We start from the raw sequence: 72089 nt of genomic DNA, 5'->3' as shown, positions 1-72089 counted from the left end.
TTATTTTTCTTCCCAATACTTATCACATTCCTTTGTGTTTGTTTAAACGGCGATTTCACTCCAGCAGTCTGTAAGAGCTGCACGGATAGAGAGCTGCATCTCCGTGCAAAGCTCTTACAGGAGATGGCACAGTTTTCATGTTAATTTTAATAACAGAGTATTGAAGCAGGAAGTCTCCTGAGCTGAACCGTATTAATTTCAGCCACGGGAACCCCCTGCTTCCTGAGTTACAGGCCCCGGTATGGTGTGCCGGTATCTCTTGTGTGAATACAAAACTAACTAAAAAAAAACTCTCTACCAGCGCTTGATCCAAGTGATAGACTAATTGGTGTGATAACAACAATTGAGTGATTACAATGTGATTACATATGCAGCCAAGGGGGCAATAAACAATGGATTGTTCAAATCCAATACCATACAGATACAAATACAAAAAATGTCCCCGGCGCAAAGTGTGGTGATGATAATTACAGTACCATATCGAAAGACAGTCCTGTTTGAAAAGTCAGTCCTGGTAGTAGAATGATTCATCAACAATGTGAGGTAGATTTTCCTCTAGGCGTGTTCCCTTATGTTGTCTGCAAAACAGATAAAGAAAACACACCATTGCGCAGTATACAGACTCAATTGCCCCAACCTGAAGAGGAAAATCCCTACTTACAGGATATTATATGTTGGAATGAGAGACGCAGGAACGGACCACAGCCTTTCTCCCCCAAGCTAAGTGGATATTATGGTTAGCCAGTCAGTTGCTATTGAGAGCGGTTACTTACACCGCGGAGTTGAAAGCATTATAGTACACTCCCTGACAGGCTACCCCTTGATCATTCTACTATCAGGGGGTTAATGCCGCCGACACAATTAGGGTATAATAATATATATATATCTGGCGACATTACACTATGCTATATGTACTATGGTTCAGTCCTTCTGTATTTGCTTTATATTACTAGCAAAGCATTGGCAAATTCCACTTAGTGTTATTTAGTGACCTTTGCATTTTATGACCGTTACTTTTCTGAGGCTATAACTGGATACGGTCTCAGAACCGTGCCTCAGGGCATTAGTTGAGCACATTTTGTGCCTGCCCTATGCAAAGTCAAACACCATCAAGCCACGCAGCAACTAGCTATGTATGTGGTTTTAGATATTTTTAATGTTGTGTGTATTATCTTCCACATTATATGTTGATTTCACCCCGTTCAGGAGCAGACATACACCTATATACTTTGTGGTCTATGTGTATCCATGTAGGTACTTATTTCTGACCTACTAACTGCCTATTAACACACCTCTTCAGATCCAGCATCAGCATACCATTTATTTAGGTGTGCTGATTTTTTGACAATAGATTATCTGCTTTATAGAACAGATTTTCTAGTCCGAAGTTACACAGTGATTACTACTGGCAGCTCTCTAGCCCACATATCGGCGGTGTAGTGTCATACCTCATTATCTCCCGTGTATTTATTTGGGAAGATTGTTTCTTGGTTTGTCAATAGGGACTGGTCGTGGATTACTTTCTGCCATTTCCCTCTATACAAGATGTTTTACTATATGTGTGATTAAAAGGTTTTTTTAATATTATCAAACATATCACGTTGACTTACCTTTCTGAGTGCATTCTAGGAGGATCTTTCCTGTTCGTCTATGTTGTTAACCATATATATCCTCTATTGCACCAGTCTGTGAGTTACCTCATTCACATTACCATTTTTACTAGCTGATGCGGGAGCCTCCATTCCCCTTTCCCTTTCCCCTTTCCCTACCCTTAAAAACCTCGTTCAGTTCAACCCAGATATTTGGTGTTCATTATATCTTGTCATAAGCTACCGTGACACCCCTGCTTAAATATTCTGTTATTAAAATTAACATTAAAACAGCTTAATTCACTTAGCGGCTATCCACTAAGGCAATGAAGGGGCTAAGCCATAGTACCTGATTTATTGGAGGTAGGGGGTGGGTGAAGGGGTACTTGCATGGTGGGTGGTTAGGCATACCATGAAGGTGGCAGTCCATAGCGGTGGTAACCTTTATGGCAACGAAGGGGTTAACCCCACCCGCTACCCACCCAGAAGACCTACCACCCACCACTCCCTCTACCGCAAATAAACATTAAAATAGAAGAACCGTATTACCCACCCCCTCTACCCCAACAACCCCCCTCCCCCTGCAACACATACAGTGCAATAATGGGCAAAATTCTTATTATACAGATATGGATAATAGCGCATTTGCCCATTAAAAATAAAACATTAGCCAGCCATCATAAAGTATACTTAGATGTTGCAAAGGGTTCCACACAAAAAGTTAGTGTACAAAATAAAGCAAATTAGACATGGTAAAAATATTTGCATTTTGATTGAAAACTGGTTGAATGATAGAAAACAGAAAGTTGGCATACATGGAACCTTTTCAAGTTGGGCTAAAGTTGTACTTCAAGGATCAGTACAGGAACCCCTGCTGTGATTACTCTAAATTGTGTAAGGTAGTAAAATCAGAGCAGGATGTAATTTCTCTCCAGAAGCACTTGAATAGACTGGAATCTTGAATAGGTAAATGTCAGATAAGGTTTAATACAGATACAAACACAAATCCTTGATGGAGAAGGATTTAGAAGTGCTTGTAGACAGCAGGCTTAGCAATAGTGCCCAATGTCATGCAATAGCTGAAAAGGCAAACAAGATCTTATCTTGCATTAAACAGTGAATGGATGGAAGGGAAGTATGCATAATTAGGCCACTGTATAAAGCATTAGTTTATTTATTTATAAAATGTTTTACCAGGAAGTAATACATTGAGAGTTACCTCTCGCTTTCAGGTATGTCCTGGACATAGTTATGCTTAGTAAAACCACACCTTGAATATGGAGTATAGATTTGTGCACCACTCCAATAAAAAATACATTATTGAACTGGAAAAGTTCAGAGAAGAAATTATCAAATTAATAAAGGGTATGGATAATATGATTTATAAGGAGAGGCTAGCTAATTTAGATTTGTTTACATGAAAATAAATGAGAAAAAATGAGGAAGGAACTCCAAAGACTGGTGCTCTATCGCTAGCAATGATGAAATGAATAAATCATACAGCAAACTTCTTCTTGATTCCCTCGGTTGTGTAAGTGTGTGGGAGTAAATAAACTAGTAGGCTACAAATGTCCTTGGTGTGTATATGAAGGACTCACCCAGGGTGGGGGCTAAATAAGCTTATAACTATCCGAATATCCCTGAAGACGTCACTGCAGCAAGTCCCACACGATACTAACGGAGTCTCCAATAGCTTCCATCACCGCACCCTCTGTCCCACACCATACGATCAGCTGGCCGGTACTCACGATGAGCTGTCCATGTCCGGCTGTTGTTGCTGATTATTGCCGAAGGACCCCCACAGAACGCTGACACTGCGTGCTCCAGCCTGTAGATAATGCAGATAAACAGTGGAAGTGGCGGTCACTGTTCCCCGAACTCCGGAATCAACCAAGCGCAGTATAAATAAAAGTTATTTATTCCTCCAAATAAAGAAAAAACATACAGAGAGTGTATAGCTCTGACGCATTTCGTCTCAGTAAAGAGACTTTATCAAAGACTCACGTCAGAGCTATACACTCTCTGTATACTGTAAATACAATTATAGGATACGTTTCTGTCATCTAAACTTAGCATATGATGGACATATATATATTACTTTGTTATTTGGCGTAATAAAGTTATTCAAATATTAACGATCATTCTTCTTTTGCCACCAGCAACAATGATGGGTTTAATGAGCCAATTAGACCACAAAAAAAAAAATTAAAGTTAGTTTTCTAACTGATGTAAGAGAGATGTTCAAAAATTCTTAACAACCTCGTAATGGAGTCAGAGTTAGTTACTGACAGTGCCAGTAAAATAGTTAAAGTATTAATTGTCCCAACAGTGCGTCTTTATTTTTTCACCCACAGCTGAACTGTGCTACAGTATTGTCACATCCGGGAACACCATACTTCCTGAGATACAAGTAAAAGTAGCACTGGTATTTCCTTGATATTTAAATTCCCAGCATTACACATGTCAATAGTAAGCCAGTGTCATGCAGGAGATTTAAACCTCCTCATTGTTTCCCATGGTGGACAAGCAATGCACTACTTTTACCGGTAAATATCTTAGGAACCAGGTGTCCTCTGAGCAGAAAATAGCATGTGGGGGTGGAAGAAAAGATCAGAGTGACCTGCTGCTTTAATTGCCCTAATAGAGCTATTTGGCAATGAACCACTACCATGACTAAGCATTTAATATATATCTCAGAGCAGGGAAGAGATAATGCAGGCATTATCAGTGCTGAAGAATGCTCATTAGCACAGAATGGAAGATATCTGCCCAGTGAAGGGAATGCCAACCAAAGTCTTCATACAGTATGTATGTGCATGAATACTGTGTTATGCAGGCAGGGTTCTCCAGCAGTGTGTTGGTAATCATCATGTAAGATCACCTTTAAGCAATGAAGAAATCTGATCTATGAAGCTGTATCATATTGACAGCTAAAAGTTATCACTACGAAAAAAAAAATCTGTTTTGCGGCAAGATTAATTCAGCTATTACAAATCCTTCCTGATGTATAATAAACCTTAATCACACAATGTAAATACCGGGAGAAAAAGAAGAATAAATTGCATTTTTTTAAGTGGCAAACCCAAAGACAAATTTAGTCCAGTATTAATTAGTGAAGAAATAAATGTTCTACTATAAAACATTATTAAAGTATTAAGTTAGACACAAATTGCTGAAGATCGACAAAAATTGGCTACGAAACCTACGCATTTTCAAGTAAAGAAAAATTTGTTCTGAACAGACACTAACATCATTTGACCTGAAATTTATGTAAACATATAAGTACCATTGTATGAAACAAAACTGAAAAAAGAGGCATTCGCACAAATAGCAGGTAGAGGTATCTTGCCACGGTTGCATGTTGCTCCAATCAACGAGAAGATTAATGCTAAAGATGAAAAAGATCAAGCAACACCACTGGGCTTAGAAAAATAGTCATTGTATTATATAACAAAAAATATCAACATTTCAGTCCCACTATCAGACCTTTCTCAAGATGACAAAGGTCTGAATATGGGGTTTGTTGGAGGTGGGGAGGGAGAGAGCGGTGGGGAGAAGGTTGAGGGAGATACAGAGGGAGGTGAGGTGAGGGGGAGTGAGACACAATGAGTTGGAGTGAGAGGGAGGGATGGAGGTACTTGGGATGATGGGGAAAGATGGGGGCTGGGGGGGGAGGTGGGCTCGGGGGGATAGTGGGGGTGGGGGCATTTATTGGACAGCATAGGACAGCAGCTCTAGCATTTCAGGTGCTGGATAGCTCCACTGTCACTACATACTTTAGAGCTCTACTGCTCACACCTGTAGCAATACAGGCGTCAAATAATCCAGGTGGATGCCGTAACATCAAGTTAGACAGACAATGAGTGGAAGACTTCTATCATGAAATCAACCAACCTATAAACAAATAAAATTGTCACCTCAAGATCGTTATGGGAGATTTCAATTCAAAGATTGTGTCCAGCAGAACGTTGAAGCATCAGCTGGATATATGGTTATGATAACAGGAATGAACGTGGCGATAAATTGGTAAAATTTTCAGAATGTTAAAACTTCTGCATCTAACTCCAAGCGACTATTGACGTCTCCAAGGTTCAACAAAGTATCCACAGCTCCTCCTTCTCTTACCATTCACCTCCCAACTGGAACAATCTACCTGAGATTCTCAAAGCTGCCACCAGTCTAGTCTAAGTTCTTTCAAAACTAAAGGGGTCTCACATTTAAATCTGGTCGGTAACTGTTACATACGCCTATAAAACATAATTTATCTTTAACTGTTCATGCAATGTCTTTATGTATAATGTATAGTATAACCATGTTCACTTAATGTAACCATGTATTTGTCATCATATCTCTGTGTCCAGAACATACTTGAAAATGAGAGGTAACTCGCAATGTATTACTTCCTGGTAAAACATTTTATAAATAAATAAATTCATTCTTCAAGAAAATCTAAATAGAAAATGGACATGGAGTGAACCAATGGAATAAAAAATGAAATTGACTATATCCTAGCTAACAAGATACATTTGACTGAAGACTGTACAGTCCTTAACTGTTTTGACACAAGGACTCGAATGGTTTGCTGCCAATCAGAATGCAAAAATGGAAAGAAGAAAACTGATTAAAAAGAAGACAGAAACCATCAACATCAATAAACTCAAGATTAACAGCAGAAATTTTAAACTAGAGCTGAAAAAAATTAATTCAGCTTGCTCAGCTGTATGGGGACTTCAACAAACAATTATGGACAATTTATGAAGATTGTAGTTGAACACACAGAAACAAATGGAAGCATCCCTAAAAGACAGAATTTAAAAAATATTTGATGAGACAAAGCAATTACTGAGAAGACAACAATAAATGAATCATTTCCAAGATACAAATATTAAATATTGTGAACTGTGCAAGACGATCCGAAAATGTATAACTGAAGTTGTAAGAAACTGTGATATGTTGAAGAAGACTATCAGAGATAATAAAATCTTAAAGAAGACGAAACAATGACTTATAATTCGGAAGGAGCAAATAATTGCACTCAAACAAGACAATGGATCAACAATAAAAGACTGTGCACTTACTATAAAGAGCCATGAGGACTCTGATAACGAGAACACTGATAACATAGAGCATAATCCAGCAGAGAAAGAGGAAGAAGAAACCACCAATAATGTACCATGTATCCAAAATAAGTGAAAAAAGCGAAAAAATCCATAAAGAATGGGAAGACTCCCAGGGGAATATGGAATTACAACAGACATTTTGAAAGAAACTGGGGAAGTGGTAGAGAAAATCCTTTCAAAACTCATGCTGTTTGAAGAACAGGACAATTCCATAACAATTAAGCAATGCCATAGTTCTTCTAATGCACTAGAAAGGAGACAAAGAAGACCCCAAGAACTGTAGATCAATCACTCTACTTTAAATCACTTACAATTATTTTTTTTTAGATACTCCTAATCGGATGCAACAGACCCTGTACTTCACCCAACCTTGAGAAGAAGCAAGACTCTGCGGAGGATTGAACCCAACTGACCATATTCAAGTTGTACCAAAGTACCAAAGTAATGAATACGATCTACAGTACCCCTCAGTTTATGATTTGTAGATTATGAAAAAGCTGTTATACACTAAAATACACTAAAAAGAAGTGTACATTGATATTATAAAGAAAATGTATGAGAACCCCACATCAACCATAAAATTAAATGAAGACAGAAGCAAGATAAGGATCAGGAAGTGTGTGTGACAGGGAGACACCATATCTCCAAAGCTTTTTACAACAACACTTGAAGAATTGTTCAATACATTGCATTGGGATGAAAAAGGAACCAAAATCATAATTGATTACTTGAGTCACCTACAATTTGCAGATTACAATATTATTTTTGTCACAAGTCCAGAAATTCTCAAGCAATAAATCCAGAGAATTTTCCAAAGCAAGTAAGAAAGTGGGAGCCATATGAATCTCAGCAAGACCAAAGTGATGTTAAACAAATGTGCCAACTCTGCCAAGATCGAAAAGAAATGGAATAGAATTAGGAAAAGTTGAAGAATATGTCTACCTTAGCTGGCAATAACAATGGATGGTAACCTTTTCAATAAAATCAATATGAGAATGAAGATAGGATGGAGTGCATTTGGAATAAACAAGACAATCTTTCAAGGGATCCTTCAACTGTGCTTCAAAAGTAAAATTTTCGACCAGTGTAGTCTGCTTGTGGTCACGTATGGATGTTAAACTTTGACCCTAAATGCAAAGATAATTTAGACAACTCAAAGAAGTATAGAGAGATGTATATGGGTATTACCCAAAGAGACAGGAAAAAGAATGAATACTGTAGGTTCAAAACCAAACAAAAATATGTGACATAATCAAACGGATGGAGAAATTAAAAAGGCAGTGGGCCGGACATATCACAAGTGAAAGTGACCATTGTTGTACAAATATGGTACTTGACTGGATTGCAAGGAAAACTAAAAGACCAAGATAATGACAACCTAAGATGGGAGGATCAAATCAGAAAATTTGTTGGAGCAACGTGAAGAATAGAGGCTTGCCATGACAGTACCTGGAAGGTCATTGGGGAGACCTTTGTCCAGCAGGGGATAGAAAAGGGCTGAAGAAAATAATGATATAAAAGAAATGACACCGAAGATATTCCTTTGCAATACATACATTAGTGGCCCCTTTAGCATCAGAGTCATCAAATCCCTTTGCTACCATGCGGTACTGTAATGCTTATTACCTTACCATATGATAGAAAAGATTGTGTTTAAAACAAGGTGACTGACACCTTTAAAAAAAATGGCATAGCAGAAAGTGAATACAGAGAGGAAGGAGAAGTTCAGTTTACAATGTTTCTAGGATATCTATATATTTTTTTTACAAATATCACAATTACTGTATTTAGATTTTGCTTAAATCTGCACTTTAGCTTGGTAAACATTTCACTTTCAACCGCTCCATTTTGTTCGACGTGGGATTGCACCCTTATGAATTGCTAAAGCACTCAACGTCATTTTTTTCTCTATGGAATTACTCAACAATTATCTCATGAATACAGAATATTACATCTTTTAGCTATTATTCATATGTATCCATTAAGGACACGGTTTTCCTTGATACAAATGTGTCCTTGTTTCCACTAGTGCAACTTAAAATATTGTTAAAACATTTATAACATGTTAACAGCAAGAAAGATCTCCTTACACATAATATTTAGAAATATCAATTGGTACTTGTATGCAATGCAGCCCTTTCTAATATTCATAGTTACATAGTAGATGAGGTTGAAAAAGACGTATGTCCATTAGGTTCAACCTACTCTATGCTAAATTTAGATGACACACACACACACACACACACACACACACACACACACACACACACACACACACACACACACACACACACACACACACACACACACATATGTATATATATATATATATATCAGAAAATAGCCGTGTTAGTCCAGTTGCGATAGTGCAGAATAAATTAGTTCTTCAGTATTAGGTGATACCTTTTTTATCGAACTAACAATTTATGTCATAGGACAAGCTTTCGAGAGTTTTCCTCTCTTCTTCAGGTCAGGCAATACTGATATACACAGGAATCTATGGCTAAAACAGTGTAGAGAGAGAGAAAAAAAAACCCCAAAAAAACAGATAAGTACTGTAGATAAGGTAGGGTGTTAAAAGTGTTTGAAGCCAGGGCAGGGTTACAAGGAAAGGTGTGGAGGGGGAGGGATGCTGTGGGGGAACGGGGAGAGAACGTGGGGATAAGAATAGAGGCAAGCAGGATAATTACAAACAATTTTGATAGGGTGTGAGAAAACCCATGCCCGCATTAAGTCCTTTGGTTTTGGTGTCAAATAGTCTTATCATTCTGAGGGCACTGTAAGCAGGGGGTACTGTGTGAGCAGGGGGGTACTGTGAGAGGGGGGTTACTGTGTGATCAGGGGGGGTACTGTAAGCAGATGGGGTACTGTGAGCAAGGGGTGTACTGTGTGAGCAGGAGGGGTTACTGTGTCAGTAGGGGGTTACTGTGAGCAGGGGGGTACTGTGTGAGCAGGGGGGGTACTGTATGAGCAGGGGGTACTGTGAGCAGGGGGGTTACTGTGTGAGCAGGGGGGTACTGTGAGGAGGTGGGTACTGTGTGAGCAGGGGGGGTTACTGTGTCAGTAGGGGGGTACTGTGAGCAGGGGGGGTACTGTGTGAGCAGGGGGGTTACTGTGTCAGGTGGGGGGTACTGTGTGAGCATGGGGGTACTGTGTGAGCAGGGGGGTACTGTGAGCGAGGGAGGTACTGTGTAAGCAGGGGGGTACTGTGTGAGCAGGGGGGTACTGTGAGCAGAGGGGGGTACTGTGTGAGCAGGGGGGGGTTACATTGTCAGGAGGGGGGTACTGTGTGAGCAGGGGGGTACTGTGAGCAGGGGTGTTACTGTGTGAAGTGGGGGGGTACTGCGTGAGCAGGGGGTACTGCGTGAGCAGGGGGGTACTGTGTGAGCAGGGGGTTACTGTGTGAGCAGGGGGGTAATGTGTGAGTAAGGGGGTACTGTGTGAGCAGGGGGGGTTACTGTGTCAGGAGGAGGGTAATGTGTGAGCAGGGGGGTACTGTGTGAGCAGGGGGGTACTGTGTGAGCAGGAGAAGGTACTGTGATAGCAGGGTGGTACTGTGTGAGCAGGGGAGAATTGTGAGCAGGGGGTTTACTGAGTCAGGAGGGGCGTACTGTGTGAGCAGGGGGGGCACTGTGTGAGCAGGAGGGTACTGTATGAGCAAGGGGGTTACTGTGTGAGCAGGGGGGGTTACTGTGAGCAGGGGTGTTACTGTGTGAAGTGGGGGATACTGCGTGAGCAGGGGGGTACTGCGTGAGCAGGGGGGTTACTGTGTGAGCAGGGGGGTACTGTGTAAGCAGGGGGGTACTGTGTGAGCAGGGGGGTACTGCGTGAGCAGGGGGGTACTGTGTGAGCAGGGGGGTACTGTGTGAGCAGGGGGGTAATGTGTGAGTAAGGGGGTACTGTGTGAGCAGGGGGGGTTACTGTGTCAGGAGGAGGGTAATGTGTGAGCACGGGGGTACTGTGTGAGCAGGGGGGTACTGTGTGAGCAGGAGAAGGTACTGTGATAGCAGGGTGGTACTGTGTGAGCAGGGGAGAATTGTGAGCAGGGGGTTTACTGAGTCAGGAGGGGCGTACTGTGTGAGCAGGGGGGGCACTGTGTGAGCAGGGGGGTACTGTGTGAGCAAGGGGGGTTACTGTGTGAGCAGGGGGGGTTACTGTGAGCAGGGGTGTTACTGTGTGAAGTGGGGGATACTGCGTGAGCAGGGGAGTACTGCGTGAGCAGGGGGGTTACTGTGTGAGCAGGGGGGTACTGTGTAAGCAGGGGGGTACTGTGTGAGCAGGGGGGTACAGTGTGAGCAGGGGGGGTTACTGTGTCAGGAGGGGGGTACTGTGTGAGCAGGGTGGTACTCTGTGAGCAGGAGAAGGTACTGTGATAGCAGGGTTGTACTGTGTGAGCAGGGGGGTATTGTGAGCAGGGGGTTTACTGAGTCAGGAGGGGGGTACTGTGTGAGCAGGGGGGTACTGTGTGAGCAGGGGGGGTACTGTGTGAGATGGGGGGGTACTGTGTGAGCAGGGTGGTAATTCTGTGTGGTCTTTTGGTAATTAATTCTGTGTGGTCTTTCGGTTAACGTGAAAGATGCTGGCCTTTGAAGTGCTAGGGTGCATTGTGATCGTTGCCTTGAGCGCCCACAGAGCCCAGAACTCACACAGCGCCCACAGCACACAGAGTTCCCACAGAGCGCGCACAGCGCACAGAACCCACAGCTCACAAATATTTCCCACAGCCGACCACAGAGCAGTGGCAGAGGCAGCACAGTGCCATAAAGAGGAGAGGTAGGAGATCTTCAGCTTATGTCCTATTCACTTATATAGTATTCTTCTGTTCTAATGTGTTGTTTTGCTGGGTTTGTGTTTTATTTTATTTTAAGATTTTATTAATGTTTTATCCCAATTTTGCCCAAATCCCCCATCCCCTTTCAACCCCCCAAAAAAATAAAATATAGATTTTTTTAAATTTTAAAACGGGAGCCACGTTAATACCGCGTTATATGCGGATTCACGTTATAGCAGATCATGCTATAACGGGTTTAAGCTGTATTTCCATTCTGATGACACCAGGTCCCATACTCACATTGGACTAAGTCCGGTGTGCAACTATTTGATAAATGTATTCACATTATTCTTCGATTTCTTCCAACCGTACCGCCTTTAGACGTGAGTGCAGGCGAGTGCAGAAAATTGCATTTTAGTGTTGTGGCTTTTAAACGCCTGAAATTGACACAGTATCACAGTAGCACAGTACTGTACACATTACAATTCATTAATTTCATTGCATTTAGTTGCACACAATCCATAAAATTGAAACAAAGCAACCGCGATAAACACGTGTGCCTGGGGTGATTGGCCGCGTTAATGCCGCGTAGGGTACAGCAGCGCACACGAAAATGGCTCAGTGATTTGTTCGAATAACGGCCTCTGCATCGGTACCTTGCACTATTGAGTTTATTCAGCATAGATGGAGAATTTGCTCTCTATGCTAACCTCAAGGTCATTAATAAAAAGGAATACTTTTTTGAGAGCACACAGCTGTCATCCCAAATCTTTAATTATAGGGATCCCAAAAGGGCAGTTTATCAGACTTAAAAGAAACTGCTCTGGCGAGAATAACTTTTTCACACAGTCCAGAGATCTGTATAACAGATTCTTAGCCAGAGGCTTTGCTCAGGCAGAGCTTACCCGGGCCTTTGAAGAAGTTTGTTATATGGATAGATCCACTATGTTCCAAAGAAAGGGTAATAGAAGGACCACTCAGGACACTCCGTTGTTTATAACTAAATACAATGCTCAAACTGAGCAAATAAAAAACAATGTTAAACGCCATTGGGGTGTCCTTTCTGTGGATCCTGCAGTAAAATAAATATTTAGGAAGGGTCCTAAATTTGTGTCCAAATGGGCACAAACAATGGCTAATTATGTATCGCCAAGCTTTTTTGAAACCAAAACTGTTGCTAAAGATTCTTTCCCGACAGGATAATTTAGATGTCTGCACTGCAAAACCTACAGACATATGTCTACAGGACCTGAATTTACTTCCACAGGAACGTGTTGGCAGTTTAGAACCAGATAGTTTATTAATTGCAATACACGGTTTGTCGTCTACCTGCTGACCTGTGGCTGTGGGAAGCAGTATGTGGGGCGCACGATGACAGTACTTAAAATTCGATTTATGGAGCACGTGCGCCTCATCTCTAAGGGAAATCTGATGCATCCAGTCTGCAATCATTTTACATGCTGTAGCTTGGGCAATTTGAAAACCTTTTTGTTCCTGGGCATTGAGAACATCCCCCCTCCAGTCAGGGGAAACAGAATTAACATCTTGGACCGTCGTGAACTATTTTGGATCTTCACTCTGAAGACCCGGGTCCCTTTCGGTTTTAATTCGGTTTGGGATTTTTGTCCTTTTAGTGAAGATCAATAGATGAATTAAACTATATGGAGGCGGAACCCTTTCAGTGAACACAGGTTATGTTTTGTTTTTTTTAAATTTAGCATTATCCAATTTTGGGTACTGGTATGGATGTTTCTCTGTTAGGGGGGGCTCTATATATCAGTGGGGATATTGCAGGTCTAGTTTATCCATGGTCAAAATCTACTTTGGGGAGACTCTCTTTTTCATGTACTGTACACCTCTCTACATACATGTTTCTTGAACATCTTGGTGGGTTTTGTAGAGCAGATTTAATTTTGGCATATCTTTGATTTGACTTTATGTATATTTTTCTTTTATTATATATGATCCTACCTTATATAGGTAGGAAATTTGTTTTGCTAATCTAGGTCACATTATTTGTAGGAATATCAATGCATGTGATTCAGTAGACCGCATCATGTACATATCTCTATAGTGTTCATAATTTCATCCAAAGAATATATATATTAGTTGCTTCGAGGTTATGATCTTCTTTGGATAAAATTATGAACACTATAGAGATATGTACATGATGTTGTCTATTGAATCATATGCATTGATATTCCTACAAATAATGTGACCTAGATTAGCAAAACAAATTTCCTACCTTCTGGGCCAATGGTTCTGGGTAGGATATTGATCTAGGCATTATAGTGTTATAAAAGATTCATAACAACATAATTCCATATATACATATATATCTTTTGCATGGACTCATTCATTTATTTATCAGTCTGCTGGTTATCTATACATGAGGTTACACCTCATGTTGCTTTAATCTGGGTGTTTTCTATGCATACATATAATTAAGGTTTTTTATTACCATATTATTTGCCCAATCACTTTGGGTCTTTGATGTTGTGCTTTGTTTTTATATATTTTTATCTTAACCTTATCAGGTTTGTCTTTTTGTTGGTTCCTACTAAAGTTGTTATTGTTTTATTATCTGGGCATGTATGCGGCGTGCACGACACATGTCCCCTTGGCGTAGTGCACGATGATGTGATAGGCTTTTCACGCTCTGTTGGGAGGTGTGACTGACGCTTGGCTCATGTGGAGTGGAGGGGATGGTATGCGACTGCGCAGGATCCTTTCCTCTACACAATGATGCCAGGCGAAGGGCGGGGCTTAGAGACGCGTCGCGTTCTCGGGTATTGGGTGCAAGCACGGGGCGCTGATGTCATGTCCAGAGCGCCAAGCTGTATGGGGGGGGGGGCGAGGATCCCAGGTATGTTTTTTCATTGGCATTGTAGTTAACAGGGGATTATAAATAGGTTCCTGATGAGTAGATATGTTACCTTGATAAAGCGCTATGGTGTGAAACGCATTGGTGGGGCGACACCTATCGCTTTTTTTGTCTTCATGACCATTAAAATTACATTTTTTGTGGAATATGCATCTCTCTATTTTTTGTTCAATTTGTTCCATCAGTAGTGCTTCGTTTTTATTCCTCTACTAGTAATAAATGTATATTGTTTTAATTTTCTGTCGTTCTTTGTTTTGTTCTGTAGAGAGTTACAGGTTTGTCAACCACATACTGTACCCTTTGCCCCTGTTACACAACGTTCCAGCGAGATAAATAACATTGGCTACATATAATCTACAAATAGGTATTTTCTTATTTAGTGGATATCAGTGTCACTATTTTTCAGCGTGGCATTTCTTATTACCCAGGAATACTAAAAGATGTAAATGATAATTTTATTTTCTCTTTGGACAGTTATTTACAACCAAAAAAAAAAACACGGAGCACGAGCTTGGTATCTTAAACAGGACCCGATATTGTTTCATTTACCTAAACTGGTCAAAACCAGTTTGCAGCATGTTAAAGGAAGAAGTGCTGGAAATCAATAAGACATGAGAGTACAGTGTTTTTTTCTCTATACTGTTTGGGAGCTATGTATAAAGTGTCGCTACAATTGATTTTGCTGTAAAACAGACAATAGACAGTTCATGCGTCTCTGTGTCCCACAATGTATAAAACACATTTTTACGTGTTGTGTGGGTTGTACATCAACTTCTTTTTCACAAAGATAAAAATGACGCTATGGGGTGGTGTTAGGCCGTGCGTATAGTGCCCACGACGGGCGACGGCGATGCGACGTCCCCCAAAAACAAATACAATGCCGCCGCGTGCTCTTATAGTAAGCGCGACGGCGACAATGCGCGGAGTGACATCGCATCGCCAACTTTGGAAGCTGGAAATATTTGATTTTTCAAGGGCTGTCGGCTCATGTGACAGCCCCTGAACAAATAAAATACCAGTACCCCCGCGCCGCCGCAAACTGAAATATAAATTTTGCTAGCGGCGACAGGCGATGGGTGACATCACCCGTCCCGTCGCGTCGGCGGTCGCGGGCACTATCCGCATGGCCTTAGAAACAAAGTGTTTGTATGTTGTCTGTGTCCCACATATGTAAATGGTATGCAATATGAAACTACTAGAATGCGCCACTTTTGTGCGCCATAAAAGCGTCGCGATTGTCTGTCATGTTTTTCTTGACATAAACAAATGCAGCCGATGCAAACGTAAATACAGTCGCTCTGTTGACGCTGCATTAGTCAACAATTAACTGTATAATTTGTGCATTTGATAAATGTTAAAATAAGAGGATAATGGTCAGAGTGGAACTGTATTTTTTTAGCAGCATTCAAACAGGTGTCACCTAGAACTGTTTACAGCATCCGGGAGCCAACCAGTTCTCGATATACAGCTCAACCCCCTTATAACGCTGTGCTTAGGGGCCAAAGAATCACATCGCGTTATAAGCGGATCGCATTAGAAATAATGTACAATTGTATGCATTGTACAATAAAGTATTAAAGATACCAATAACCGTGTTGTAAAGTAATCATAAATACAAAAATTGGGAGCCAAGCATGCATCGCGTTATATGCGGATTCGCGTTGTAACTGATCGCGTTATAACGGGGTTGAGCTGTACTTGCAGGTGAAGTTACCTGTGATGAAGCTCCTTCAGGGGTCTCTAGAGCTGATAACAACGTACTGTATCAGCGCTAGTTCAGATCCTGTTAATAAAACAATTTTAAAAAGGGACGGGAATGATTCTTTAAAACTTGCAAAATATTTATGTACATATAACTTAGTATCATTGTTTTCAATTGAGCCATGGTATTCCTTGCAATAAATATCACTGTAGCATTAAAGCATTGCATTGAGTTAATGGGTGCAATCATATCTGCTACATCTGTACATAGCGCCCTCATTGTTTAATATTTTCTCTTTGGGAAGTTCTCACTCCGCTTATCAAACCTTACTGCAAAAACAGGGGGTTCATCATTGGAAAGAGACAGATAATTTGATATTCATTTAATTTGATTAACCTGCAAATTAGTTCTTCACATCGATATGATCAACAGCTGTATGGTTTAAAATGTGATTTATTCCAGGTTAGCATTATTACAGTACCTTGTTTAACTGGAGAGAGAAAGAGAAGACGAAAGGATTCATTGATAGACATGGATGTTAAAAATTGTAAAATTGTGATGTAATGAAATATACAACTTTTCTATGATAACATGCTTTTTTTCTGTCAAAATCCCTGTATCATTTAATGTTAGACTATGAGCATGAACAAAAATTGAAAAAAATTGTATACCAGTATGTTTTCTTCTCCACAGCAATTGTTGTTTGTTTGATATAATAATAATAATAATAATAAAAATTATTTATTTTTATACGTAATATGATATTCTGCAAAACTTTTAAATAAGCATTAATTTAAATTGCTATGGCAAAACGTTTTTTTTTTCAATTTTCCTAATTATAGTGACTATTATCAATATTATTATTAATACATTTTGGAAAATGTTTAAATAAACCGACTGCCCCGGTGCCAGAGGAATATCACTGCTTGGGATCAAATCCAGAAGCATGGACCCCCCGCAGCATGACTTTCAGCTTTTTCAGCTGTGGCTCCGGAGTCTTGCTACATCTGTACTGTACATTCGGCGGAAAACTGATATTGACTTGAATGGCTGTTTTCCCGCAATCTATCTGCTTACTGAATAAGGCCCTAATTTGGGCTACAGCTGTAAATCAGCTGGTATGCCTGAAAAACGTATACATTATTAGTAGTCCATGTTGATCATGTAATGCATGCCTTGGTAATTGCTAGCATGGGATAAATAATCCTAACAATAGCCTAACTACCAATCCCTGAAATGCCGAAACTCTCACCACAGTGTGCCTTCACTCTTACAGATCCCTACTTAATTCCTATCTCAATACACCCTTTTACCCCCTGCTTTAAAGATTCTACAAGCCATAAAACATAAATAAATCAGAAATCCCCCAGTTAAATTCTTCCAAGATATTTACCTTTTTAATGTTTCGGTGGTTCTGGCCCCTTTTAGAAAAGCAATAAGGTCACCCCTGAAGCTTCACGTCCACAGGTTATTTGGAAGCAGAAATGTCCTCACAGCATTCTTATTGGACAATACCTGGCCGCCGTATTTTATTTTACCTTCATTTAAGCCAGCCCATGAAAATGTAAATATCTCAGAAAGACGGGTGTTCCTGCCTGGCTTCCCCCTTGATTCTCCCCCCACCTCATCCAATCTGCCCCTTCTCTAACTACAGTTATCTTCAGAAGGTAACTCAAAACTCATCTCTTTTCCATCACATTTCATGTTCTCCCATTAACCTCCTTTCCAATTACCTCCCTCACCCCACATTCACCAATGCCCGTGATCTCCCTTACCCTCACTCCTTCCGAAACCTTCCTAAAGCCTCTCAACCTCCCCCAAAGTCACCCACCTCATAGATCCAATTGACACCACTGTCCCCACTGTCAGACCCATCACCATGACCCCAACCAGATTAAATTCAGAGACCTTACTCCAACTCCTGTCCACCACCAAAACAAGGTCTTAAATGCTCCCAACCCATAGCCCAGTCCATAATGTTCCCTCCCCACCAACCAAACACATTTTACTAACTAATGTACAGCGCTCTGGATAAGGGCGCTATATAAATGTTGTTATAAATACATACAATACATATAATAAAAACAGTATACCATCATAATTAAAAAGTTACCCCTGTGATGCCATAAAGGCTTATAAGTCTATCTCACTGAGGGCCTAGGAAGCATATTTGGCAATAAAGGCGTTAATAGAAAAATCCCACCCCAGTCTTGAAGAGGTCCAAGACTGGACTAAGGTCCTAATACAATGTGATATAAATCCTCAGGCCCCAGTGAACACTGTGACTTCCAAAGGGTAAATGGAAATACTTATTTGTGCCCTTTCCCCAGGATATCAGCTGCAAGATTGCATGGCAATGTACAGTATTTCTTGCTACAGGCTGCTAGGCAAAGGTGAAAAGATATTGCGAGAATTAGCACTATTTATTCCCTTCAAAACCTGCTTGCAAAAAACAATAGTTTCTTCATGTGACAGTATTGAATAGGAATTGTACAGAATGTATGATACAAAGTGTAGTGATTTCACTTTAATATATCTGTTTTAAATTTTATTTGTTCACATATCTTGATAAAGGAGATTCTTTATTAAAACATAGCTAAACAAAAGACAGGGGTGCCCAATGCTACGTCCAATTGACAAAACATATAAAGTAATAAGTTTAAAGTTTAAATACTTCAATAATAATAATATTTACTTGGTTATTTAGTTAAACCCTTTGGCCAAAGCGTCATAAGCCTGCATACCAACGTCAAGGTATAACCAAATGAATACAGGTCCTACACTACACTGTGAACCCTTCATTTTACATCTGTATGAGGGGAAGTAACCCCAGTGAGTCCTGTCCATTCAGTGAAATGTTAGAACCTCCCAAGTTAAAAAGGTGGGGAGGGGTGAGCTCTGGGTGGAGGGGTCACCTACCTCCAAGCAACCAATAAGTACACATTAGGAATTGTACAGAATGTATGATACAAAGTGTAGTGATTTCACTTTGCTATATCTGTTATATATTGTATTTGTTCACATATCTTGCTTGATAGCAGATTCTTTATTAAAACATAGCCTACATATTTGAACAAGGCCAGATCAGAGATAGACTCATCTACATATTTTGAAGAATTGTCAACTTCTTTTAAACTTATTCACTTACAAATATTTGTAGGACAGGGTTGACACAGAAGACCAGATGACTTATACAGGAATCACAGCACAAGGCAGAGTAACGCACGGTGCTCCTGTATCCCCAATGCTAGCTTATCTTAAAAATTGGATTAACTCTGTACTGAATTGCCCACAGGAATTACAGTAATGTGCCGGTGTGCATCCCACCACTGCCACCAGAAAAGGCCGTCCATCACAGAAGACCAGATGACTTATACAGGGATCACAAGGCAGAGTAAGGGGTTGATAAACAGGGGTTTATTCTGGTAAAAGTAAACAGTGAATATAACAAGCATAAAACACACAAAATACAGTATACAGTAAACACTTAAAATGGCAAGATTCTGCATTTATGGGGTTAACAGTGGTCTCCTATCTCTCTATGTGCTGGATATGACATAAGCCCGCTTACCAAGGTTATCTCCCGCAAATCTATTTATTTATAAAATATTTTACAAGGAAGTAATACATTGAGAGTTACCTCTCATTTTCAAGTATGTCCTCGGCATAGAGTTAAGATGACAAATAGTACATGGTTACAAATACAGTTACATAAGTGAACAGGGTATACATTATATACCAGACATACTGTAGCATACAGTTAGAGATAATATATATTATAGGCGTATGTAACAGTTACAGACCAGATTAGAGACAGCTTTAGTTTTGAAAGAACTTAAACTGGTGGTGGCTGTGAGATCTAGTCCTCTTATCACCACTGGCTCATCTTTCCCAGCAGTCTCCTATCACCAAGACTACCCACCAGCAACAACCGACTACCTGGAACACTGGAGCGGCCTGCATTTGTTTGATTTGCCCTTTCCCTTTAAACATATGGAGAAACGGTGTTCGGCCAATCACAGCGAGGTGAGAAGAAAAAGTGGACCAATTATAGAAGATGGGGGCTCTCTTACAGAGCAATTAGAGAAGCGCCTGCGTCCTCCAATGCCAGACGAGATGATCCGATTTAGAGTTCCACGAGGGTGGATTGAATGGCACCATTTTGACAGTAAATAAAAAAGCTCTGCTTTTGGTCCATGTGCAAAAGCAGCGGGGGTGCTTTGGTACCAACCTTCCCTGGACTTTGCCCATTCTTCCTCCTGGCTCTCCCAAGTCCTTGGAAATTGGCCAGAAATAGGTGCCTACGTGCCCTTTCATTGAGGCACACTCCCTCCCCCAAGCTCAGGGAAATCAATTTTCCAGCAGGGGGGCATGGGTCTCAGGGAGAAATAAAGCAAAACATGCACTGTACCACTACTTTCAAAATGCAATAAAGTTTCACAATTTCACATGGTTTAGGGAAAAACAGTCACAGGCAATCCCAGTGCCTCATAATAATGCTTGAGTTATAGGCAGTGACCCTGATGGAAGGAACAGCAGGATTGGGCTAAACCTTTATTTCAACTTTCCCGCTGTCTGTTTCTTCACAAGAGTGATCTTTTCTTAACAAAATACTATATGTAAAATAAAAAAATATTTTTCAAGCAGGATTTTGTTTAAGGAGGAGATATAAAAGCTGTAGTCCCGGGTTGCTCATTTAGTTTTGGCAGAATATATTTTTTAATTTACCTGAATCCCCCATTCCCAATATGCCATGCCCACCACAAAAGGCCACAATGTAAGACTCACTGCAGAGGCCAATAGGCAATTGCAAAAAATAAATAATGAAATGTTTATTTTATCAGCAACAAGGGGTGTCCCGGAATTTGGGAATGAGCTCCAAAAGCTGATAGGTAACATACACATAAAATGCGTCAGCCCTCCCCTTCCACAGGCAGCTGATTACATTGAATAGCAGGTTATGGGAAGTACTGCTTCACCGACCGGGTGGTAAAGTCATATAATAGCCTTCAAGTGGAGGTGGTAGAGGTGTAAGTGAACACAAAAATGATTGTGCTAGACATAAGGCCATCATGCTGTAAATGTGAAGGAAAGACAAGGATCAAATAGGGTCTCATTTTTTATAATAGAGAGGATACTGGGCAGACTTCTTGGTTCTTCTCTGCTATAAAATTCTATGTTCTGGGTGTTATTACTCCTGAGCGTGAGCTGTTTGATGCAGAAGGGAACAGCCTAACAAATGTACGGGGTATATGCTCATTCTCTCATTCAGGATATGTTACAAAGATGGACTTCTGGCTCATATTATGCACGTGCATTCTAAGTGTACTGTATATACTAAATGCAACTACTTTAGTACTGGAATAGGTTACCATTGATTTCTTCTGTAGGTGTTTCCAGTTTTGAAGCTTATTTACCGATGACCTTTTTCCCTTTAATGAAAAACATTTAGTCATCTTTATTGGTAGAACATAATGAGTGTTCAGAACAACAGACATTCTGTAAATAATGCACTAAACAGTGAGTCTAGTTAACGACTCTTAGATAAATGCTGAAGATATGACATTATCATTTTTTACACGCATCCCGTGCTATGAATAATGGTTGGCCTACATTTGCTGGGATTGCTTAAAGACTATTTTACATCACTATGGCAATATAATTAGAACTCATTGTTTTTGAGATATTAAACCCTTTCTTTTAACATGCATGTCATATAACATATTAATGACATTGCTTTTCTTTCTAATATGTATCATTTACTGATTTCTACTACAGTATCTATTATTACACCACTTTTACATAATGGATCCTTTAGTACAGAGGTGGCCAACTCCAGTTATCAAGAGCCACCAACAGGACAGGTTTTGAGGATATTTCCTGCTTCAGCACAAGTGGCTCAGTCATAATGACCGAGCCACTGATTGAGCCACCTGTGCTGAAGCAGGGATATCCTGAAAAGCTGACCTGTTGGTGGCCCTTGAAGACTGCAATTGGCCACCAATGCTTTATTACATGTCCCCTTTAGAATATACTAAAGATGTGCCTTGGTTTTCCTGAAATGCCTCACATTTTAGTAGACAGATTTAGCAAACGTGCATCTCCCTTTAGTTCTTATAACATCCTGGTCAAGCCAGTTAGCAACTCATTATGGTTGTCTCTTCTCTTGCCTAGAACTAGTTTCTTTAGCTTCTGTGCGTACAAGAGCAGTAATACATAGCTTGAGTGCACAGCAGCATAAAGGTACCACATACACCTACTGTATATTTCCTTATTTAAAAACAGCACCGCTTTGCTCATGAATATGTCCGTACAAATGGTATAAATTAGCAAGAAAAAAACACACAAACAGCCCCGCAGATGAGATATTATATTTGTTATTACATTTGTTAAATCAATAATTATGTTTCTGCAATATTTGTTGTTTTGCTGTAAATATTTTACCTGGAGATTATGAAAAAACCTCTGAATATCTAGAGGGAAGCAGAACGGGGGAAAACGCTGGAATAAGAGATCATGCTCTGAACTGGGAGGGTTGTTGCCTAAAGGACAGTGCCAGGAATTAGTTTAGTAAAAGAGGAGTGGATCCATTAAGCAGCATGCTAGCTGGTGAATATTCATATGATAATATTTTTACCCTACGCTATCTATGTTACCATTTTATGGAGCACGCTCACACTGATATTGTTCTCTTGGAGACTGGGCACAGTCCTTATCAATGACTTTCCAATGACATCACTGCTCCCTTCTTTCTGCTTGTCACACATTTCCTAGTACAATCTAGTATTTTGTTTGGCAGCTGATTTGTTATATTCGTATATTTTTGTGGGTAAAAGGTAAACAAAAATGGATGCCGGTTTTCTGTTAAAAAGCCATTTGAATCTGTTGATTAAATGCATAGGCTATAGAGTAGGGTGAACTAGGGACTATTTAAAAGAGGTTTAAAATAATTCTCCGTAGGGTGATAACGTTTGCAGGCTCATATCTCAAATAGTATATCAAGTCATTTATCACATTGGTATTCTTATCAGATACAGTATGCTTGCTAAATTAACAGATATAACTAACAGGTGTTAAGCATTACTTATCACTCTAATAAAGTGCAACAGTGTAAAGATGGTGTTACATCTACAGTATAGTAACCAATGAGCATGGGAAGTGCTATTAAAAATACAATATATAATAAATGTAAACAATAGTCCAATAGTAGCCGCATCGTACAGTCCATTGATTAATCTTAAGAATCAGAATTTTTTTACATGGAATGTTTGGGCTCCTCCTCTGCTGCTATAATGATAGCTGTGTTACTGAAATCCCTGAGGAAGCGACCTCCCTCGCGAAACGCATAGGGTTAAACAGCAGAGACTCACCTGAAGTTCCTGTGTCAGACATTGTATCACTGCGTGACAGCGTCAGAGAGTATTGGAGCCAGAGGTGCGTCCGTGAGAACTGACTGAGACCCCGGGGCGCCAGGCCGCAGCTGCCCTACAGATTGGAAATCTTTGCGGCAGCGGAAGAGACATGTGGAGACACCCAGCAGCTGGGTTGTAACACAGTGCACGGTCCGGCGGTGGACCAGGACCCTTATGAGACACTCATATTTGTAGTTCACATATATCTTGTGAGTAGGATTCGAACGTTATGCCGCGATGACAAGACAAGTTTTTTAATAATACATTTTACTCTATTTTCATCACAATTCAAGTCTGTTTGACTGATTGTTTATCTCTATAGCAGATACCTCCTTTTACCAATATAGCTTAGTTGCCAATTGGCCTGGGTTGAGAACAGATTATTTGGTCATTAGTACGACTGCTCTCTACATTAAACAGTATTGGACTATGTTTGTTCTCTTTTTAATTCCAAATATCATGTTTTCCACCTGATCCCATCGGTGTGCATCATTTGGGAGAGGACTAACATCCACCTGGTATCCTCAGTAACCTTTTGACATTTGGTTTTACTCAATTTTCATCTCATGTTATTTGGATCATTTATCATTGACAAATCTATCAATAGCAGTGCCGGATGGGGCTAAATTTTCCATGCTTGATAAATTGACTTTATTTTTGTACATTCCCAAGCTTAATATATTAGTTTAATGCTTTACTCTTAAGTTCTTATTTCTTGCATTGAAAAGTGTTAAATAGTTGTTTTTGCTACACGTAATATAATTTGTAAAACTCTATGTGTGCTATGTGCCAGATTATGAAATAATTACATTTTCTATATTTTAATTGCATGTACAGTATAATAGGCCATAAATTAGAATAGGAGATTTTATGATGACAATACTTACCTTTCAGTGCCTTGATCAGCTATATTGCTTTATTCAACCCATTAATCGTATATCTCAATACACCAACCCCCCCATACTGTAGTCATGAGCCCCATTTCCTCTTACCACCCTCCTTCCACCATACAACACTAAGAAATCCATCACTTATCCATTCCTCCTTTCTCTACTACATCTACTGCTATGTTAAGCATTTCCCCAAATCCTGTCCCCACTCACATACTCATCCTCTCCCGTTCCACCCCCAAACCTTCTAAATCTTCCTCTCCCTATACTAACAACTCATCTGACCTCATCCTATACATCTACCTCTCTTCCCTCCCTTATCCTGTTCTCTGTGGAACCCCTGCTGTGTTTTCTCACCCCTTCTGATACTGCTCTTTCATATGTTTTGTTCTTATAATTATTACCACATTGTGCTTTGCTGAAGAATATGTTGGCACCGTGTAAATAAATATAGTAATACAGAGACTTATCCTTTAGCCATTACACCAGGCAACTGACATGGTGGAGGAGTAGCCTGCTCTCCACAAGATGCACATTTAAAGCAATCCTCTGCTTCATGTCACTCTCATTCTCATCCATCAAAGTTCATGCTATCGTTTTCTTCTATTCCTTTCTCCCTCCATGTTGCTGTCATTTACTGCCCTTGTGGCAAGTTACCCAGTTCCCTGATAACGTTGCTGCTTGGCTCATACATTTCCTTTGACATTACTACTGACATATGTGGTGATTTTAACATGCCTGTTGGCAACCCTCATGATCCTGCTACCACACACTTACTTTCAATTGCCTCCTCCTTTGGTCTTTTTTAGTGGACCAGTTCTTCCACTCATCCTCACTTGACCTTGTATTTGCTCTATCTCTGACTTTTCTAACATATCCGCCCTTTGCTCCAATCAATATCTCTTCTCTTTTAACCTCAATGTACCTCCTACAACCCACACTATTCATATTTCTTCAACAACCTTTTCTCTCTAGATCTCATTCAATTCTCCAACTCTCTAGTCCTTCTTTTCTCTCCCTTATTTACTTTGTCCTTCTGAGATCTAGCAAAATGCACTCACAGTATGACAGTATCCTCTAATCTACTCTAGAGTAAACTGATCCAGCTACAACTCTCAGCTAGTGTCCTCTTAGGCCCCATGCATTGCACATAAGAACAACTTGCTACATCCAACAATGCCCCTTCACTGCAGAACGTCACTGGAAAAAAATCTTCCTTCACTACAAATTAATTATCTCTTTATACAACAATTCACCTGCTGAGTAAAGATATTTCTCAGCTCCTGTATCAACACTATCCTCAACTCCTATATCAACACAGCCCCCAATGTCCTTCCCCCACTATTATTTCACTTCCTTGCTCACCCACACAGTTTCTCCCCCTGCCTTTATTGTCTGAGATTTAGTAAGAAAATGTACGTTAAAATGGATGTAACCATGAAATTGTATCCTGTGGGACCCCATCTGCACAGACACACCCTCCCCATGCTCTCAATCCTATCCTGAAATACTTCTGTCCAGGGACTGAGGTAAAAGTCTCCCACATTCTCTCCTCCTCACCTTCACTGCAGAACATCACCTGCCCATTTGACCCTTTTGCAGCTCCTTTGCCCACTCTCTCCCACTGTAATTCCTCCCTTGCCTCATATCGTCATCCCCCTTTCTCAACACAAGTGTATTCCCCTCATTCTTCATTCATGCTATATATAGCATCTATCATGAATGTGCCTTCTCTTAAGCCTCTGCCTCCAGCAACAGCTCCCTTACCCCTCTACTTCCAAACTACTAGGACAGCTCACATGCTGTATTTTGTGTCTGACATACTGCAGTCTGGATTCCATCCTATTTACTCCATTGAAATTGCCTTATCAAAAGTAGCCAAGCAATTATCTTTTAACAATGTAATCCAAGGGGCAATTCTCATTACTTATTCTACTCTACCTCTCCTCTGCCTGTACTGTAGATCATCACCTCCTCCTCCACACTCTCCAGTTTATTGGTCTCTGTAACATAGCTCTCTCTTTATTCACCTCCTACTGTAGCTCTCTAACCATTCCTTCAGCGTTTTCTTTACTGGCGCCTCCTCCTTTCAGCTCCAACTTTCGGTTTGAGGTTCAACAGTGCTCTGTATTGTGACCTCTCCTCTTCTCCCTCTATACCTTCTTGCTTGATGAACGAATCCACTTTTTGGAGTTTCTTTTATCACATTTAGGTTCACCCAATCTATCTTTCCATCCCACAACATCAGACTCTCCCCCAATAATTCACAATTTTAAACATGACCTGAAAATGTACTTATGTACTACTGAATACTCCTAAAACCTTTCATTTTCTACCTCTCGCCTCTACCATAGTATCTATCTTCTGCTATAAATCTATGAACATCCCAGCTGTTTGCTTCATAGCGAGCAGCTTTCAGAAAAAAACCAACCTGCTTCTCCCCAGGTACCTTATCTTTCCAATCTCTCTTCCTTATAGATTGTGAGCTGATTGGGCCATGGCCCATCTTAGCTACTGCACTAGACTATGTTAATGTTGATATTTTACTTTTATTGTCTTCTGATTCCATTGCACTCTTCTCAGGGTCGCCGATGCGGGGGGGGGGGGGAGGTGGGCTAGATCTGGGACAACTGTCCAGGGGCCGGCGACTGGGGGGGAATGGCCGGCAATAGTAGTTGGGCCAGAGGTCGGTCCAATATACTCGCCCGGCTGTTGAGTATATTGTTTTGCCTGCCTGGCCCCAGCTCTCCCCCCACCCACTGCAGTGGGCCTCTCTCCCCTACTGCTATGTGGTCTCCCATGAAGGACCCATCCACATGTGCTGGAAGTTGGTTCCACTTGGAGGTCGGGCCCAACTTCTGTATTTGACTGCAGGAAGGTCCCCCCTCCCATGTATGGTGTGTGGGTGGTATTATGTGAATAGTGCAGTTAGAATGTGTTTGAGGGGGTTATTGTTTTATTTGAGGGAGGGGAGTGAAGTTATGTGTTTGGGGGTTATTATGTGTATTGGGAGGGAGAATGGAGGGGTTATGTGTATTGGGGGAGTGAGGATATACAGTATTGGGGGGGAGGTTATGAGTTAGGGGGTTATTATGTGTATTGGGGGGGTTATGTGTTTTGGGGGAGTGAGGATGTGTATTGGGGAGGTGAGGGGTTATGTGTATTAGGGGAGTGTTATTGTGTATAGTAGTTTGGGAGAGAGAGGCGCGGGTGAGGGAGAGGGAGGCATGGGAGAGGGAAGCATGGGAGAGGGAGGCATGGAAGAGGGAGAGAGTTGCGGGCATATGGGAGAGAAATACAGGTGGGGGCATGGGAGAAGGAGAGAGGTGGGAGAGCAAGAGAGGTGGGAGAGAGCGAGATGAGGGACATGAGAGAGCGCGATGGGTGACAGAGGGAGGAGAGAAAGATGAGAGGGAAGGCAGAGATGGGAGTCTGAGAGAGGGGGTCTCACAAGGCCTCTGACACTGGAGGAGGATCCCAGTGGAAACTCTAGACCTGGACCTCGGGGAAGCTGTCTGCGGCTCTGACTGCATAATAATGATAATTAAAGTCTGCCAAAAAATTCCTTCATGTCCATATAACATATTTACCTTTCAGGCATGCAGCAATATCATGTACAAAGTGTTTACGTTTCCTGTTTGTTTGGACAGATCCATTACAAAGATATACATGAGGTCCCTTACAATAAACATTCTACAGAAAGATAGAGACATTTTAATAAGCGGGTCAGTGATTGATAAGTCATCACACTTCCAGATATTACTCATCAGATTTAATAATGTTTAGCACAAGAAATGCATTGAATTTAAACTGGACGTCAAATACCAAAGAATACAAAAATTACAATTATATCTCTCAGACAGCACTGAATGTTATTAACACTACTTCTGTGGTGCTGTTTTCTCAATTTGAGGCCCAGAGTCAACCCTCTTTCTGTAATCTAAGAGGCAAAACTCTAACCTTTGGACCTTTTGCAATGTGATCTGAACTTCTAAACAGAATAGCTCAGCTGGTTTTTCCCGGCTATATAAATTAAGATCCAAGGGAATAAGGTTCATTCTCACCCAGGAAAGCAAGAATAGAAGCCAGAACTGGCGAGAGGAGTGGACGGGAGCTCCTAAGAGCTCATCATGGGCAATAGGAAGCTCTTGCTCTTGGTGCTGCTCACCAGCAGTTGCACCTTGGCTCGTAAGTAAAGGAATATTCTTCCTTCTCCGGATTTCTTTATTCTACTTGGGAAGCTATTATACCATGGGTGGTCCTCAAGGGCCCCCAACAGGCTATGTATTAGGTATATCCCTGTGTCAGCACAGGTGGCTCAATCAGTGGCTCAATGACTGAGCCACTGATTGAGCCACCTGTGCTGAAGCAGGGATATCCTTAAAACCTGACCTGTTGGTGGCCCTTGAAGACTGGAGTTGACCACCCTTGTATTATACTGTGGACGTCTCTCTGAGACTAAATGAGCTCTCAGACTAATCAGATATATTTCCATTAAGTCAACTGGTTACAGTATGTTGTTATTTTAATGCATTGTTGATTACCAATTGCCTTTAAAATAATAGAAACATGGTAATTTATTATTTAATTTCTAAACACTGATTATAATAACACTATCATTGTAAATGCAAATATATATGTAAAATGTTGTCACAATGAGATATTTCATTTCGGTACAGTACAGTATGTAACCAGTTTAGAAATTTTATTGGACTTAATTAGTGTGGTGCCTGAGGAAATGGATCCTATAAAAAATGATTATTTGAAAACGTTCACATACACTGCAATATTCAAATGATCTGTCTTGCATAGAAAATATTGGAAGAAATGTGGATTTTTGGGGACTAAACACAAATGATGTACATTGTTTTATGCAATGTTTGCATTTATTAATTGTTATCATATTGAATATGATCTACGGAGCCTAAGTGGTTCAATTCAGCGGCACAAATCCTGCACCACAAGTATCAAATAAACCCAGCTTGTTAAAGTCAATTGGTTTTTTTTTTTGTTTTTTTATATAGTATATCTCATGCAGTTGTTTGCCCTGATACATAACAACATACATGGGTTCTGTACCAAAGTCTCCAGGCTATACAACTCGGCCAATACTGAAGCAGACAATTGCACCATAGGATGTAATAGGATGTTTTGCTTTGATAAATGTGACGCACTACCAGCCCCCAATGGGGCGTATTCACTAAAGTCTCCGACTGCATAAGTAGGGCAAAAACAGGGCAAAAAACAGAGCCATATTTATCAAAGAAAAGGAATCCCATTGAATGGCAATGGGAGTTTTTCCTTTGATAAATCTGGGGTAATTCTCTTGTACACACTTTGCCCCAATTTTGCAGCCGATAGATTTGAATAAATAACCCTCTGTGTTGACTAATATTGCCGTTAATCCAATGTGAATACATTCATAAATACTGTATTTTGTAATCCTGTTTAATAACTGTTTCTTGTGCAGTGATCTAGTGTGTAAATAATGCAGCAGAAAGTAGCTGCTTATATTAAGGCTAATAAAGGGTAATATACTGTGTGTGTGATAAACATGCTATGCAAAATTAAAGCCTTTAGAGAATAATTGACATCATAAATGATCAATGTTATGGAAAATAGATTGAATATTTGATATATTCCCCTTATAAAGGGAATATTCAGATTTCTGCGATTTAAAACAGTCACATATTGATTCCATTTACTAACATTTAATTTCTTAAGAAAACATTGGGCTAAAATAAATTGTTGGTATATATTATTTGACTTTTTTTTTAATGTTTGAAAACATTTCGATTTTTAACATTTTATTAAATTGTTTGTTGTTATATGTCAATTTTAGTAGTGAAACATCATAACTCCAGGCAGCACCTTTGTAATGCTAATATTACATCTACAGTATAGTATGTGCTCAAGGTCTTCTTTTAAAACTAATCTGTATCCCTACACATTATTTCATATAAGTATACTATATTTATGTAATGCATGTTGTTTTTACAGCAGGGGTGGGCAAATCCAATCCTTAAGGACCACCAACAGGTCAGGTTTTCAGGATATCCCTGCTTCAGTACAGGTGCCTTAATTAGTGGATCAGTCTGAGATTAAGCCACTGATTGAGCCACCTGTGCTGAAGCAGGGATATCCTGAAAACCTGACTTGTTGGTGGCCCTTGAGGACTAGAGTTGACCACCCCTGCTGTGGGCAACTCTACTCCTTAAGGGCCACGAACAGGTCAGGTTTTCAGGATATCCCTGCTTCAGTACAGGTGGCTTCATTAGTGGATCAGTCTCAGATTAAGCCTTTGATTGAGCCACCTGTGGACTAGAGTTGGCCAACCCTGTTTTAAAGTTGTCACTGTTCAAACTGACCGTATCCTTTAAAGAAATGTAAGTTTTGTATTATTATTTCTTGCAGAAGAAGATGGGTCGGAAAATCTGAATCCAAGCTGTTCAAGTAAGGGCTTTTTATTCATTACAAATGTTGAACTTCTGAGATTGTTGCAATAAAACAAAACACATTCATCTACTGAATATAATTGAAATTGTAGCTGCATTGTAATTTTTAATTAGGCTTATCTTTTTTTTTTTAAATAGCATCACTTGGTTATTTATGCTTATTGGAAAAAAAAAATCCCACTTAATCAACCCATGTTGTTTCCTAATAAAATTAAGTTCCTTATGTTCATTGAGCACACAGTATATCTATTTGACATACATTTTCCTTTATTTGCATGCTCTTTTTCCTCAAATAACATATATTTAAAGTATATTGAAAAAAACCCTACTTATGTAATTATTAGGGTATAATCCAAACAGCTTTCTACATGGTCCAAATAATACATTATATTAGGCATAGCATATATCTTCTTACCCTTGTGAATGACCATAGTACATCCTACAGCTAGCAAGGGAGATTCAATACACATGTATGGAGATGACACAATCTCGTATGCACACAGCCCTAGCCTCTCCGACCTTGAACACATACTTCAATCTGATTTTTTGAGACTTGAAAATTGGATTTCCCAAAACAAACAGTTTTTAAACACTGAAAACACTGTAACAATGGTATTTGGGACCAAGGCTACATTTTTAAAGCTTCCAATGACTGAGCTCCAGATTAGAACCAATGCTAATAACACCCTAACTCCTGTTACTACTGTAGTTTTAAATACTTGGGCATATGGTTTGATTCCCATTTAACATTTAGGATGCACATTGATTTCCTGACATCCAAAACCTACTGTAGGCCAAACTAGGTGTATTTTCCAGGAATAATCCTCCCTAAGTCTGCTGGTCAGAAAGCGTATTGCACAGCTAATGCCAATTATCGACTATGGGGACATAGTATACGGCTCAGCACCCCACCCTACCTTAGCAAACTTGACACCCTCTATAATTCAATATGCCGTTTTGTTCTCCAATGCAACTACAACACATGTCACTGCAAAATGCTACAATAACTAGATTGGTCATCACTTGAGACTAGGCGCAAAGTTCATCTTTCATGTCTTGCCTTCAAATACTTTCTGGGCAAGCTACCCACCTATCTGAACAAGCTCCTCACCCCTATCACATGCAGCACTTATCATGTGAGATCTGACTCTGAAAGACTGTTCATGGTCCCAAGGTTCATGGGCAAAGTATTCGACCGCTCCTCCTTCTCTTACCGTGCACCCCAAAACTGGAACAATCTACCAGAGAGTCTCACAGCCGCCACCAGTCTAAGTTCATTCAAAACTAAAACCATCTCACATTTTAATCTGGTCTGTAACTGTTACATACTGTGGTGCCAACGGTTATTCTGACACAAACCAGTGGCAATCGCCAAAAAGACCCACGTACACCCAGGTACATGCTGGATACATGCCTTAAATTTGCCTTAAACTAGACCCAGCATTTCTGCATTGATTAATGGCCCATCAGATTAACAGCGGGGGTCCCTGGCAGTCCCATTCAAACGGAATGGGACTGCCAGGGACCCTTGCTGTGTTTATCCTATGGGTCATTAGTCAATGCAAAAATGCCTTAAACTTGCCTTAAACTAGCCAGGTTACACCCAGCACATACCCAGAATGTAACTGGGCTAGTTTAAGGCAAGCTTTAGAATACTCGTAGTCTCGTCTGCACGCCTATAATATATATTATCTCTAAATGTGCATGCAATATAATGTATACCCTGTTCACTTATGTAACTATGTATTTGTAACCATGTATTATTTGCCATCTTAACTCTATGCCCAGGACATACTTGAAAATGAGAGGTAACTCTCAATGTATTACTTCCTGGCAAAACATTTCATAAATAAATAGTGCAGCCTACTTATTTACAAAGGCGTCCAATTGTTAGAGCAATCTATTTGAACTGCTTTGCTACAGAAGGTACTTTCCAAAAGTGCTACTGAAAGCAAAGGAATTGTCAAACTTCTCTTTAGTGATGGATGTCACCTGTCCACTGATTAACATGAATAACATGTAGGGTGCTGACTTCATACCTGCTGTATCTGCGTGGATAATAATTTATTACAGATAATCTCTACAGGGATCATGAAACGTGTACTGTGTGTTTAACCTTTGTAATGAAGGCTAGAGTGCATCTTGCTAACTGGAATAGATACATGTTGTTCCTTTAAAGAGGGGGTTGGAATGGAGACAGAGAACAAAGTACGGAATGTGTTGATATTTTGTCTATGATCATTATTTGTTCCTCTAATGTGATGTTTTACCGCCCTCTGCAGTCATTTAGATTTATTGCAGCTCGCTCATACAAAAAAACACTAGTTCATGAATAAACTATCTACAGTATCATCTCATTCAAAGGGGGTCATTTAATTTTGACCGAAGTTGCCGTTTTCAACTGAAAATAATTCGATCAGCTGCCTCTGACTATATTGAATTATTTCCTAAATAATATTGCTTTGTGTATTAAGCCGTGTCTCCATACTGATCAGCTATGGACAGTTTACTAATTTTACTAAATAAATACTGCATTTTGACAAAATGATGCAGGCGGTGCACAGTAAAACACAATATACAGAAAGGTATTTAGTATGATGACACTGTAAATCAAAATACACATTACATTTAATTATTGTGCAAAATCTTCCCATTATGATCTCCATGTCTAATAATTATAATCTTTATACATGATGATGACTAATTTGTGTCAAAACTAACTTCCCTGCTATGGACAGCATTTCTGACTAGAGCTGCATTCCATACAACAGCAAAGAAAGGCTTTGCCATCAAAACAATGTAATAACAGTAATAGCATGACTAATAAAGCAGGATATCAGTTCATTTGTATAAAAAAGCAAAATAAGTCACGATTAAAGGGGTATTCCCAAATACACAGCCTGCTGAATTCCTTAGGGCCTCTGAATAGGAGAGGGTTTGCCAATCAAGTGTTTACTTTAGCCTTATTTCACCCTGTCCTAATCAGAGAAGCAATAAAAGTTAAAGGGCAGTGGGACAGGTGATCTCTGGCTCTACAAGCATACGCTGAACACACAGTGACATTGCCCAGAAGGATTAGCCAGGGGAAATCAAACTAATCCTGACTCTAACTTTAAAAAATACATGTAAAATACTTATAGTTGTCAGATTTTGGTAACAAAGTTATCAATCACCCAGGTGAGAGCCCTTAAACATGTCTCTGAAAGTAGTTCACATTGGTCCTAGGAAGGATTGCCCATTTAAATCGTATTCTGTACTTATGTATAACTTATATGCATGCTGAGTTGTTCAGGAATAAATATGTGCGTACTGTTCCCCAAAGTGTGCGAGCTCGGTGCAATTTGCTATTTTTCTGGGGGGAGGGGAGAAAACAACAAAGTTTGCTACAAAAATGAGCAACATGTCACAATTTTCAAAAAATAAAAGAAAGCACTCCACTAGTTTTTCGTGAAATGGTGTAATTTCTGCACAATATGCGAATAATAATGGGACACCTTTGCACACGTCTATTTAGTGATGTCGATTAAGATAATCTCTTTATGTACTGTAAAATAAAAATGAAACAGAGACGTGTAAACTTACCAAAAAAAGTTTTGAATAATTCTTCTGTTTTCGATATAAACTTTTACCCTTAAAAGTTGTTCCCGAAATTGGCAAAGTCACAGGGAAATGTGAAATGTTCAACCAACCTTTGCTTTGATCGAGCGTTTAATTTTTCCAGATGAAAAAGGACCTTAAAATAAGGCTTTGGTGGGGCGGAGTGGGAGAGAAATAAATATGCTAATCAGTCTGAAGAGTTAGGGAGTTAGGGAGGAGTTATATCACAGACAGAGAGGTCCATTAAATCTGGGCTATTAATGTGACGCTACCTAAATAAGTGACGTCCGTTAGCTTCCCTGTGTTTATGTGTTTAATACGTACCCGCAAAGCTAAATGTATGCAAAGCCGGCAGTGATCTCATTAGCAGAGTCTTAACACCATGTGAAGTTAGCACCGTGTTGCGTTAGCTTCAAATAACATGTCGTTAAGCCGGTCTTACCCAAAGGTGGCGTCGCTTCCACGCAGACCCGGAATAGGTGTTTATTTAAAGTTAAAAAAAAGAGAAGTCATGAGAGGAAAAGAACCCTGTAAGCAACAAGATGATGGTTAAAGCAGAAGTCAAAGCTGCTGTCCCCCTCCCCTCCCCCCGCCCTTCCCCCGCCCTTTAATATGTGCATCAATACAATCCACACAATGATAAGTAATTAGTTAAAATGCCGATCGATCCGTTCTCCTGTGTTCGATCAGAGAAGATTCGCTCAGGGGTTCACTAAATGGCTGTAGAGGAGTATTGACTCAGTATCTGTGACTTTGTAAAGGTTGCTATAGAAACAAAAAAAGGCTTGTTACATTCTAATACAGTACATAACATTTTTAATTTAGAGTTGTTTTAAAATAAAAAATGCTACAAGTATTTTCTCATAGTACAGTACTGGTTTATTTTTAAAAAAAATCACACATTGCTTGGTCTGCAGCTTTAAATCATACCTACAGATACAACTGCCGGTTTTTAGCCAGTGTATGAGGAAAATCCACAAGCATCTCGCAAACACTCTGCAGCATAGTCCATAGACGCTGTAATGGCCCATCAGGTTAACACAGCGGGGGTCCCTGCCATTGAATAGGACAAGCAGCCCGGAAGGATTCACACAGCACGAGTCCCATTCAAATGTAGGGGCCCCTGTTGTGTTAATCCGATGGGCCATTACATTGTCTATGAACTATGCTGAGGATTTTCCCCAACATGTTACTGGAATTCCTCAGAATCTGGGCTAAAGACGACAGTTTCATCTGTAACTGAATTTCAGGGTCTGAATAGAAGTAACATCACCTTTAGCTATGACCAAATGAACGTTCATCCCTGCGTTTACTATAACCACGTTCTGTGGATAGGCGTTGTTAAAGGGAATGCCGCTTTGGCATATCATTAGCATTAGAGTCTGTTATAGTAACACAAGGGCTCGTCATGAAAACAGCATTTAACGCATTTTTACTGAACTTTAAAGATTCCTGTTAGCACTTAACTGAAGTTTACATCTCGTTAAGTCATTAACAGACCCAGTGGATTTACCCCATACATGCGTATCTCTGCATTGCTGTTTTATTTGTGTCAATGCATCAAAACACATTTCTCCTTCAACTATTTAGATATGACTAATTTGCATGCCAGTGAAAGATCAGAGAAATACTTTGTTTACTATATAATATGAAACCCATTTGTATTAAGTACATTTTCTGTATTTTAAAAATAGTAAAAACAAGACTCAATCAAACAAATATTCGTGCAATAATTTTATATACATATATTTTTTAGAAGATGCGTCTAAATTCAGGAACATGAGGAAATATACATATAACTATGAAGCCGCGACATCTAATGGAGTCACTGGGACAGCAGACTCCCAAAGTGGATCCAAATTCACCTGCAAGGTAAGACCATGAGAAACCTGATAGAAATATAGTAATGCACAAGTAAATTTACCGATAATAAATAACAGGATTGAGATTTTTTTATTTGTAAATAATATTTATAATTGTATATATACAGGTCGAATTAGAGGTTCCTCAGCCATGTAATTTCAACCTACGGATAAAGCAATGCACCCTGCGAGAGGTGTATGGTGTAAACTCTGACGGAAAAGCAATGCTAAAGAAATCGAAGAATTCTGAAGATTTCGCCAATGCTATGTCCCAGTAAGAAAAAAAAATGCGTTCAACCATTCTGTTAGTGCTGTCATTTCTTTTTCTGCTTGATAGTGGATTTCACAATGCAACGTAGTGATTGAAACTTAGTAGCTTAGTTGAGCCATGCACTGTAACAATCATTTTGTCTAAATTTGTCTTAATTCGTGAAATATGAAACTTAGTAACTACAGTACTATTACATGTAGAATTATTGCAACCATGTTGTCATTAACATTGTGCTTCTTGGTTCTTGACACCCAACCACTTATATGAGTGGATTAAAAAAGTTCAGGTACTGTGTCAAAAATATGTTTGAAATGTTTAGAAGGTTGAAGGGAAACATGTCTATAAATGACAGTGCAGCGTTAAAACCTGGGAATATTTTAAAGTCCACAGCAAATGTTTTGCAATACTTCATTATCACATGTATCAAAGCAAAAAGTATTAAAGCAAAAAATTATCTTGTGATCATTTTTGAGCAGTATTACATTAGGAAGAAGCACAAGGAACAGTATTACATTAGGAAGAAGCATAACCAACCCCCACAAAGATTTATGTGTGAAAGCTAATTATTCTTATACAAGAAGCCTGATAAGGATTATAACCAAAAACCAGTTACATGTACTGTAATAGCAAAAAAAATATATATATATATATATATATATATATATATATATATATATATATATATACATATATATATATATATATATATATATATATATATATATATATATATATATATATATATATATATATATCTTATAGTACTGGTTCATTATGAATGCAATAAATAACGTTTTTTCTGATTTTTTGGTTCATGAGGATTGCAGTAGTGTTCAGAATATTGTAGATTATGTTATCTTTAGTTACAATGTAAATTAGGTTAAAAAGACACGTTGATTGAATTCAACCTTTGTTAAATTCTAATTGGGTGAGATACCCATGTTTATTTATGTTATGTTTTATTGATCAAGAAGAAGTTATACTTCTGCACATATTTATTTACATAATTATATATGTTAGTGGCAAATTCAGAAGGAGCTCTTTTGGGTCTCAAATTCTGTTTCCCAACGACATAATAAGTGTTCCTACCACTTCTTCTCCCCAGTAGTCTGCTTTTGAGCATGTATAATTCTCTATTCCCTATTTTTAAAATACAGCTAATTGTCATTTAACAGGTATGTGCTGGCTTTCACCGTACTCAATGAGAACCAGGTCGTTCTATATCCACAAAAGGATGAAGCTCTGACTGTTTTGAATATGAAGAGGGGTATCATTTCTGCTCTCCTCGTTCCAGATGAAACACAGGAAACTTCAAATATGGTAAGAACTGGACACAATGTTTATGTTCTATTACATTTATTAAGGACAATATTATTTTTGCTGTTTAGGTAATGACACCTGCTTCTGTTTCTAACTTTCTCCCGAGTCCTCTCCTTGATGTGCGCATTAATTTACTAGCATAACATTACCTGTGAAAATTCATCCATTGTGCCCATTCTCCATGCACTGCAGAGGTTAATGAGAATTTTCACAGGTAGTTTTAGGACCTGCATACTGGTCATGCTGTGAAGTGGCTGCAGGCTTATAATGCTTTGGCCAAAGGGTTTAACTAAATAACCCTTATTCAAGAGAATACTAATATTGAAGTATTTAACGTTTAACATTTGTTTAACATGAATATTTGTATTCTGGTAGACAAAACATAACATGATATATTATTGTGAAAAACCTAATTTTATCCCGTTCATTGGCAGTAAACCTCTCCCCTTCCCATTAATGGAATACTAGTCAGAAAGAAGGAAAAAATAACATATTTTAGAAATAAATCCAAACACAGATAAAACCTTTTTTTTTTTTTTACACATTTAATGTCTAATTACAACACAGCATTAAGGCATCTCATTGTAGTATTTTACTTTTGGTTTCTTCCCATCTTAGGACACTGTGTACGGAAAATGTTCGGGTGAAATGACTGTCACAGCCCGAAAGGAAACCGTACCAACAGAGATTACGATGAACAGAAACCTGAAAACCTGTGATCAATTTAATCCAATCAGAGATTATGTCAGTCCAATAGCTCTGATCAAAGGATTGGTAAGTGTACTGCATGGTTTCAGATAAAAATGAGAGTAGTTTATCTTTTCTGACCATTGTACTGTACAGTATGTGCTTTAAATATAGCACATCACACATTTCGAGGTGAATTGTGACCACTGGTTTTTTTGTCAAATGCTTTTCACAGAATGCCCCATTATCCACACTGATCAGCAGCAGCCAGTCCTGCCAGTATAAAATGGAACCGAAAAGACGACACATTACGGAAGTCAACTGCTTTGAACACCATCTTTTCCTTCCCTTCTCACACAAGTTAGTGTATAGATACTTTCTCAGTAATATGGAATGTCCGATACATATTTTGATTTTTGTAGCACTTCGAGAAAGGATTTCCTTCTAGTGCAGTTTCATGCTTTTGCGCTATGTAAAAACGTGCGTTTTCGTACTTTTAATAATGTATGGCCGGGGGGGAAATTAAAATAATTTTCCTATGTGCATCAATGGCACAATGAGCCCATTTATTTGTGGGGTTTTATGTGCCACTGATACTTGAGCCACGTGCACTGCATGTTTTACTTTGATGACGAATTTCCCTAATTTAGGTCCTAAGTGGTCTGAAAAAGGAACCCTGGTGAATGTTAGGGACTGGTAATTCCATGTCTGTATGCATTTTTAAGAAGATAAAAAAAAGTCATGTATATATCCATAATATAAATAAATACCCAATTAATATTTTTTTTTTACAATAATAACATTTCTTTCTTTTTTATATAATGCTGACAGTGTAGGCAGTGCTGTGCAAAGACTTTTGCAGGCACAAGGAGTTTTTGCCCCATAGAGATTACAATCTAATTGTGGTGCCTAAGGCCTGGGGAGATGTGATTTTCCCCAGGTCAGAAGGAGAGCTGACACAGGGTTTTCCCACTTCAAAGGCAGGGACATTACAACTGGACCACTCTACTCATCTAGCCCATTAGTTGTCGTATGCATAATGTGGAATCCCTATTGGGAGGCTGTCCCCTTTTCAGGAGCCAGAAGGCAATTGCCGTTACTATACATCTGGTTTCTGCTTCATCTGGGACATTAAAAAAAAATCTGACTTTTTCTACCTTGGACAGCAGCTCCTAGGAATAAAACAGATTTGCCATGTACCGGAAGATGCAACAATCAGAAGGATTGGACAGACAGGAACCACTTGATTAATGTGTTTGTGAGTATTATAAATTACATCACAAATCCAATGGGACTGCTTCCCGGATCTTGTGATGAAATCTATAACATGTAACATACATTATTTCAGATTTTATTTATTATAGCTTGTATACTGTATATATACATTAAGGCTCCCTATTTTTTTTTTAAGGTTTACAGTATTTAATTATCACCATATAATTACTGCATTAGTATATAATAGTACTGCATAAAAAGACAATAATGTGGAGATAATCTTATGATAACTTTTATTTGGTTTATATTGTGTTTTTCTACTAATTGCTGTCGGGATAAACACATGCTGAACACCATCTGTGATGAACTGTAAATAAAGTTAAATCATCAAAACGAGTCCCACCATTTTTACAAATACAAATAAAGGGCTCAAAAAATCTTTCCGCCCCATAATTGAATTGACACGGAATACAAAATAAAACAATGGTTGTAGTTCTGGTATTTTTCGCTTGATGGAAATGCTAATCTCTACTTTTTATTTCTTGGCAGAAATCAGTATGGTATCAATGCAAAGGTAACACAGATACTAAAGCTGGAAGAGGTAGCCAAGATCAATAACAGAGAATTTGATGCAGGTACCAAGGAATATAATACATTGATCACTCTTTTATATGCATGTTTTAATTTTTGTTCTACAGTCCATAGTGGTTATTTTTTTCAGCACTGTGTTTATAATCCTCAATTTAGCACATCTCTTTACTTACTCTTCTTTGAAATGAGTTGATATCATATAACAGCTGTTTAAACTGTCACAGGTCAAGAGGAAATCATACAAAACATGTACAAATGTGTCTTCTGTCTATCTGCCTTACCGTGATAATATCTAATATGCCCAAATTGTGCACACATTCGTAGGATTAGAAGGAGCACTCATTCGCTCAAATTAGCCTGAAGAATAGCTTCTCCTCAGTTGCTCTTGCACGTAAATGTTCATGAGACATTCCAAAAAATCAACCACCGTCCTTCGGTGCTATAATTACAATTGTATGAAACTATCTCTCTGCCTCTTTCTCTCTGTTTCTCATTCTCTCTTTCTGCTAATGTGATACTTTCTTCCAAGAGCAGGAGTAAAGCGGCACCAGTTTGACATACCCCTGCTAATAATACAGTAGCTATGTATTTGTCAGACAAAGATCGAAACATTTATTTTGTGTGATATTTTCTTCTGTACATAGATTCATCTTTGGTAAGAGGACTTGCCCTGGAGGCTGCAAATGATAAATCCCTTTCCAAGAATGGAGATGCTATCTTGGAAAATCTCCAAGAGCTTCAGAAGTTGTCAACGACAGAGCAAAATCAGAAAAGAGCCAGCTTGTTTCACAAAATTGTTACTGGTTTGAGGAGTTTAAATAATGACACTCTGAGTCCTCTAGTACCACAATTGATACAATCTTCAAGGTACTTTGTTTATAGCATAGTATATATAGACGATGGCTATAAATGTATGTCTTCTAATGCCAATGTTCTTGAAATCCTTCAGTTTGACACTTATTTTGCAGCCATAAAACTAGATCCCAAATAGAAAAATAATATAAAGAACTGCTGAGTAACCCTTACTAGTGATGTCCCTACAACTCAATCATTGCAAGTGTATAGTTTTATTAGCTTCTAAATTGATCAACTATTAAGTGCCTTTTTTGAGGGCCTTTAAATCAGAACTTACATCTGAATACTGGGAACCTAAGATTCTGGTCCCTAAAATACTAACCTCTAGGTGCCACTGTACTACCGTATGTTATAAAAGGCAGTGTATTGTTGATGCACTACGCCAATGTAGGATACATGTTAAAATATTTAGCAATGTATGTTTGTTAGACAAATATGTGGCAGATCCTTTGTCAGGTGACAAACACATTAACACATTGTAGGGAATTAATTACATGTTTATAATAGTTGTATGCAAGTTGTTTCCTTTTCAACATTGTTTAATTGAATTATCTTGAAAAATGTTTTTAATGATGGAAAACGTGCACACAACATTTTTGAACACTTCTTTGTGAACATTAGATGTACTTCCTTAAATATGACCACTACGATATACTTTCTACTTTCAGCCCTATCACATTGCAAGCATTGGTACAGTGTGGTACTCCCGAGTGCTTCGGTGGTATACTTCAAGTGCTCAGAATTGGAGATATTTCGCCAGTGTTGACTGATGCAATTACCTACAGTCTAGGACTTTTACCATCCCCATGCACTAAACGAGTGCGGGAACTTCTTAACATGGCCCAGTATAAATGGAGTAGAGCTTCGTTTTATGCCTTAAGCCATGCTGTTAGCAAGTGAGTAATTTTTATTTACAAGTTACACATGACTTAAATACTATTTTTTTAGTTTAAGAAAATGTGTGTGTGTAATAAAATATAATTGCATGTGCATACAGGATACATCATATGACACTTGTTTAGAGATGGGAAACACACATATACCCATTTTAAACCTTGACTACCAGATAATCCTACATTTTATAGCCGTGCTTTTCTGCATCCACCATCTCTATCGGGGGTTAAGAACTAGATCTGGAATATAAAATTAAATATTGTCAAATATTAATGTATAATGAGAGAATGAATGTGCTGTGATTTGAGCTACAGTATGTTCTCTCATTTTAAAGCACTTCTTTAACAATAAACTACTTTTCCCCCGATACAACTTTTTTTTGCTCATTTCAGACTAAGCGTATGTGCTTCTGATTTTCATTGCTCAAGATCATTATTGACAAAAATTAACACTTTTTTGTTACATCATACATGTTGCAAGTATACATGGGTATATGTTATGATGTAATACACATTGGGTTCCTGTTTTAATGTACAGTATGCATTCATAACGTACATAAATAATCTTTGAGGATGTTTGGGAAAGTGTACAGTATGATGTCTGTTTTAGCTGCCTTCTGTATAATTTTGTATTTTAATATTATAGTTTCTATGAAGACAAACAAATTATTACACCTGAACTAAAGGATGTTGCTGATTTCATGGCATCTCTCATTGTAAATGAGTGTACAGAAGATGAAGATAAGACATTCCTCAGCCTCAAGGTATACTTCATTTATCATTTGTAAGTATACTTGTTTACATCTTCTTTTGAAATAGATAGTGTTTCATTATTGTTCTTTGCTCTGTTTACAGGCTATTGGCATTATGGGAAAAGCATTGGAAGATGCTAATCCGCAAATTAAGTCTTCTCTTCTGAAGTGTGTTAGGAGCCAAACTCCATCACTTGCTGTCCAAAAGGCTTCTATCCAAGCATTCCGCAAAATGACCATTACAGATGAGGTACATTTCTAATTGATATACATCTGCTCCAGGAGGTTTACATACAGTACAGTTCAGTATGTGTATTATTGTCTTGTCTAGGCATATTTTAGCTAATATCTATTAAAAACTAATATTTATGATCATTTCATTTACCAATGCACCATTTATCCATCACTTCATAGTGTGCAACATTTTGGGGTTTTATTTCCCTTCTCCCCTACTTATAACCAGCCTTTTACCCCTGCTAGTACCTAGACCACGGGTGGCCAACTCCAGTCCTCAAAGGCCAGCAATAGGCCAGGTATTAGGAATATCACTGCTTCAGCACAGGTGGCTCAATCAGTGGTTCAGTTAGGTATGGAGTGCGAGTTCCTAAAAAATTTATTTTTCACACATTGCCAATTTTTATCCAGGTTCGAGGTATACTTGTGCAAACCTTCCAAGAAAGTAGCTCTCCAGTGGAGAAAAGACTGTCTGCCTATCTCATGCTGATGAAAAACCCTTCACAGTCGGACCTCCGCAAAGTCATTCGAGCACTGGTCAAAGATGAAAATGAGCAAGTGAAAAGCTTTGTGGCCTCACATATTGCTAACATTCTGAATTCGGAGGCACCAGAGACTCAAGAGTACGTACATATGTACTGAAATTATATAGTCAACAAACCATTAGAAACAGGAAACACTGTTTAATATAATGTAATACAAACAATTATTCAAAAGTAAAATTTACGTGTATTTGTTATTTAAATATCAGTATTCTCCTTTTTCCTTTCCTCCTTCCTACCAAAAATTCCTTCCTTTACAACCAACCCCCTTTTTTGCTATATCAACATGTACAATGATTGATTTCCAACTTTTAGTATCCGTGCTCATTTGCATGTCATTTCCCAGAATCCCTGGCGGCAGTGAAAGCATTGTATGCTAAGAGATAATGGTGAATAGCTGGGTTGCAGACCTGTCTGAGACATGTGAATGTGCTCTCAAGTGATAGGTTTATTTGATGCAAGTTCACATTTTACATGAAACAATAATAACAGCATAGGAAGTGTATGTCTTTGGTTAGGGGAGGCACATGGGACAGAGTGATAAGTGCCCTGTAAGAAAAATATTTCCAAGATATATCTCATTGTATTTGCTCCTAATCTCATTTATTTCTAGATATGATCGTGACATGTCACATTTATTTGCTTCTGTCACTAAAGGGATTAATGGAGTAATGAAGTCCTGAAGTCATCCCAGTTATTGAATTATGACAGCATTAAACTTGATGATGTGTTTCATTTAATGTCGCTCTCTTAGCACCTCAGTTGCCTCAGCTGCAACCTATGTATTGTAGTGCATTGTGTTGCTGTTTCACACTATCGGTACTCAATGAATTAAAATATAGAAATAGATATTTTATAATAATGTATAATTTGGTCAGAATTAATGCAAAGAGAGTAGTACAAGTACAAAGAGCTCCGAAAATCCAACTTTACCAAGATGAGGGCACTCAGCTAAGGCTGATTGTTGTAGCCAAAACGAAGGATTTTCGTGGGCTTATTACCTTTTTTTTAAAGTCCGATATGTGTGTTCTACTTTCATATCTATGATGCAAACCTTTGGACTTTGCAGGATTTCTCTCTCAAGTAAATAAGCACCGGCAGATTGTATCTTTTCACCTTTTTAATGAGTGCCTGCATTACACTACTTTTTATTTTACAGAATTAATGCAAACCACGTTTGAGTGAACACGCTGTAGTATATTTACCTTTTCAATAAAGAAATGTTTGTACATATTAGAACAAGGACATTTACTACAGTATTTTAAGGGATATACTGTAAGCTTTTATGATATCTTGGACATTGTCTTTCAAATTGACTATACACTGCAAGTGTTCCAAAAAAACATTTATTCTACGTATAAATGACAGAAAACATTAACATTTGCTGACATATGTTGCATGTTGTTCCTTTTTTTTTTTGTTGCAGACTTAAAGGTAAAGTAGAAGAGTCTCTGAAATCCACTCAGATTCCAAGTGTCATGGACTTTAGAAAGTTCTCCCGAAACTACAAGATTTCCAAGAGTGTGCTTGTTCCAGGCCTGGATGAGACTTTGGCAGCCAAAGCAGAAGGAAATGTCATTTTTGATTCTGGTAGCTACATGCCTAAGGAAGCTATGCTGCAGGCAACGCTGGACGTGTTCGGAGAATCCATTGACATGTTTGAGGTATGTGGTCCAATGAAACACAGTTCTTCAATCTGAATTTGCACAAATTCAAAGCTGATTACAACTGTATATTAGGGACAATGCAAAAGAAAATAAATGAAAATGGCCTGTCAGCCGGGACCTGATACATTACAGATGCCAGTCTAAGGAACAAGCCACTGTGACATCTCCTTTAGCTCACCTCTTTCATTCATGTAATTCCCTTATTCTTTACCTATTCCCTACTTCAAATTCAATTGCCCGTTCCTTTGATCTGTGGACTTTGTATTTATTGGCAGGTTTATATTTTAAGGCTATAATCTACCGTACTTTTATGGGTCCATGCAGTAGTTACTATTTTCACTCCAATTGCATTTCACTATAGAATATGTTGGGGTTTGACCAGTAAAGAAATAACAATAACATTACATGAATACATAATAATCAGAATGGAAGGCCTTATGAAATCAATAATATTGATGGCATTATTTATGCAAAATTGATTAGACTACATATCTAACAATATTTCTAAGCATTGTCTGTTTTTAATCCTGCAGGTAAGCGTAGAAGGAAATGGTCTGGAGCCCACTATGGAGGCTTTGTTTGGGAAAGGAGGATTCTTTCCAGATAGTGCCATGAAGGCTTTGTACTGGGTTGATGGCAAAGTTCCAGACAAAATGACTGAGATTCTGTATAAATGGTTTGGAGTCAGCAAGCAGGACAAACAAAAGCAGGTAAATATGCATATTGCAAACAGCAAAAATATTAGAGCAAATCCCCCCAGTATATATATATGTATGTATGTACTCCCCTTATTAATATTTACATTTCTTTCAGGACTTAACAAAAGCAATACTATACAATGTTGAAAAACTAATAAGGGAAGTGAGATCTAGTGCTGTTCCTGAAGCTAACGCATATCTGGAAATCTTGGGAAAAGAATTAGGCTACTTGAAACTGAGCGACTTTAGAATACTGGGGAATATGTTAATGAAGAGTTTGCATACTGCACAGGAGCTACCTGCACAGGTATTGTATACAATACTATATTCTGAATGAATGTCTCCTGAGCTAGAACATTAATTAAGTTACATTAGTGATAACAATATTATTATCTTGTTCTTTGTTATTAAAAAAATGTTTTTAGCGCTACCTAAATTAGTGATTAAAATATGTAAAATTTATTTTCATAATACCACGTCATTAAACAACACCAGAAGTATCAACATATAATTCTGGTGCTTTATTTTCCTCAGTATTGCACCTATTTTTCTGTATACAGTAGCAATTTTATTGCAGAGTCCCGCTATACTGAACAATAATGATTTCATAATTGGATACCAATAGTTACTACTGTACTGTATGTTCATACAGTAGTTCTAAGAAGTACTTCAACAAAATGTATAAGAAAACATAACACATATTTTGATATAATCTGAACAACCCCCATTTTGCATTTAGAACACAATTAAGGATCATATTAATGCGTATATATATATATATTGTAATTCATGATATATCGATTTTCAATGTAATTATAGATTGTGAAGGCCATTTCCAAAGGTGTTGAGAGTGATCTCTTTCTTCACTATATCTTCATGGACAATGAGTTTGATCTGCCAACGGGAGCAGGGTTTCAGCTCCAAGTCTCCTTGTCTGGAATAATAACTCCTGGAACCAGGGCTGGTATGAAGATTCAAGCAAGAAATGTAAGTCATGGTATTTATTATTGTGTTCGTAAGTGTTAGCAAAGCTGTTGTCAATAAGATACAGTAACAATTAAAGATCAATGATTTTAAATGAAGAAAATAAACTTCACTGGCTCATTTGAATGGTAGACAGAAATTGTCAACAAAAAAAAGTTAAAACACACCTGTAATAGAATTATGAACCCTAGTTCATAAGTTGTTGATGCTTTCTCATAGGGTGAATGAATTGGCATCCAAAATGTGTAACTAGATACTGGTTTGAAGTCATTGTGAAAGTTCTTGCATAAACTGTACAGTATGTACAGTATATTGATTGCAATTTAACCAAAGTCACTGCTTAGAGCAGAAGTTCTCAACTCCAATCCCCAAGGACCCCCAACAGATCAGGTTTTCAGGATATCCCAGTTCCAACACCGGTGGCTCAATCACTGATTGAGCCACCGTTGTTGGAACTGGGATATCCTGAAAACCAGACCTGCTGCGGGGTCTTGACGACTGGAATTGAGAACCTTCTAGATTAGAGTGCAAATATTAAATCAATATATAGGCCATGTTGATTCTGGAAAAATTATTACATGTGTGGTATCAGCCAGGTTAACGCCAAGTAAAGTTATTACAGGTATCTCGTAAGACTTTGGGGGAACTACATGGGATTTTAATAGTGTTTTTTTTTATTATCTTTTGTCTCAGAATAATAAGCTGTAGTTATTGGGTCGGCCTCTTCACTTGAGACAACTGCATAATGTATAAAGCTGACTATTACCACGTGAATAGTTTACCTTCTTTTTCAAATCTGTGATGAGTGTAATAAACTTGTTTCAAATGTTTCATATAACTTTAGTGCAAGTTTATTAAGCAGATTAATAAAAGCTCATACAGAGGGTGGCAGTGTCTGTGTTACGAAAAGTGTGTTTTGACACAATAAATCTTGAGTTTTGAGTTGCGTCAAATATTATAAAAGTTATTTGTCAAGTTTAAAAAAAAAAAATGAAACGCATATTGTGAATCAGGGAGATTTGTTCCAACTCACATGCACCGGGCAACTTCTCCCACTGACACAACCTAAATCCCAAGCTGGTGCACACATAGCAAATATTGGAGCAAGTTCCTTTAGATGTTTGCACAATAGATGCCAGTTTTGCTCCAAGATTGACTTGGATTCCCCCCCCCACACCCTCCATGTTGCATTTGACATATAATGAATGAAGAAGCAACAGATGATAGAAAATGTGGTACATCTCATTACATACATTGCCTGACTCCTATAGCTTTACTTCACCACTTAAAACATTGCTTGTTGATGCAAGGTAAGCCAAGATAAAATAAATGACAATCTCCCTTGTGTCTTCTTAGTAAATTTGCTGTAATGTGGGCTACATTGTAATAATGAATCCGCAGGCAGTGTTTGGTGCATCATGCATTTAGTGCAACACATTACTAGAAATCTAAATATAAGTTTAATTTGTATTTCATCATGTTAAAAACCTGCATGCAACGGATTCATTTGAGCGTTGTGTTAAATAACTTGTACAAGAATATTTGTAGCAGGTTGAAGCATATACATTTTGTGGTGAGATTTTTAGTTAAAACTACTGGATCAACAGAACTGCTGCCAATGAATGAATAAAAGGGACACATTTTGATATGTTACTTTTTAATGTGTACATTTAGTATACATCATAGGAATATACTGTGTTTTTTTCCCCCCTGCAGATGCAAGCAGAACTGTCTATGAAGCCAGCAGTAGCAGTGGAATTTGTAACACATTTAGGAATTCACATACCTGAATTTACTAGACATGCAATTCAAATGAACACCAATATGTACCATGAATCTGGAGTTGAAGCGCGCATGTCACTTAAAGAAGGACAATTCAAGTTCACCATCCCAGCACCAAAGGGGCCAACAAAACTCTTCAGCATCAAGTATGTCAAAATGAAAAACAAGTTTTTTTGTTATCATGAATTGACATTAAATTGATAGATTTAGAAAGTACAGTTTTATTTTCATTTTTCCCCCCGCTTTTAACAGTAAAATTAATACTGTATATAATTTTTTTTTAGCAACAAACTTAACTTGGTCTTTGCATCAAAGACAGAAGTCATGACATCCATCATTGAAAACAGAGAAGCATGGTCGTCTTGCAGGCCTTTGTTTACAGGTCTAAATTACTGCACTACTGTGGGCTATTCTAATGCCAGTTCAATAGATGGAGCTCCATACTTTCCATTGACTGGAGAGACCAGGTAATTTATAAATCACTTCATATTGTTTATAACTGTGATTGAACTTTTAAAGCAGTAACAGCTTATGACAGGGGAATATTATTTATGGTTTTATTACCTTTAATCAATACTTTTATATCCATAAGACTATAGGAATTTCATCCTATGTTATATATGTTATTGAAGTAAGCAGAACACGGTTGCAATATTTTCTCAAATAACAATGATTTTGCTATATAATGATAAACATATGAAATAATATCTATGAAGCAGATAATGAGAATAACGTGTGCAGCCTTAAGATTTCCCTGGGTCTTTCTTCAATATTGGAGGGGCAGAAACTTTAAATATATTATTACTTCAGTAGTTCCTATAAAATATTACTAATACAATGTATTAATCTATTCACTTTTACTAAAGCATAGACATGACTACTCTACAGTATATGTATATGCAGATCAAAAATTATTCAATATGAATACTAGATTATAAACATACATATTTCTCTTTGCTGTGTGCTCTTTGTGCTTATCCATGCCCATAATATTTTGGGTTTCAGTCTACATATGGGATATATTTGCATACAGTAAAATTATTCAGATTTTTGCAGTAGAAATAAGTATCCTGCTTTTATCTTTATAAGATTTGAATTGGAGATTCAACCAACAGGAGAAGTGGAGGAATACTCTGTGACATCTAACTATAGACTAAGTAAAGAAGGAGAAGACCTTGTTGACACGCTGAAGTTTTCTGCTCAAGCAGCAGGTAAGTACTTAGATGATGAATTGTCCTATTTTGGGTTTTCATCATCATATTCATAAATGAAAGTGGGGATTTTTATGTTCCTATCAGAAAAATAGGTTTTAGAAACATCTGCACTCACAGCATTCTATATAGAAGTCTTCGATAGTAGTGCAAGAACCAGAGTTGGAAACCGTCCCTTGTCTGCTTCATGTAATGTACAATACAAGTGATGCTCTGCTGCCCAGAGTGGTTGTGGGTTCTAGTCCTGTTGAGTCTGATACCAGTACACCATTCCAGGCACTAGGTGCCTTAGGATTATCAACCCTATGTAGTTGGTATGGAAATTGTTTTAGGAAGTATGGAATGGGACTCATTTAAATAAACTTTGCACATCAATTTGCATATCTCCCAGCATACCTCACGTGTGAAACTTTATCAGCTCAAGCATCTCTCCCTAATTTATTTGGAGGGTATTTTGAGGTGATATAGATACAACAAGAGACACGTCTAAATTGAAAGTCCCAGTCTTAGTCTCTCTCACACAGCCCTGGGCGAATTGTCAGTGATAGAAAAAAACAGTAGATTTGCCGTTTTTAAACTAATCCACAGCTCAAAGGAACTGACCAATCTGAGGCAGATTCAAATTCGCCCCCCAAAATTCTCCAATCTTTATTAAACATTTACAAGGGCTGAGAGAGATCTTACAGACCATTCAAGTCAATGGACTGTAAGGTGTCTTCTAGTGACAGAAGGTGTCTTAAGGGAAAAGACTGCTTAGTACAGTGGTTCTCAAAACTCTCATCAAAGACCATTGGTCCCACCAGTATTCTGAGACAACCAACAAATCTATTCACATGCAAATTAGGGGAATTCACTTGTGAGCAAGTGCAATGGTTATCTCTAAAACCTGGTGTGGCCGGGGTCCATGATGGTAACCACTGGCTTAGAAAACTTGTGCCATAGCCTACATACTGTATATACTAAATATGGAGCACTCACGATACTGAAGTCCTGCCATGGGTGCTCCTAAATCAAATATCCAAATGTAATTTCTATTCTATTTTTCCTACAATAGTATACATATACAGTTTATGTTTGTGTGTGTGTGTATATATATATATATATATATATATATAAAATACAACAAAACATGTTTTTATGTTGTAGGTACAAAATCATGTGAGGCAACATTAACCATGAAATACAACCGCAACAAGGTTATGTTAACAAGTGATGTGCAAATTCCAAATTATGATGTTGACTTTGGGGTCAGTATGAAAGTTAATGATGAATCCACTGAGTCAAAGAAGTCATATGCTGTTATTCTAGAAATCAACAACCAACAGGTTTCTGAAGCAACTCTCACCGGACAAATAAGGTAACCTGGCTTAATTAAATCCCCATATTTGTTCTCTGTCCTTTTAATGAAGGTGGAAAAGCAAAATAAACAATAAACATTAAGGTTTTCACTGTAGGTAAAACATTTAAAAATTTGAAAAATGAATGAAAAGTGTTTGGCTGATGTTTTTCTTAAAAGTATTAATCAAGATGCATCCTGAATTAGAATTAGGAATATCTGCATACACTTCTGACAATGTGTTGAAAATTCATTCTTCACAGTTATGATGGAAGGAGTGAAGCTTTAGTGGGTGGTGTGCTTTCCATTCCACGGTTACAGTTGGAAGCGACAACACAGGCTTCCCTTCAATATTTACTGCATGCATTCAGACTACAGCTACAATCATCTGCCAAAGTCTGTGATGTGTCTGGATCACAGAGTGTGGTGTTCACATATGGTAGGTGGACTTATCAGTTTTGAAGACCATTTGATCAAAATTAGTAGTGAAAGTTTCCAATAAACTTTTGTAATCAACAACATACTTTGAGTAATATTTGTGTTGCATAAAATACTACAGATATAGCAAATGTTGTTGCACCTACTTGTGTTAAATAGAGTAATGACATCTCCTTCCTCTGTATATTAACTGGATATAAACATCTAGATTTTCATATTCCACCTACACAGTTATATTGATATGCTTGTTTCTAGATTAAAAAGTCAAAGTGAACTTTCTTGAGTATCGTAGCCTTGTTTGCAAGCTCGATTTGTTTCCATTATCTCTCCATATGTTTTGAGAAGTTGATATTACTTTGACTATTGATTACAAACCACAAGATATCATTTTGATCACGTAGTTGAAATCCAAAGCAATTCAAAATCTTAACACGCATATTAGTGAAGCCATGTTTGCCTACAAGGAACACATAACTGGTCTAAATATCAGAGTGTTCATACCGTAAGGTATTATTGAACGAGTGCTTGAAAAGGAATGTGATAGTAAAAGTTAAACTTTTCATTCCACTTACAACTACATGCTTTATACAAAACAATGTACAGTACTGTACATTGTGGTTCAACTTTAATTAAATAAAAGTTAAATTTCAATGTCAACATTTTAATTCTAAACTCCTAATATGTCTACTACCCTTAGCATTTTACTAAACAAAATGTGAAAGATGAACAAATACAAGAAGAAGTGGATTTTCCAAATGTTTCGTTTAACTTCTTTGATAAATATTTTGCTTTTAGATAACAACAAGATTGAACTAGAATGGAATACTGGAACTAACACTAATGTGAAGAACATGATTTCCAAAATCCCCGACGTCAGTTTCTCTGATCTGTCTAATTATCCGGAGGCTATAAAGAAATATGCTAATGATGTGCTGGATCACAAAGTTGCTCAATCTGATATGACGCTCAGACATATTGTTTCACAATCATTACTGGTAAGGTTCTGTTAAGTGTAAGAATTGTTTTTAAATGATTTGCGCTTATGTTTTGGATGAAAATGGGCTACAGACAGTTGCAAACAAATTTATGCTCTGCTGAGTATTTTGTACTCAATAATTTCATATCAACACTTCAATATATTTTCATGTACTAAAATGAACCTGTGTTAAAAATAAATATCATGTCTCTTTTGATTGTAGGCCACCAATAACTGGCTTCAGAAGGCATCAAAGGATATTCCTTATGCAGTTAAACTTCAAAATAAATTAATTGCATTGAAAGAGCTAAACCTTCAGGAAATGGGTCTTCCAACTTTTCCAGAGCAACTATACTTAAATAGGTAAATTACATTTATTCGTAAAAATGTATCATGTTTAAAAATTATAATTCCTTCTATCATCTCCTTATCTCAGTTATTGTATTGTCTCTTCTTATCGAATCCATCAAAAATTACCGATACATTATTGGGCGTATAGTTTTGTCAATTAGGGAAAAAAAACTAAGTTTTGATGTTGCCTTATCTATTTGTTTTGTTATAGCGATGGAAGAATCAAATATCAATTTAACAAGGATAGTATTATCATCAATATCCCATTACCTTTTGGTGGACAATCATCTCAACAATTGAAGTTTCCAAGAATTGTAAGATCACCTTCACTAGACATGCAGTCCATGGGATTGAAAATTGCATCCCAAGAGTTCAGGATTCCTGCCTTTACCATACCCGAGTTTCACCAACTAAGAGTTCCTTTAATTGGTGTTTTGGAGCTCTCATCCAATATAAAAAGCAATTACTATAATTGGTCTGCAATTTATACTGGAGGAAACACTACAAGCGATGTCTACACTTTCAGTGCCAAGTATAACATGAGAGCGGACTCAGTCTTGGATATTTTCTCATATAGTATTGATGGTATGTTACTTTTTCTGAAAATACTTATAATAATGTGAACAATTTTTAGCTACATGACAATCTTACTGTTGATTTGTTAATATTGTTGCCAGAAACCTTTTTGCTTACTGACATCAATATGTTTTAAAATCATAATTAAATGAGTTCTAAATATGAGTATAGTTAAAAATAATTGAAACTGAAGTGCTACACCTTACCTAAAGCTTTTGTTTACTTCCATACACTGTATCCTAGCCCCTAAGAGTTACCGTGTTATAAATCTTTCACAGTAATTGACTCACTACTTTTGCCTAGATGTTGTGTCACTCAAAGTATTTTCACATGTTTTTTATGATAATACTATAGACTACGTCTAGTTCGCGAGTTTGAAATCTGAACGTCAAAAATTTGGTGTTAGATTCAAACTCAGAGTTGAACAGTTAGAAACTTCAAAGTTCAGTTCAAACTCTGAATTAAACTTCAGAACGAATTTACGAATATGAGACAAAGCCCAAAGAAGGCCTATCTTCAGATTATTGTTTTTTCTTGTTTGTCAAACTTTCTGGAAACATTTGTGAAAAGTTAAAAAACAAAAGTGAAATCAAATTTTGAGAAGAAACAAAATCTACACCAAAAACACAAAAAATGTTTAGAAATTAAACCAGAACCCCAGTGAAATAACTCACTATAATTAATGATGAATATTTTTCTAAATGCAAAAATGTCCTGGAAATTATAATATTGGTTATTTTTATTTTAGGTTCTGCAACTACATCTTATGATCCAGAGAAATCATTGTTCTTGTCATACGAAGGATCTATGCAACACAGTCTTCTTGATTTAAATACAAGACTTAGTAAATCTTTTAACTTCAGAAGTAATGAAATATTTAAAGGATCATATGCCTGTGATGCCAGAAGCATCCTGGGAATAGAAACCTCTGCTACTTCATCAGTGAAGTCATCAATGAAAAATAACATACTGATCACAGATGCTGAGGCTAGAGGCCAGTTTAAAATGGCATCCTTGTTTGCAAATAGTGACTACAGGATTACTACCAATTATAACACTGAAAACATACAAGCAAAAGCAGATTCTACCTTTAATTTGGATTCATCTTACCTACAGGCAACTAATACAATTTCTGGCATGTTTCTTCAAGAAGCAATGACAATTACTTCAAAAACTGATCTGCAAAATGGAGCTATCACAAACACAATGACACTAGATTACAGAAACAGACAGTTGTCTATTAAATCTGACACAAATGGAAAATACCGCAACGTGGCCGCCTTAAACAAATTTGATGCAACTATATCGAAACAAATGGCAGCAATACGCTCTGAATATCAGGCTGACTACAAGCGCCAACGATTTTACACCTTACTTTCTGGATCTCTGAATTCCCTTGGCATTGAATTAAATGCTGATGTGAAGCTTAACAGTCAGGCAAATAGGGCTGCCCACAAAGCTACTTTGAAAATCAACCAGGATGGTTTATCCACCAGTGCAACAACAAATGTCAATTTTGCTCCTTTAACTTTGGAGAATGAATTGAATGCTGGTATTGGATCATCAGGAGCAGCCATGAAAATGACAGCAAGTGGACGTTACCGAGAACACAATGCAAAATTGACTGTGGATGGGAAGGCAGCCCTAACTGAGCTTTCCTTTGGTAGTGTGTATCAGGCAACTGTTCTTAGCATGGACACTAAAAATGTCTTAAACTTTAAAATGAACAAAGAAGGGCTGAAGTTCTCTAATAACTTGATGGGATCCTACGAGCAAATGAAACTGGAGAACAGCAATGACCTGAGCATTGCTGCAGCATCAATACTCTTCACTTCAAAATTTGAAAATACAATAAGCTCTGACAAGTCTTACAAACACAATTTTGATTTGCAGTTGCAACCATACACCATGACCGCCACATTAAATAATGAATTCCAATACAGTGCACTTGAATTAACAAACAGAGGACATATGCATCTTGAACCATTGCAGATGAATCTCAATGGCAATGTGCGTGGTGCACTTAGCAAGGATGAAGTGAAACATTCCTATACCTTCCAGTATAAAGACCTGACAGCAAGTCTGAAAACAGACACAGTGGCAAATATACAAGGTACAGCCCACACGCATAGAGTAAACACGGAGATTGCTGGCCTCTCTGCATCTTTCAGCAGCAGCACAAACTGTGAAACAAAATCCATGCGCTTTACTAATATTATTCGTTCAGTTATGGCTCCGTTTACTATTACCATTGACTCGCATACTACTGGAGATGGAAGGCTGCTGATTTTCGGTGAACATACAGGACAGCTTTACAGCAAATTCATCTTAAAAGCAGAGCCTTTTGCCTTTAATTTAGACCATGATTACAGAGGATCCACTGGCCATTCATTTGAAATGGGAAAAACACATAATACATTAATTGATTATAAGATGAATGTGCTATTTACTCCTTCAGAGCAGTTAAGTTCATGGAAACTAAAAAGCCAGCTGAACCAAAACACGTATACGCAAGATTTTAGTGCCTATAATAATGATGAAAAAATTGGAATTGAACTGAGTGGGCAAACTCTAGCAGATCTCTCCATACTGGATAGGCAGATTCAGCTACCATTTGTTATGTTTAATCCAATTGATGCCCTGAGCCTGAGAGACAGTGTGAGTATTCCCCAAGAATTCGGTATTTCTGGGTATGTAAAGTATGACAAGAATAAGGACACGCATGCCATCAGTCTGCCATTTATTGAAAGCATGCCATTTTATTTTGAGAAAATAAAAAGTGTTATACTAACCTCATTGCAAGCTTTGCAAAATTCCTTAAAAGCCATCAATATTGAACAATACATAAGGCAGTATAAAAGAACTTTGGACAAATTTCCCCAAAAAATGAATGACTACATGGACAGTTTGGACTTAGAAGGAAAGGTTAATGAAGCCAAAGAAAGAATACTTTATTTAACCAAGGATTTTAAAATGACAGCAGAAGACCTTCAAATTGCAATTGAAAATGCTAAGAACAAGTTTAGAGAGGCAGTCTCTAAATTACAAGATTGTCTATCTGAGCTGGATAGCTATATCAGAGAAAATTATGACCTTAACGACCTGACTAAAGCCATTGAAATGCTGATTAAACAATTTGTTGAAAACATCAAAGCTTTAGACAAACAGTATAAAATTAGCGAGAAGACAGTTGAAATGATTCAGGACCTTCAAAATTATGTAGATCAGCTTGATGTTAATGAAATAAGGAAAAGCGCAGCAGCCTGGATGCAAAATGTTGAGGACTTGTACCAAATAAAAGCCAATTTACAGCAACAACTACAACAAATTCAGGCTCAAATTCAGAGAATTGACATTGAACAAACCATGACAAATTTAAAAAAACATCTGCAAACCATTGAAATGACTCAGTATGTCGAAAAGTTAAAAAATGCATTGCCAATAGAAAATATCAATCAAATAATTGAACAAATAAAGCATGTTATCATCACACTACTAGAGGAATATGATGCAAGTGGGAAAATCAATGCTGTTGCTGACAAACTCCAGGACCTCATTGCAGATTATGATGTTGACAAAAAAGTTCAGTATCTTATGGACAAGTTCATACAGCTTCTTAATCAACAAAAAGTTAAAGAAACAATAACAGCAATAACAACCATTCTAAATGATATTGATTTCAATTTATATTTCAACATAATACTTACATTCGTTGAGGATGCTGTGAAGCAAGTGAAAGAATATGACTACAAAAGATTGGTCGATGACATCAATAATTCTCTTGACATTGTTATAAAGAAGATGAAATCGTTCAATTATGACAAGTTTGTGGATGATGTGAACAACTGGATCAGAGAAATAACTAAAACACTAAACAATGGAATTAAAGCTCTTGAGTTGCCACAAAAAGCAGAAGCTCTGAATCTATACCTGAATGAAGTAAGAATAATTGTCTCCGATTATGGTAACAGGTTAAAAGACACCAAATTGTCTGCCATAATGCAATGGTGTCAGGATCTCATGAGTTCAACTGTATTAAATGATTTGAAACTTAGAACTTGGGAAATCCTTGAAGATGTTAGAAACCAAATATATTCCATGGATATACAGATGGAATGTCAAAGATATTTGCAGCAGGTGAGCCAAATCTACAGTCGAATAGTGGCATATATCTCACAACAATGGAACATTGCAGCAGAGAAGATAACTAATTTTGCAGCAGAAAACAACATCCGTGAGTGGGCTGAAAAAGTCAAAGTATTTGTAGAATATGGTGTTGTTATTCCAGAAATTAAATTAGGATATATTAATATTCCTGCCTTTGAAATTAGCTTAAATGCGCTAAGAGATGCAACCTTTAAGACACCATATTTTACTGTTCCATTCACGGATTTAAATGTGCCATCTGTTGAGTTCAATTTTAAAAGACTAAGAGAAGTTGAAATTCCAACAAGATTTGTTACTCCAGAGTTTTCTATTTTAAACACTTTCCGGGTGCCTTCATATACAATTGACTTGAATGAGTTCAAACTACAGATTGTAAGAATAATTGATAACATTATCTCTAGTGAATTTCAATGGCCATCATCAGAGATATATTTCAAAAACTTAAGAATAAGTGACATGGGATTTTCTACATTTTCCTTCCCAGAAATCCACATGCCTAATGTGCAAATTCCTGAGCTAACAATTCCAAAGCTAAATCTAGTAGATTTCCAGTTTTCTGATATTCAGATACCAGAGTTCCAGCTCCCACGGATTCCACATACAATAAGTGTCCCAACATTTGGCAAACTTTCTAGTTCTTTCAAAGTGACATCTCCATTTTTTACACTGACAACCTCTGCTGGTGTCCATAATATGACTATTTCTGAAAATAATCCTGAAATTGTTGCCTCCCTGTCAGCAGAAGCGACATCAAAGATAGAGGCTTTGGCATTTACATTAGGGGCAGATGCTCGCATTTCTGCTCCTATGTTGGAACAGTTAATTCTTAAAGAATCAGTGGCAGTGTCTAACAAGTATGTTAAACTTGACCATAGCAGTGAGATAACCTTTACAGGTAGCTACATCCAGAGCAAAGCAGAGACAATAGCCAGTTTACACATTGATAAGAGTTCAGCAGAATTCCATAATGATATTCTTGTCAAGTTACAGAAAAAGATTTTAGCTGACATAAACACCAAATATGTTCATAAACTGAATATTCCACTGTTGGAAATTGCAAGTCAGCTTGAACTTCAGAATGGGATTGATTCATTAGTCGAAGCTGGACGAATTTCAATCACTTCCTCTGGAAAAGGAAGCTGGAAGTGGGACTGCCCTCTCTTTTCAGATGAAGGTACTCATCAAGCAAACCTTAGGTTCAATTTGAATGGCCCTCTTATTGAGCTATCAGGAGCAAATAAAATAACTGATAAATATCTCAAACTAGATCAAAGCATGAAGTATGATTCAGGCTTCTTAGATTATGTAAATATTGAGATAATGTCAAAAGCAGAATCTCCAAATGTTGGAAACAGTATTGTGTCTGTTAAGGGAAAAGGACTGGTTGGTAAAATGAAAGTAGAACTAACAGCAACTCACAATGCAGAACTATCTGGACGGACAACTGGAACAATAAGGCACAGCTTTTCCTTCTTGGCACAGCCATTTGAAATGAAACTATCCACCAATAATAATGGAAATCTTAAAGTTAGTTTTCCTTTAAAACTGACTGGCAAAATTGAGTTCCTAAATAATTATGATTTTATACTCAATTCAAATGTTCAACAAATTTCTTGGCAAGTCAATGGTAGGTTCAACCAGTACAAGTTTTCACACATTATTTCAGCAGTCAACAATGAAGAAAATATTGAGGCTATCGTGGGAATGAATGGGGAGGCAAATCTTGATTTCCTGACTATACCAATATCCATTCCTGAACTTCCACTTCCATATACTTCATTTAAAACCCCTGAGGTTAGAGATTTCTCCCTGTGGGAAAGAACTGGTCTGAAGAATTTGTTATCAACTACCAAACAGAATGTTGATCTGAATGTAAAGCTTCAGTACAAGAAGAATAAAGATATGCATTCCATAGAACTGCCACTAGAAGCACTTTATGAATCCATCAATTATAACATGAAGATACTCAATAAAAAGTTTGAGATAAGACGTGACTATGCATTGAACCATCTAATGGAATCATATAACCAAGCAAAGGCAAAGTTTGACAAATACAAGGTAGAAAATTCAGTCAGCAAGGTTCCACGAACCTTTAGAATACCTGGATACACCATACCACTGGTCAATATTGAAGTCTCCCCTTTCACAGCTGAACTTCCTGCATTTGGCTATGTAATTCCTAAGGAAATAAGCACACCAAGCTTCATGTTACCAGTGCTTGGCTTTTCTATACCAACTTATACATTAGTTTTACCTTCTTTGGAACTACCAGTACTTAATGTTCCAAATACTCTTCGTAGACTTACCCTGCCTAAATTGAATCTACCCACTGGGCAAAACAATATTCTTATTCCAGCTATGGGGAACTTAACTTATGATTTTTCATTTAAATCAAATGTGATTTCATTAACTACAAGTGCTGGACTATACAATCAGTCAGACATTTCTGCTCGTATTAGTGTAACTTCCACCTCCGTCATTGATGCTCTTCAGTTTAACATAGACGGCACAACAGGATTAACAAGAAAGAGAGGATTAAAACTAGCCACTGCATTAGCACTGAAAACAGCATTTATGGAAGGAAAGCATGAGAGTTCTATGTCATTTGGAAAGAGAAATATAGAGGCATCGGTGATAACAAATGGAGAAATGAATATACCCCTTTTACAATTGCAATTTCAACAGGAACTTACTGGTAATACGAAAACTAAACCTACTATTTCATCAAAAATGACCATGAGTTATGATTTTAACGATTCAAAATATGGTAACACTGCTAAAGGAACACTTGATCACACACTGAGCCTAGAAAGTTTAACATCTTACCTTTCCCTGGAGTCAGTAACGAAAGGAGATATAACGGGAACCATTTTGTCTAATCAGGGATTTTCTGGTAAGCTCACTAATGAAGCAAGCACCTATTTAAATTCCAATGGTGCTAGATCTTCAATTAAACTTGTGGGTAACTCTAAAGCAGATGGTTTTGGAACATTGGACATAATTGAAAACCTTGCTATTGAAGCCACGACCAGGCGCATTTATGCAGTTTGGGAGCACAGTGGTGAAAATGATTTAAGATTAACACCAGCTTTTACCACCAGAGGAGATCAAAACTGCAAAGCTACTCTTGAATTGGCTCTTTGGAGTTTGTTAGCAAATCTACAGCTAGAGGTCAATCAACCAAATTCATATTTTGAAGATGCATCATTAAGTCAAAGCATTTCACTAAGTATGGACACAGAAAAACAAGAATTTGGTTTCAATGGGCAAGGCATTCTACAGTCAGTTATTTTAGCTCATAACTTAAAGCTCTCAAATGATAAGACAGATGCAAGATTTGATATTGCTGGGTCATTACAAGGTCATGTGGATTTCCTCCAATCAGTCATTCTGCCAGTTTATGAAAAAAGCATATGGGATGTTTTGAAATGTGATCTCACAACAACTGCTGAGAAAAAGCAATACCTAAATGTATCCACATCACTGATTTACACCAAAAACACAGACGGGTTCTTCTTCCCCATCCCAGTTAATAAGCTTGCAGATGGATTCATAATAACAATTCCTGCCCTAACTCTGCAAGTTCCAAAGTGGATGAAAGAGCTCCCCAGTAAAGTGAGTAATTTGGAATTACCAGACCCTAAGAGCTTTAATATCTTAGAGGACATGCCAACTGTACTTGAAATTCCATCATTTAAAGTTCCATTTACAAACTTGCAAGTTCCATCATACAAAATGGACATAAACAATATCAAAATACACAAAAAGTTAAGTACTTTGCCATTTGACCTTTCCTTACCTTCTCTGCCAACGGTTAAATTCCCCAAAGTTGATATCACAACAAAATATATTACAATGGAAGAGTATAAAATACCATTCTTTGAGGTAACAATACCACAGTATCAAATAACACTTGCCAGATACACACTACCGAAAAGTTTCTACAATTTGGATTTCAATAACATTGTAAATAAATTAGCAGACATTGATCTGCCAACAATAGAAATTCCTGAGCAGAACATAGAGATTCCACCTGTTAAAATGAGCTTGCCTGGAGGTCTTTTCATTCCAGCTTTTGGTGCTTTGACTGGATCTGTCCAAATTGCCTCACCAATATACAATCTCACATGGACAACAAAACTGAAGAACAACTCAGATGCTTTTGTGGCTTCCATTGATGCTACTTGCAGTTCAACTTTACAGTTTCTGGAGTATGATCTTGAAGGTAAGTTTACATTTTTTTAAACAGAAAGTTTTAGGTATAATACACTTGCAAAGCACAATGATTGACTGTTGGTAAAAGGTCTAGTCTAGTAAGCAATACGTCTTTTTCTATCTGTAACAGTACTATGTGATTCTGTTGTAATTGTTAAGTTATGAAGAAATTCAAATAGAAAATGTTGATTTAATGGAAATGGCTAGTGGTAACTTTTACTCTTGGGGAGCCAATCATATGTGATGATGATACTTGTAATTGGTTCCATAGAAATCTATTAGTGAATTCCAATGATGTCATAATTATCAGTTGGCTTCCCAGCAATTGAGTTGTTGAAGGACTTTATTTGTATGTTTCAAGGTGGGCATATATATTTTTTGAAAAATGCATATCCCCCACTCATAGCTCTCCAAATATATATTATTGGTACTGGTAGGTGCCAGTGAATTTCATACCCACGGTTCATATTCTTGAAAAATAAAACGATTAAGCATTGTTATACCAGAAACTGTTTGTTTGGAAGATTAATACATAAACCCTTGCTCATTGTATTTTTAAGGGCATGGGGGAAAAATATTTGAAAAAAGACTAGAGACTAGTGTGTAGGGAGCTATAGTAATGTCAGCTAGCTGAATGTCAGAGAAGCATAAATTAGCCTTTTTAAACTGTTGGTAAAGTAAAAAGGTATCTGCTGTTAATCAATACATACTGTATTTAGCAGATCCATTATCTTAACAGGTTTGTATAACTTCTCCCTATCGACTCCAATTGCTTCATATCGGCCTTTCATCAATCATCATAGAAATAATATACGATATGGCCTAGCACTTGGTACATTGAAAAAAGGCTTGACAGCTTAAATCATTATAATAGTTGATGGTGCAATTTAACAAAAACTAGAGGCTTTAATAAAAGATCTACTGTATATGTCCCAGTCTGTAATGTAACATTATGTTACCTTTTGCAGCTTCAACGACTGGCACACTAAACGGAAACATTTTAAATCTGAATGGAAAGGGAACTCTTGCACATCCAGATTTGAGTATTGATTGGCAACAGGATGTCTCCTTTGAGGGTCTAAGGTAATAACTTTATTTCTCCTTTTTTTTTTAAATCCCAAAATTAACATTTTAACAATACTATATCTTTTATCTATAATTATCTATCAAAGATATCACAGATATTTTCTATGTAGGGAGAAGGAGTGGCTCAATGAGTAAAGACACTGACTGGCACTGAGAGTTTGAAGCAGGGGAACCTGGTTCAATTTCCGGTGTCGGCTCCTTGTGATCTTGGGCAAGTCACTTTATCTCCCCGTGCCTCAGGTGCCAAAAACATTGTGTAGCTCCACGGGCAGGGACCTGTACCTGCAAAATATCTATGTAAAGCGCTACGTGAAACTAGCAGCGCTATAGAAGAACATGCTATTATTATTAATTTTGAAAGAGTGTTTGCTTTCAAAGAAACTTGTTCAACAAATGGTAGAGAGGTCCCTGCTCAGCCTATAGTAATTATTATCTTACTAGAGAGGTGCTATCAGGGCACCGTCATATGTACATATGTGTTGCTTTCAAAGAAAGTAATATCATGTGATTTTTCTATACAGTTGCAATATGAAGGTCACATTATAACTGTGTTCTATGTAATAAACTAAATATACTTACATTGCAAGATAATTCTCTTAATTTTTATTTAAATATTTGAAAATATTTTCATTATTTACAGGTAATTTTTATCTATATAATATATTGTTTTCTTACTTAGGATGCCTAGTCATGCTATAGAAATAGATATAACAAGTCCAACCTTCACAAATGTCCAAATACGTTGTAAGCATGAAGCAAATAGGATTTCTTCATCCGTGACATCCCCATCTACTGGTAGTTTAGGACTTCTGCTTGAGAAGGATCCAACAACACTCAAAGGGAAACTATTCAGCCGTTCTTTGGTAAGTATGTTTTTAAGTGAACTATATTATTGTTAGCAATTTAGTCAAGTTACTGTAAGCATCATTATCTTGAAACATCACCATTGGTGGTGTATAGCAAGTAGATAATTGAAACTGATTGAAATTTCTAAAAGTCCCGTTAGATTTGTTCATTTTGGTGATAGAAATGTGTCTATGTGGCATAGTCAGTGTGGTGACCCCATAAACATATTCTTATGTAGAATACTGTACCAGCAGCTACACAATATGAATAAGTGTGGCACCAACCAACTTGAGTGCCAGTCTTTATCATGCAGTCATAGCTAGTCCTATAGGGAACAAGGGTAATGTTATAGATATTATCTAGAATTTCAATCTATTTTTATTTCTGTAGACATCTCCTGGAAAAGATACATTAATACTGAAAGGTGAAATATCACTAAAAAACCCTGAAAAGATTCAGAACAAGATTAATTGGAAAGAAGATGCTGCTCAGGATGTAGTTAATGGGTTAAAAGAAAGGTTACCAAAGATGTCTGATGCCATCTACAAGTGCATTAATAAGTACCACAAGGAACATTTTGGAATGAATATCAAGGATGCTACTCTAATGATGAAGGAAGATCTACAGAGCAAGGTGGTTTCAACATACACAGCCACTGTTAATCAGATTGATAAAGTGGAACATCAACTCTATTCAGCAGTGAGGGGGAGCAGTGGTAGATATTCGGACCTCATGAAAACAGCCCAAAAATGGTATAAAGAACCAGCAGATCAGCCAATCCTTAATAACTATCATGAACTGAAAATCAAGTTTTATGATAACTCAATTGTTTTCATAAGAGAATATCAAAAAACAGTAAAAGGTCTGATTGATGCAGCTATCAAATTTGTGAAAAGTACAAAGTTCAAAATACCAGGACAATCTGAAATCTACACTGGTGAAGAACTGTATGCTATGATTATGCAAAAAGCCTTGCTAAGTATCGAACAATTTATTCAATCAATACAACAATATTTTGAGGGATTAGTTCAATCCGTTAATGATGTCGAGATTAGCGTACCAGGCACTGGCAAAACTATCCAAGGCAAGCAAATACTTTCTGAATTGCTAATTGTTTTTAAAGATCTTCAGCAGATTACAAAAGCAGTCTTTACCGCTGTTCAGAAAGTGAACATAGTAGAGGAACTCAAGCAGTTTAAGAATTTGGTTCAAGAAACCTCACAAAAAGCAGAAAAAATCATTGAAGCCTTGAAGTCTAGAAATTATGAAGATATGAAGGCTCAAACTCAGCAAATGTACAGTGATGCCATTAACTCAGAATATGCAAGAAATTTTTATACTTTTGCAGGGGAGTTGAATAGCATTACCAGCCAACTGCAAAAATATATCCAGAGTTGGTATGAAGAACTTTCAGAGAAATTAGAACAGTTGCTGATCTATGCAAAGGCCTTGCGTGAAGAGTATTTAGATCCAAATATCATGGGTTGGTCAGTAAAGTATTATGAAATAGAGGGGAACATCGTGCAACTGATAAAGATCATAATTGATTCATTGAGGGATTTCCATGCAAGCTATGTCTCTGGAGTTGCAGTTAAAGTACAGATATTTGTTGAAGAATATTATGAACTTGCTAATAATTTGGTGACCAATGCAGATGACAAGGGAAGACAGAAAATCATGGAACTTTCCAAAGTTATGGAGGAAAAGATCAGGGATTGGTCCAAAACTGCCAAGAAGTTCACGGAAGAGCATAAACAAATTCTTAGTGTAAAACTGCAAGACACTTATGACCAATTTGTTAATTCCTATGAAAGGCTTATTGCTGAGGCAAACCGACTTATTGACCTTGCTATCCAAAAGTATAACTCTTGTATTGAGTTTATCATGCAACTACTGCAAAACATTCAGAACTCTGCCAATGAAGGACTAAAGACATATGTAACAACCCGTAAAGGAGAACTTAAAATTGATGTGCCTCATCCGTTGGACTGGAAATCCTTTGATGATATGCCCCAGTTAAGAAGTGACATAATAAGTAAGAGAATGGAAGTTGCACGATCATTGGTGCAAGACGGCATTGACAAAGGTTCTAGGAAATGGGAAGAACTACAAAGTTTTATTGAGCAACAACTTGAAGATGGAAAATTAAGTGCACAACAAATCATTGAAAACATACGGAACTGGAAAAAAAACTGAATGGACATTAAGGTTGTAGCAGGAAAATATATTTTTATCATGTTTAAAAACAACATTTAGTTAGTTTTAACATCCGAGGTCTTAAAACTCATGTTTTTTTCTTGTAAAATGAAAAAAAGAAAAAAAAGAATTGTCTTTATTTCAGTAAGGTTAAGCTAATAAAAAGTTTCTTTATTATAAATTGTCATCCTTTTTAACTATTACATTTGCCGTTTTTCAGTTATGAAAAATCATTATTAAAATGAGTTTGCATAATTAAAAGTATCTTTGAATCCTTTTCTCTTAAATCTCCAAATGAGTTTATTGAGGATTATAGTTCAACACATACTTACATGAAGTGCTCCATCCAGTACACTAAAATGTGGCAGAGCTTCTATGTAAGTTACGGTAACTCCACTTAAGTAAATTACAGCTTCTGCCCCAGTGTAAATGCCAACACTTTCTAATTGAAGTACATTACAGAAGATTTATTTATTTATAAAAATATTTTACCAGGAAGTAATACATTGAGAGTTACCTCTCGTTTTCAAGTATGTCCTGGGCACAGTGTTAAGACAAATAATACATGTTTACAAATACAGTTACATAAATGAGCAGGGTATACATTATATACAAGACATTGCGTGCACAGTTAAAGATAATATATATTATGGGCGTATGAAACAGTTACAGACCAGATTAAAATGTGTGACAGCCTTAGATTTGAAAGAACTTAAACTGGTGGTGGATGTAAGAGTCTCTGGTAGGTAGTTCCAGTTTTGGGGTGTACGGTAAGAGAAGGAGGAGCGGCCGGATACTTTGTTGAGCCTTGAGACCATGAACAGTCTTTTGGAGTCTGATCTCAGGTGATAGGTGCTGCATGTGGTAGGGGTGAGGAGCTTGTTCAGGTAGCTGGGTAGCTTGCCCAGAAAGAATTTGAAGGCAAGACAGGAAAGGTGAACTTTGCACCTAGACTCGAGTGATGACCAATCTAGTTCTTTGAGCATTTCGCAGTGATGTGTGTTATAGTTGCATTGGAGAACAAAACGACAAATTGAATTGTAGAGGGTGTCAAGTTTGCTACGGTGGGTTTGAGGTGCTGAGCCATATACTATGTCTCCATAGTCAATAATTGGCATTAGCATCTGCTGTGCGATAAGTTTTCTGACCAGGAGACTTAGGGAGGATTTGTTCCTGTAAAGTACCCCTAGTTTGGCATAGGTCTTGGTTGTCAGGGTATCAATGTGCATCCCAAATGTTAAGTGGGAGTCAAACCATATGCCCAGGTATTTAAAACTAGTAACAGGAGTTAGGGTGGTGTTAGCATTGGTTCTGATCTGGAGCTCAGTCGCTGGAAGCTTTAAAAATTTAGTCTTGGTCCCAAATACCATTGTTACAGTCTTGTCAGTGTTTAAAAACAGTTTGTTTTGGGAAATCCAGTTTTCGAGTCTCAAAAAGTCAGACTGAAGTATGCGTTGAAGGTCAGAGAGGCTATGGCTGTGTGCATATAGGATTGTGTCATCTGCATACATGTGTATTGAGGCTTCCTGACAAGCTGTGGGAAGATCATTGATGAACACTGAGAAGAGTAGGGGCCCCAGAACAGAGCCTTGCGGGACTCCACAGGTGATATCCAAGGGGTTAGAGTTAGAGCCAGAGATGGACAAATGTTGGGATCTACCTGATAGGTAGGATCTTAACAAGTTTAAAGCATGCTTCCCTAGTCCAGAGCTCTGGAGTTTGTTAAGCAGGATAGCCTTTGCAAAATCTGCACCAGTGAGTGGATCCCGTTCCATTCCACACTGGATTTCATTGCAAACTTTTAGCAGGGTAGTTACGGTAGAGTGTTTGGGGCGAAAGCCATATTGGAATTGGCTAGGGAAATTTGTCTTGTTATAGTAATCGCTTAATTGGGAGTGGACACATTTTTCCATGACTTTGGATAGGATTGGGAGAAGGGAGATTGGCTTGTAGTTTGATGGGGTGCTACAAAACAATTTGCCACATTTGTCTTACAGAAGTAGGGAACGTGTATGCATTATAAACACACATGAAAAACAAAAACAGAAAAATAATATGTAGTATTTTGAAAGCTGTCTGAAAATGCAGTCTTTATCTATTTAGCGCACCTATATATGACAAGTTTAGACATAGGGGCCTATTCTTGTAGCCTTCATAAAAAAACTTTGCTGGGCCGGTTACCCCAGCAGTTTTGTCAGTGTTGCTATCACAGAAAGACTCTGAAGACCTGTGATAGCAAAATGAGCAAAACTGGCGAGTATCCAACAATGTGATTTTCACCTGTCTCAAAAGGGCTCACCGGCGACCTACAGCGATTTGGCCTGCTCATATCTTGCCAGCAATCGCAAGATTTTAATTCAAATGTTAATACTAGTGTATGTGAGCAGGGGGTCTCCAGAGCAGAACTGCATTGATTTCAGGTCCGGGGGTGATTACCTTGCATCATGTGGCCGTGGGATTTAAATACATATGAGATACCGGCACCCCATAAAGGGGCGGGTATCTCGGGAAGCAAGGGGTCCCTGGAACAGAAATCAACACTGTTCTGCTCTGGAGACCCCCTGCTCACCTACACTTGTATTACAATTGTTATTAAAACAGCTTCATTACCTTAGCGGCTAGCCGCTAAGGCAATGAAGGGGTTCAACTGCAATAGCCTGTTTATTGGGGGCAGAGGCAGTGGATGTAGGGGGTAGTAGCCTGAGGGTGGGTGTTAGGCCTGCAGGGAAGGTTGCGGGCGGTGTTAACCCCTTCACTACCAGCCAGCATAAAGTAAATAAAACTTCTACTTACCCCTGACATCATGAAGGGCATCCTCATCACCATACTCCAGGTCCATGTCCTCCGTTGGCAGCAAGAGTACAAGAAACAATACAATCTAATGGCCCCTAACCCCTTAATCATTTTAGTGGTTAATAATCGCTATAGTAATTAAGGGGTTAACCCACCCTCACTCGCTACCCACCCAGGAGACTTAACAACCCAGCCCGGGACCACTATAACCACCCTCCACCCATTGATTGTCACAGTGGTAGATCATATAACATGGGCGTGATAAGCTACTATAGAAGTTTATGGTCAACCTAATACAAATCATTAAGATCAAAAATACAAAAGCTGGTTTTCATTTGATTGTTAGATTTTCTATTTCTTGTTTTGATTAAACTGTTTGGCATTTGTATGGCTTGTTTTTAATACATTTTAGGGTTGGTTAGCGGTTTAAATTAATTAATTGTTTTGTTGGCTAGTGCTTTTATTAATTAAATTGATTTGTTGGCTAGTGCTTTTATTTCTTGAATTATTTGGTTGGCTAGGTGTTTATTTAATTGTATTCTCATGTTATGGAATAACATAATTTTAATTATTTTGCTGTTTTGGTGATATATAAGTTTTATTGATGTGTAATATTAGGATTTTTAATTATTTTATTGTTGGGATGTTTAGGTGCTTGTGTATTTCTTTTATTCTTGGATATATTTGGCCTTAATGATTTGTATTAGGTTGACCATTGACTGCTATACTGGCTTCTCATGCCCATATATGATGTACCACTCTTCCAATCAGTGGGTAGAGGGTGTGTACAGTGGGCCTGGGGGGGGGGTTAGTCCTCCCGGGTGGATAGCGGGTGAGGGTGGGTTAACCCCTTAATTACTTTAGTGGTTATTAACCGCTAAGGTGATTAAGGGCTTAGGGGCCATTAGATTGTATTATTTCTTGTACTTTTGCTGCCAAAAGGAGGACATGGACCTGGAGTATGGTGATTTTTTAATGTTTATTATGGGTAGCGGGGGTGGGTGAAGATGGAATTTGACCCTTACTGTGTATTTATGCCTACCTGGTGGGTAGCGGGAGGGATTAACCCCTTCATTACCTTAGCATTATTAACCGCCAACGTAATAAAGGGGTTAACTCCACCCGCAACCCCCCCACCAGGCATAAACAACCACGTAATCAGCTTTGGAGAACCCCAGCATCAATCCGAGGCAGGAAAAATGCATGTTTTTTCTAAGTCCTCTCTCGCCGCCTCTCAGCAGCTTCTTCCCAGCCTCACGCCAACTTTTCCTGACATGAGGATTTAGAGAGGAAATCGGAATTTTAGAGCCTCGATTAGCCTCGATAACCTAATCGGGGCTAATAGAATTGCATGAATTTATTAAACTGCCGATAAGTGGGTTTTCGCCGCTTGCCTGACGATGTGTTTTGGATGCGATTGGTGAAATTGGCGATTCATGCCTTTATCACCCCCTTATTGAGGCTTTCTGAATAGCAGTAGGCATTTTGGCCAAAAAGGTCTCGATAAGTGGGTTATCGAGGCTACTAGAATAGGCCCCATAGAGTCTGTATCTATGGCATATACTGTATCCTTTTATACAAAACTGAACAGCTCATCTCTTCAGTTGTCAACTATGTACAATTAAGCTTTAATATCATGTAATAAAGAAGAAAGAGGAGAAAAAAAACACCTACAGGTATACAAAAATAAATTAATCACATTTTATGTAGGGCTACAAATGGAATACTGTGAAAAGTGTAACACATAATACAAACACACTACATGGCTACAGTATGAATACAAAACGAAAGACATGTATTACAAATAAGATAAGACATATTAAAATATGCTACAGAAAGCTACAGTATCTAATAAGATGGCCATCTATAAATGAAAACGGGAATTTGGGGCAATAATAACCTTAGTGAATTAAGAACTACTCCAAAAAGAGACTCAATGTAGTAGCACAGTCATATCAAATAAATGTACCATGTCTCTCTCACTCAACTACCCACTAATGATCTACAAATATAAATAACTCTCCGGTACCCATGAACACAAAAAAAAGAGATGTATATCCAATGTTACACAATAAAAAAGCATACTGTGTATAACTGAAGAGATCTGCAGTATCATAGATAAGGTCTCTGAAGGCTTCAATGACATAATAGTACCTCCTTGTTCAAGAGCAATGTCTCTATCGAGGTTAAAATGTATCCCAGCGCAGTCCTTTTCTGTGGACGTTTATCAAAAAGAATGCTTTTCTTATCATTATGACCCTTGTTTTTGATTTAGAAATGGTGGGACAACAATGGCAGACTGTCTTTGAGGAAGCGGTTGCTCCTTTTGGACAACCTGACAACTTGTCATCTACTCCATCTAAGAATATCAGGCAAATATTTAGTAACATCCAATGTGTTTTAACTGAGAAGTCAAATTTATAGTGGGATATTCCAAACCTTAAAAAAAAATTGGAATTACATGTGATACCTGGAGGTTTACAAGCACAGGTGGTTCCGAGTTTTCCATTTGTAGATTATTCCTTTGTGCATACAGCAAATAGGCACTTAACAGCTGCTCATTTTATTTTATTAAAAATTGTTAAAACATCATAAACAAAAATGATCCTCTTAAATTAGGATTTAGCAAAAATGTAATGAAACCCAAAACATTTGATCAGGATAGGGAGTTTCTACGAAGGGATCAGGAATTAAAAGTACATATGGAATATGTAATCAAGAACTAAGAGCTAGAAATACATTCAAATATTTATGTGATTCAATATGTTATGATTATACAGTAGTGATAATGTATATAAATGGAAAATTGCAACAATAAATAGATCATTCCTGAATTTTCAGATGATACTTGTTCTGGAGATTTACTTCAGAATGAGAGGATTATCTAACTAGTAAAAATATAAAAATAGGCATACTATAGATTTTTTTAGAACCACGTTTAGCACATGCAAAAGAACTAGAAGAAGAAAAGGAACAGGGAAGGTTCACGGACAGACTGGATGTTACAATCCATTACACATTGACAAAAAGGAGAGGGAAATTCGACAAAGGGTATCTTCAAAACTATTAATCATTAATATACCTAAAAAAAGCAATTGGAAGATAGACATATCCATCTATTGGAA

General features: G+C 37.8%; 1 protein-coding gene across 1 annotated transcript; it reads left to right on the top strand.

The window, feature by feature from the left end:
• Positions 1-28421: 28421 nt before the first annotated feature.
• On the top strand, positions 28422-66352 carry APOB (apolipoprotein B). Its single transcript, XM_075598448.1, has 29 exons — positions 28422-28556; positions 30783-30821; positions 36177-36292; positions 36411-36556; positions 37729-37873; positions 38492-38647; positions 38796-38920; positions 40325-40410; positions 41011-41233; positions 41890-42117; positions 42761-42878; positions 42970-43116; positions 43512-43723; positions 45069-45306; positions 45843-46019; positions 46123-46314; positions 46827-46994; positions 48708-48919; positions 49058-49240; positions 49863-49984; positions 51131-51341; positions 51584-51759; positions 52554-52753; positions 52958-53097; positions 53297-53670; positions 54410-62053; positions 63012-63126; positions 63809-63992; positions 64366-66352. The coding sequence occupies exons 1-29, from the start codon at positions 28499-28501 to the stop codon at positions 66169-66171; spliced, it is 13941 nt and encodes a 4646-aa protein (XP_075454563.1). The 5' UTR covers positions 28422-28498; the 3' UTR covers positions 66172-66352.
• Positions 66353-72089: the final 5737 nt, after the last annotated feature.

This window comes from Ascaphus truei, chromosome 4, assembly GCF_040206685.1.
Source record: "Ascaphus truei isolate aAscTru1 chromosome 4, aAscTru1.hap1, whole genome shotgun sequence".
Taxonomy (NCBI): domain Eukaryota; kingdom Metazoa; phylum Chordata; class Amphibia; order Anura; family Ascaphidae; genus Ascaphus; species Ascaphus truei.
The sequence above is the reverse complement of the archived record's forward strand: the minus strand, read 5'-3'. Positions and strand labels throughout refer to the sequence as shown.

What these genes read in the sequence shown, in the direction of transcription:
- APOB (XM_075598448.1), top strand. Translation starts at nt 28,499, where the DNA reads ATGGGCAATAGGAAGCTCTTGCTCTTGGTGCTGCTCACCAGCAGTTGC. An exon ending in CAATTGATACAATCTTCAAG is followed by an intron (nt 41,234 to 41,889) that starts GTACTTTGTTTA and finishes TTCTACTTTCAG; the next exon opens with CCCTATCACATTGCAAGCAT. An exon ending in AATCCATTGACATGTTTGAG is followed by an intron (nt 45,307 to 45,842) that starts GTATGTGGTCCA and finishes TTAATCCTGCAG; the next exon opens with GTAAGCGTAGAAGGAAATGG.